Source organism: Acomys minous (assembly GCF_964271855.1).
Source record: "Acomys minous genome assembly, chromosome: 13".
In the NCBI taxonomy this organism is placed as follows: domain Eukaryota; kingdom Metazoa; phylum Chordata; class Mammalia; order Rodentia; family Muridae; genus Acomys; species Acomys minous.
This window is the reverse complement of record NC_140495.1, coordinates 96,373,954-96,445,616: the sequence shown is the minus strand read 5'-3', so window position 1 is coordinate 96,445,616 and position 71,663 is coordinate 96,373,954. Positions and strand designations below refer to the sequence as shown.

Below are 71,663 nucleotides of genomic sequence, written 5' to 3'. Positions count from 1 at the left end.
CCAGCGTTCACACCAATCATCGTGAGGGACCCAGGCAGAAATGTGTCTCTTCGCTTCCTGATTCAGTTCTGGCTGTAAAGATAAAAGTTTTCTCTCAACCAGTGGCTAGAATCCTTTTTATCCAGGGAGTCAAGCACCTGGAGTCTAAGTAGAATGGAAACATTGCTTTCATTGTTCGCGTTCATTGTTTATTGTTACCGTTGCTTGCTTTCTTTTTTCTTTTTTCTTTTTTTCTGGTAAGTGAAAGTGATAGGGATCCGAAGTGTCCCTGTTAAGCAGTTACATAGGGGTAAAACACGGATTGGTTGGTTTGTTTCTGTTGTTGTTTAGTTTAGTTTTTTTTTTTTTTTTTTTTTTTTTTTTTTTTTTAAGGAGAGTAACAATTCAGGTGAGGCTAAACTAAAACAAAATTCTCAAGTTTGTAGCATTTGATGAAGTGGGGAAAACAATACTTTTGCCAACTAGCGATAAAGCTCCGTAATTACACCCGAACCAGAGAACCCTGCAGGGGACTTTGCTGAGACTCTGATCCCCTCCAAAACAAAGACAGTATTTGTGGGACCTTCCTTAGCTGTGTGTCCACCATCTCTGCTGAGCCTCTAGACCAACGGGTCTCAACCTTCCTAATGCTGTGACCCTTTAATACAATTCCTCATGTTGTGGTGTCCCCCAACCATACAATGTTTTGCGTTGGTACTCAATAACTGCAATTTTGCTACTGTTATGACACGTTATGTAAATATCTGATGTGCACGATATCTGATGTGCATCCCCTATGGAAGGGTCTTTCACCACCCCTCCCCCAAAAGGGGTCTAGACCCATAGGGCGAGAACCACCGCTCAAGCCTATGTTATTTCATTTGTACCTAGAAGAATCCATGTGAGACAGACAGCACAGTCTGGAAACCTAGTCTCAGAAATATTGTTTTCAGATTTTAGCAAGCCATGATATGGTAGATTTAACGTTAGGTTCTGTGTGCTACATGTGGGGAAGGAAGGTGTTTTCAACTTTCCAAAAGAACCTGTTTGTCCACCCAAGGCCAATGACCACTGCTGTCATTACAGCACCATGTCATGCCTCGCACATTAAGGTCCATGAAGGCAAGGACACTGTCTTGTCTCACCAGCTGAGCTGGAATGGATGCTTTAAACCCTCAGCCACTGGATGTGGGAAGCTGAACATACAGGTGAACGTAAGCCCAGCAAGAACACAGGTATTTTACAAATCAGCACACTAGCAGTGACTCAGCCACCATCAGTGCCTGCAGCAATCAGAAAGACAATAGAGAAATTGAAGGGGACAAAGAGGGGACAGGAAGATAATCCAAGAAGCAGCCCCTGGGAGACTCCAGAAAGGGGTGTTTTCCTGCAGAGCCTTTTTCTAGTCTGTTTACCAGGTACCTGTTTCTGAGAAATGCTGTGTTTGGGGATGCGCAAGACTCTTTCCCTCCTCTAGAGGCAGGCTGTATTGCACCTGTAAAAGCAAGCAGCCAGGAGTCTGGCTATTGCTTGAAACATTATAATTGAAACATACATGGTGGCTCAAGCTGGTTGTCTCAGAGCTCTGGAGGCTGAACTGAAAAGTCCAAGGCCTGCAGAGTGAGAGACTGCATGCCTCCTCCAAAAAAAAAAGGGGGGGAGGGGGCACGAAGCTAAACCACAAACCTTTGCATCCAGCCTGTGACACTCTCTAATGTTGACCAGCTCTGTTCCTGCTATCATGGCCAAATATCATAAAAGATCAGTAGTGGACACTGACAAGGCAGTCCTGCCCCTGTTTGACCATGGACCATGCTGTTGGAGGATGGTCTGATGTATGATGCTAATTAGTAAAAAGCCATCACACCTGGGCAGGGCAGATGAGATAGGTGTGGCTAAGGTTCCATGGGTTAAATGAAAGAGAAGCACATAGCCAGCGTCGATAGAGACTTGGACCAGATGAAAAACATTAGCAAGTACTAGCAAGTACGTGGGATTATGGATGGGAGGCAGCTTGATAGAAATTATTAGACACAGATGGCATAGGATTGGGGATACCTGCCCCGCTATGGGAAGTAGTTTTAGAGGACTGATATCTGCCCTGCCCCAGGTTAACTAAGGCTATTTTGAAATATAACAGGTGTATGCGTCTTGATTGATTGCTAGCGTGTTATACTGCCTTAATAATAAGTATAGGTCAAATAATAAACAATTATTAGGCCCTACTGGTAGTTTAATCACAACACCATGCCTCTGCCCTTCCTCCGCTAATGATGCTGGGCACCCCAATCATGGTTGGCTGGTTGGCCACATGCATAAGGGATATTCCAGACTACACAGGGATGTACCCTCTCCTTACTCAACTCCTGGGATCTGGGCTTCCGTGTGTCTTCTTGCTCACACCATGCTTTGTCTGTGATCCTTTTTGTGGACTCTATCCCTAGGCCTCTTTTTGCTACTTATGTTTGAGACTGTCTCACAGGGCTGGCCTTGAACTCACTATGTACCTTAGCCTGGCTTTGAACTTAAGGCCATCCTATGGCCTCGACTTCCCAAGTACTGGGATTCAGGTGTGAGACACCATGTGTGGTGTGCTTTACATTTTATAATGCACTGAGTTCTATCTGCAGTTTCTCTCTCTCTCTCTCTCTCTTTCTGTCTCTCCTTCCCTTCTTCCCTTTGTCCTTCTGTACTGTGCCCCTATCTACACACACTGCTTGCCATGCTTTACAAGCAGTGACTTTGTGCCAGGTCATATACCAGTTGGCACGGACTCCTCACCTGTCCCCTTGGCAACTACAGTAGCTTCTGAATTTTGGGTACTGAATCTGTTCCGTGCTCGAATACTGTAAATTTTCCCCCTAAACGTCAAGTCAACTCACAAGAAGAAGTCATCGCGGTTGAGCTTTCTGGTCGACCCTTTCCATGCTGTGGGAGAAATAGCTCCCCCCAAATGCTCTTTCTCTGCTTTCTCCACAGAATCTGGATTGTTCTGTGCCTGCCTCTCTTCTCCATCTCTCCTCCCTATCTCATCTCAGACACTCCACCCCCAGCCATCCTGACTGCCTTGCTGTCTGCCAAGGTCTACCCACTGGAAAAGCCCCTCTCGCTGCCTGTCATTTTCCCCCTGCCTCAGCTTCTCTCTCCGTCTAATGCCAACTATTGCACACACACACAGAGACACACACCGGAAAACATCGGATGGCTTAGGAACAGGGGATTAAACAAAACCTAGTTATATCTAATCATTTCCGTTCCTTTTCACCCTGTCACCATCACCCAGACAGCTAGTGTCTTGGGCAGGTTTCTATAAACCTTTTAGTCACTGGCTGGGTTTCTTTTATATTAAGAAACGAAGGCCTTGGGCAAAATGAAGAAGGTGGGGAAAAAAAAAGAAATTTGGAACAATAGTTTGTCTTTAACCTGTATTCAGTTAAGTAAGAATGCTTTCCCCTTTCTGCCAGATCGCTGCCATCATGGACAGGAGCCACATGCAGCCCATAAAGCTGGCTAGGGTAACCAAAGTGCTGGGCAGGACCAGTTTGCAGGGACAGTGCACGCGGGTGCACGTGGAATTTGTGGATGACACGAGCCAGTCTATCATCCGAAATGTCAAAGGCCCCATTTGAGAGGGTGATGTGCTCACCCTATTGAAGTCAGAAAGAGAGGCTCAGAGGCTGCACTGACCCTGCTGCTAGCTCCTGGATATCCACCACTTAACCCATGGGATGACCTGCAACTGCTAAATAAAGCATTTGTATTAAAAAAAAAAAAAAAGAATGCTTTCCCATTAATATAGTAAGCCTGATAGGATGCATACTCTTGTAATCCCAATTCTTGGAAAGAGTATTGAGTTAGAGGCCAGCCTGGGCTATTTAAGAGTCTGTTTCAAGCAAGAAACACACACACACACACACACACACACACACACACACACACACACACACGAGCCAATAGCAAGTTCAAAGCTAGGCTGGGCTTTATAATGTGAGCTTATGTTTTAAAAATACATATTTATATATATTATTAAATATATTTAGTGTTATGTTATGTAGATGTGTGTGTGTGTGTGTGTGTGCGTGTATGTGTGTGTGTGTTGGCTGTTAAGAGCATTTACTACTCTTGCAGAGGACCAGAGATCAGATCCCAGCACCCACACAGGGGCCACCATAACTCCCTGTAACTCCAGCTTGAGGGATCTAACAGCCTCTTCTGACCTCTGAGGGAGCCTTCAGGCACATGTGTATGCCCCTCCCAAAAATACGTACACATGAATAAAAGTATAAATAAAATATTTTTAAAGGTGTGGGGGTGGGGTGTCAGGCAAGTAAAATAGCTCAGTGGCTAAAGGTGCTTGCTGTGAAAGACAGACAACCTAAGTTTGATCCACAGAGGCCACGGTAAGATAGAGGAAAGAACGGACTCCGCAAAGTGCTCCTCTGACCTATACACTTGTGCCATGGGATGTGTGTGCCCACATACATATGACTCACACATTAATAGTAATAAAATACAATTTATAAATATTTATTTTTCAAGACAGGATTTCTCTGTGTAGCCCTGGCTGCCCTGGAACTCACTCTGTAGATCAGGCTATCCTCAAACTCAAAGATCTGCCTGCCCCTGCCTTCAAAGTACTGGGATTAAAGGTCTGTCTCACCACTGCCTGGCGATTATAAATAATTTTAAAAGGTAGATTAAGTCAAAATATGCAGTGCTTGCTATGCAGGAATATAACAGAAACCATGAAATGACAGCTTCTAGCACAAGCCTGGAGTGCTCTAAGATTCGCTCGCTGTCTCTCACGGCATCTTTTCCCCCCTCCTTTCTCACTTTCTCTCTACTTTCCATCATTCATCAAACCCTGTTCTTAGTGTATAATTATGGTGGGGGCTGTGAACTCAGATACACAAAAGGTTAACACATCGCTATCGCCTTCCCTCTTATATCCAGCCTCGCTAGAGAGACAGATATGAAACCGATTATTGGACAGTGAGAAGTCTGGTGCGCATGCAAGATATAGTGTCACTCAGAGAGGGCACAGCTGCGAGTGAGGCAAGGCTATCGGGTTTCGACCTTGGCAATCTGTCCTGGAGAGCCAGGCCAAGTTCCTAACCATGCCTTTCATTTGCTCAGCAAGCCTCTATCAAGTGAGACGATGTACTATGTCCTGGGAATTTGGACAAGCAAAAGGCATGCTTGAAGTGTTAAGATTATTTGAAGGTGACTCAGACCAGTAAGGCAGTGGACATCAAAAATGAAAAGGCCCCAAAATTGTGCCATGTGAAAAGGACCCCAAGCATTAAATGCACTGAGGGCAGGCAACTGTGCTTACAATTCAGAAGTGCACACAGTGCAGAAATTGTATGTCATACAACCCTTGGAAGGACAAAAAGAATGTAAGGTCATATCCCATCATTAAAACATGAGTATCACACTAAGGCTACAAATAGCCTCTAACCAATTTGGAAAAAACTCTCTCTCTCTCTCTCTCTCTCTCTCTCTCTCTCTCTCTCTCTCTCTCTCTCTCTCTCTCTCCCTACCTCCCTATCTACCTATCTATAGATAGATAGATAGATAGATAGATAGATAGATAGATAGAGATAGAGATGTATCTTAGGGTTTCTACTGCTCAATGAAATACCATGAGCAAAAGCAACTTGAGGAACAAAGGGTTTAGTCAGCTTACACTGCCATATTGTTGTTCATCATTGAAGGAGATTAGGACAGGAACTCAAACAAGGCAGGAACCTGGAGGCAGGAGCTGATGCAGAGGCCATGGAGAAAGTGGTGTTTACTGACTTGCTTCCCGTGGCTTGCTCAGCCTGCTTCTTATTGCACCCAGAACCACCAGCCTAGGGATAGAGCCACCCACAAAGGGCTGGGAATCCGCTTATCCATCACTAAGTAAGAAAATGTCCTACAGGCTGATCTTATGGAGCCATCTTCTTCACTCACATTCCCTCCTCTCAGATGACCTTAGCTTGTGTCAAATCAACACAGAAATACCCGGCTCAATATATTAGATTTCTCAATCCCATAAAAATGTTTCAAGACACACTCTGTAATGACCATACTCACATTGTCTTTGAATAAATGAGGAGTGCCAAAGAGCCCCACCAACCAAACAGGGCTCTGGAAGGCTCTTCCTTGGGGTGCTCAGAGGGGGCTGAGTTAATTTTCATCTCTGTCCCTTAACCAGCTTCCTGTGTTTTCAATTTGAGGCAGTTTCCTCTATGATTAGACTCTAGTGATGCTGCAGGAATCTCCTACCTGGCCATCAGCAAGAGGGAACGCTGACTTCTCACGCAGAATTTATGACTCTCCCATAGACTAGGAGAACAAGAGTTACTGCTGAGATCTTCAGTGCTGGGATTCTTTCGTAAGTGCAGGAAGATGGCTAGTGAGCCCATGGCTGTCTGTAAAGCAAGCAAGAGCTAGGAAAGTGTTTCTTAAGTAGATGAGAGATAGTTTTCTACCTCTGAGCAATGGGACCTTGATCGTATGTGAATACGTCTCTTAAAGTGTAAATTTATGTGGGAAACCAGCTCTCAAAGCGCAAAGTTCAACCAAACATTTTCTCTCTGGTGGTTTTCAGCCTTGCCCTCAATTGTGGTCTCAACTGGGTAGAAACTCCTAGATACCCAGTGAAGACGATAGCTGTTTTGTTTTGTTTTGTTTTGTTTTTATCAAGGTCAGGCAGAAAGAGGGCACAACATTTTATTTATTGAGTTAGCTTAGCAATTCCATGTACAATATGATTACATCATGTAAATATGATTAATTTGGATGTCTGTTTTTATTTCTTCATTCCTTATGTTCCTTAGAGTGAAAGGAAATAGTGGTTAGTCTGGCATCATCTGTGGAATGACAAACACTGCCTGTCTCAACATATTTGTGATAACTAATTGTTGACCAGAAAAACAAAATAAAACAAGCCTAACCACAACATAGTTTGTAAAACAGAATTATAAGCCTTAAAAACATTTTTCATGTTTATTTATTTGTGTACGCACACACAAGTGTGTGTGTGTGTGTGTGTGTGTGTGTGTGTGTGTGTGTGTGTGTGTGTGTACACTTGCATGCAAACAGGCCAAGGAAAATATAGAGGTCAAAAGATAACTTGTAGGAGTCTGTTCTTTCTTTCCATCATGAGACTTGAACTCAGGTCATCAGGCTTGGCTGCAAGCACTTATACATGCTGAGTCATTTTGTTAGCCCAGAATAATAAGCATGATATGGTTATAGAAAAGGTAAAAAGAGCAGCAGAGTTAAGACTACTTTATCTCCAGGTTTGTTTTTTGTTTGTTTGTTTGTTTGTTTTTGTTTTTGTTTTTTGTCACTCTTCACTTCTTATGGGCTATGTTCTGAAATGTCAAAAGCATACATAAAGAGGTAGTAATAGCAACAGCACAGATAACACTAATGCTCAAAAATACACAGAAAATTGGCACAAAGTAAAACTAATTAGCGATGGGAAATGTATTGGTAACTCTCCTAGTTACTTTACAATTAGTTGCTGAGACAAAATACCTTGACAAAAGCAACTTAAGGGAGTGTTGGAGGTCTGTCTGATGCTATGTATCTAGCCACTTACTTTAAAAACACTGGCTGGAAAGATCTAGTTGCTGCCCAGAACCTTGCCTCCCTGATTGGCTGAATAAAAGGCCTACAGCTGGGCAAGGCAACCCAGAAGGTTCTGAGCACAGAGAACCTCGGGAGACAGAGGCAGACTGACAGGAGGAAGAAGGAGGAAACTCACCATGGCATAGGAAAGAGCCACGTGGGCCCAGAGGAGGAGCTCTGAAGTCCCTCAGGAAAGAAATGGCCCAGACGAGCAACCTTAGCAAGTACTTTGGGATCGTGGATGGCAGGTAGCTCAAATAGAAACGGTTACAAACATGTGACATGGATGGGGGCCTGGGATGTAAATGGAAATAGCTTAGGAGGTAATATCTGCCTTGCCCCAGGTGAAAATGGACTCTTCTAGAATACATCAGGCGTCTGTGTCTTTATTGATTGTAAAAGCGGGTTAGATGTTGTCACCATAATAATTACATGCCTAATAATAAACACTTATTAGGCTATACCTTAAACTAGCAGCAACAAGGGAGGAAGGGTTGATGATTCAAGTTCATAGTTCAAAGGGAATATAGTGCATTACAGCGTGGAGGGTAGGGCAGTGGGAGCATGGGGCCAGCTAGTCCTGCTCTGAAAGCAGAGAGAGGACAGGGGTGGAGGTAGGCTGGGATGACAGGCGTGCACCACCCGCCAGGCCCAGCGTCTGGACACATTCCAGATACACATGGGAGAGCTGACATAGATATCGATAATATAGCTACAGGTGTACATGAGATAGTTGGCATAGATATGTTTTCTGGCAAACAGCAACTAAAGTTCTAACAAAGTCAGTATTCATTGCAACGTTTCCTTGTACAGGTAGAGGTACAGCGTCACTAGGTACAGCGTCACTAGGTACAGCGTCACTAGGTACAGCATCAATAGGTACAGCATCAATAGGTAGTGTCACCGGGACGAGAACCCCTCCTTTCTTTATGATTCCAAGACACTCACACAAAACAGCATGGGTCAGACCTCCAAGGCTTTCCCTCGAGAAAAGTGTTAAATCTAATGGCCATGAATGCCAGGGCTGCACTATCATAACAAAGTTCCAGGCCTGCCATACACTAAATGCTAAAGGGACACTTGGTCCCTGTAAAGACAGCTTGTATTTCTTTATGGCTTCTATAGTCTATTGACTCTTTTGTTTTCTTTTCCACTGTTAATTTTATTACTCTGGATTTATACAGATAGAGATGATTGCTTACGAAGTTTATCATTATTGTTGTTGTTATTATTATTATTATTATTATTATTATTATTATTATTATTATTTTGTTTTTTTGAGACAGGGTTTCTCTGTGTAGCCTTGGCTGTCCTGGACTCACTTTGTAGACCAGGCTGGCCTCAAACTCACAGAGACCCACCTGCCTCTGCCTCCCCAGTGCTGGGATTTAAGGCGTTTGCCACCATGCCTGGCAAGGAATTATTGATGAACATTCTATTGTTGGTTTCCACAAGTGATATTTGAAGTTTACTTTAAAAAACACTTTCTTCTTCTTCTTCTTCTTCTTCTTCTTCTTCTTCTTCTTCTTCTTCTTCTTCTTCTTCTTCTTCCTCATCCTCCTCTTCTTCTTCCTCCCCTTCCTCCTCCTTCTCCTACTCCTAATCCTTTTCCTCTTCCTTCTTCTTTTAGACATACAACCTAGGCAACCTTGAACTTTCTTTCTTTCTTTCTTTTTTCTTTCTTTCTTTCTTTTTTTTTTTTTTGAGACAGGGTTTCTCTGTGTAGCCTTGGCTGTCCTAGACTCACTTTGTAGACCAGGCTGGCCTCGAACTCACATCAATCCACCTGCCTCTGCCTCCCGAGTGCTGGGATTAAAGGCCTGTGCCACTACGCCCAGCAGACCTTGAACTTTCTGTACATTTAGCTGGCCTAGACTAGCCTTGAACTCTTCATCCTCCTACCTTCTGAGCTCTGGATTATAGGCCTGAGCCATCACACTTGACGCCAATGCTTCTCGGCATTTGAGGTTTTGTGGGTTTTTCCTTTTCAGTTATCATGTAGCCCAGGCTGCCTGGCGTGGACCACCATGTCAGGAAGCCCTCTGTGGTTTTGCTTGTGGTTTTTCTCATTGTCCTTCCCAATGAAAGGAGAAGTGAGGTCTATTTCTCCAATGGACAATGACTGTGGGTGATGATCATAGCTAAGGACCAGCCTTCTTCTTGGGTTTGTTTAGGCAATGAATCCCGAGTGTGACAGGACAGAAGGAAGTGACCAGCAGTAAAACAACATATGACTGGGGATGGTGACACCATAAAGCGAACTCCAGAAGACTGCAGTGCCGTTAGGGTGAGAGCAGGAGCGGTGTCACCCAGTATAACAAAGAGACCAGAGGACAAAGCCCCTTGCTTCCCACAGACTCAGAACCCGGGGGAAGTGAACAAGGAAAAGATAGCAGCCATACAGAAAGGCTATTTGAGGAGGAACCTGTCAGATAGCCATAGAAACTTTTTAAGGTGATTTAAAAAAAAAAACAAAAAACAAAAAACAAAATCAAAAACAAAAAACAACAACAAAAAATGAAGAGCCTCTGGTTGGAGGCTGCCTAAAGTACGGTTTCACCATGGCGGGGTGCCCAATCCTGTGGGAGAAATCCTTTCTTCTCTGCAATCAAGGTCCACAATATGAAGAGAGAATGTGGCATTCCATAAGTTTCTCAGATTCTCATGGGACACGGATGAAGAAATACAGTTCTAGCCAGAGGCTGTGTCCCTCTGGACACATTTGGCGATGACAACAGCTCACTATGTGGCTCAGACCCATTTTACAAGCAGAGCTGGTCTTGAGTTCCTGCTTTCTCCCAAGTACAGGAACTGCTGGCACATGGCACCATGCCTGGCTCTTTTCCTTTCCTTTCCTTTCCTTTCCTTTCCTTTCCTTTCCTTTCCTTTCCTTTCCTTTCCTTTCCTTCCCTTCCCTTCCTTTCCCTTCCCTTCCCTTCCCTTCCCTTCCCTTCCCTTCCCTTCCCTTCCCTTCCCTTCCCTTCCCTTCCTTTCCTTTCCTTTCCTTTCCTTTCCTTTCCTTTCCTTTCCTAAGGCAGAGCCTTACTTTGTAGCCCAGGCTAGCCTGAAAGTCATGATCTCCTGCTTGCACCTCCCAAGTGCTGGGATGACAGGAATGCACCACCCACCAGAGCCAGCTCCTAGAGACCTTCCAGATTTTCTCACAAGCTGTAGGGTTCTTACTGGAATCTAGTGAGCTACAGTGGGCAATGCTCAGAACAGACTGTGAGGACTGTCCAGCATCACACACCTGAGAAAAAGCATATATAATCATATCGTGAGGCTCAACTAAGCCCCAGGAGGACAGATATCACATGATTTCCCTCACCTGTGGTTCCTAGACTTTATAGAGATACATAAAGTCATATATAAACAACTTATAGCACCCTAATTTCTTTTTCTTGTTGCTTTGCTAAAACACTCAGGTGGGGAAGCAACTTAAAGAAGAAAGGGTTTATTTTTACCTCACAGTTCAAGGAACAACAGTCCATCGTGGTGGGAAGCGAAGCAGCAGGCACTTGAAGCAGCTGCTCACATCCACAGCCAGGAGAGATGACCACTTGTGGTGAAGGTCACGCTCTCCATTTCTACAGGCTGGGATTCCTGCCCTCAGGATGATCTGCACACGGTTTAAGGTGGATTTTCCCACATCAGCTAATGTAACTGAAATAATCCCTCACAGGCATGCCTGTGGCCCTATTTTCTATTTGGCATTTAACAGTAATCATCACAGTGTAATGAAACTAAAGCTGGCTAGGGGGACACAGAAAAGGAGACTGGGAAGGGAAAAGTGTGCATATGAGGAATAAGGGAGAATATATTCCCATAATACAACATACACCTGCATGAAAACTTGAAATAAAATGTTAAAAATTACCCAGCTCCCAACAGCAGTAGTACTGAGGGCAGGAAGCCGAGGTGAGTGGCCTGTCCCAATAGCAACGTGTCGCTCATGTCTGACATATTCTTCCTAGTGACTTTCTTTTGCACAGGCAGCCCAGCCTGTATCTTTGATTATCCAGACAGAAAGAGATGAAGGGGGAATTTAAGGTGTGTGTGTGTGTGTGTGTGTGTGTGTGTGTGTGTGTGTGTGTGTGTGTGTGTCGGGGGTGAGAACGGTGACAGAGTAAAGCAAAGCCAAAGAAATAGATCAGATGCACATGTCCCATTAACTGTCAGGACATGGTGCCCTAACCCTGGCCATCCTACCACCTTATCCCACCCTGTTAACAGGATAGAGGTGATGTTTTGTGGACTCTTCAAGCCCACACCTCTAGTCCCTTGAGGGGCGAGGCCAGAAAACACACACAGTTTAGGGATGGGAAATGTATTATCTTTCAGCCAGGCTGAACATCAAATACAAATTATATCCATCCTGAACCGCCGGTGTGTTTCATCAGTTAACCGGGGAAAGCAAACCTACTCATTAGGAAGCAAACCTGTAATGAACTTCACCATGACCTTGAATGATGAGAGATCCCTGGGCTTAGTGTTTTTGCACTTAACCTGTGCCAAGAACGTATTGTTGTAGTAAACACAAAGCTCCATCAGCTTCCTGCCTGCAACCGCCCAAGGCTAGAGGCTGTTTAAAGAACAGGGGCCCAAAACCAATCGCTAAAGGTATAGCGAGGTGCTTCTCAACTGGCTTGGGGTTGCAGATCAGCTATTTACATTATGATCCGTAACAGTAGCAAGATTACAGTTATAAATTTGCAACAAAATAACTTTATGGTGGGGGTGGGGGGAGGGGGGGTAGGTCACCACAACATGAAATAGTAAAGGGTGGCAGAATTAAGAAGGTTGAAAACTACTGATATAGAGAAGATACAAACTCTGATACCCTTCCCCCAAGTCATTCATACTTAAAGCAGGACTGAGACAGGTAGGGACACAGTGGGGCAGTGGCTCACTTAGTTCGGTAGTGGTAACGCAAAATGTTCTTTGAATGTAAAATACAACTTTTTTGGGGGGGCGGGGATACTGCGTTTTGTCTGCTCCTCTAAGTAGGCTTGAGTAACATAACCCTTTCTTTAAATATCACCCAGCATGTAATTACTTTCCAAGTATTCCCTCTCCTCTCATGAGAAAAGTGGTCAAGGTAAAGAAATTTAGATTATGGGGCTAAAGATGTAGCCCAGTTGAATGCCTGCTTGTCTAGCATGTATGAGGCCCTGGGTGCGTGCATAAGCTGTGTATGATGGTATGTATTTGTTATCCCACAATGTGGGAGATAGAAGAGGATCAGGAGTTTGAGGATCAATATATATGTATATTGTATGTGTGTGTGTGTGTGTATATATATATATATATAATATATATATACATATTGTCTATTATTAGGCCCTGAGTTCATTTCCCCAACAAGAAATTTTAGGTACATGCCTGGAACTCCACTGATGGGGAGGCAGAGGCAGGTAGATCCAAGGGGGTCTCATGGCCAGCCAGTTTGGCCTGGCTCAAAGAGCAAGCTCCAGGTCTAGTGAGAGAGGACTCTGTCTCACATAACAAGGTGGAGCACAATAGTGGAAGACACCTGATGTCAGTCTCTGGCCTCCACACATGTATGCATGAGCACACACACACACACACACACACACACACACACACCTGTTACACACACACAGACCATATACAAAACTATCTTCGGTTATGGCTCCCAATGTGCAAGGTAAAGTTAAAGCAGGTTTTGTTCTTATTCTTAAAGGTGTTTATTTGACTAGAAGCTGCCTCTCAGGACACCGTGACACAGGCAGCACTGTCAGCATGTTCTATGATGCTACCGTGGTTCTGGCGTCTCAGGACTCTGAAAGATGAGTTCCGGCTTGCAAACTCCCCTTGTGTGTAGACAATATTTTAGAATCAGAAAAAAGAGAAACATGCCATTAGTATATAATTATATATGTGCATAAATATATATCTACTTGGTCTGGAAATAATGATGAAAGTTCTAGTGTTTTCTCCATTTAAAGAAAACATCCTCTGAAGCTTGTTGAGTTTTTTAGCCAGCCCCTGGACAGTGATTCTTGAGGGCGCAGCTCCAACTCTGCTTACAGCCAGTTCCTCAACATGTGATGGAAATTCCTCCATGAGGCCACCAGGAGAAAAGGGCCATGTCGGCAATTACTGCAATTATTGCTCAGCCTGTCAGAAAGCAAGCCTGACCTGTAGCAGATTTAATTCTCCACGACAGATAACTGCTTCCATTGTCTCTGATCTTGCACACTCACTCACATAGGCTTGCCCTTGTGCACATACACAGCTACTCACTTCTCTTTGTGTGCTTTCTACATCCTCATTTTCTGGGTTATTTTTAATTGACTCATCCACATTGAAATGGCTATGACTCTTACCAGAGAACTATTTTCTCAAAATGATGAAGTCAGTTTTTTTTTTCAAGTTCCTGATGTAGAAAGTGTGGCCTGCACACACTCTTCGCCATGTAATCGGCCAGTATCTTTAGCTTCCATATTCCTATTTCTTATTTTATGGTTGAAAAGATTTCTTTATTCTGTCTGTCTGTCTGTCTGTCTGTCTCTGTGTCTCTGTCTGTCTCTCCCCGTCTGTGTGTGTGTGTGTGTGTATGTGTGTTTGTGTGTGTGTGTGTGTGTGTGTGTGAGAGAGAGAGAGAGAGAGAGAGAGAGAGAGAGAGAGAGAGAGAGAGAGAGAGGGAGGGAGGGAGGGAGGGAGGGAGGGAGGGAGAAAGAGATGGGGGAGAGAGAAGAGAAAGTGTACACATGAAATGGTGAGTACAGAGCATAGAGGACACCAGGAAAGACAGAGCGACTTCTCCAGAGTTGGCTCTCTTCTTCCTGTTTGCTTTGAGAGAGGCTTTCTCTTGTTTCTGCCACCACACTGCTGCATACACAAGCTTCCAACTGACTCTCCTGCTTGTTGAAAGTGTCCAGCGATTACAGCTGGGGAGCCGAGCTATCTGACTTTTTACATAGGCTCTAGGGGCCAAATTCAGGTTGTTAATCTTGTGCCATCTCCCTGCCCTCATTTGTCCTTCAAATTTCAACCAGTCAGTGCCACGCCCTCTGGGAAGACTTCTAGAACTGTTGTTAGAGTTCTCTCTCTCTCTCTCTCTCTCTCTCTCTCTCTCTCTCTCTCTCTCTGTCTCTCTCTCTGTCTCTCTCTCTGTCTCTCTGTCTCTCTCTCTCTGTCTCTCTGTCTCTGTCTCTCTCTCTCTCTCTCTCTCTCTGAGATGCCTGGGGGCCTGAGCACTGCTCTATTGCTTGCATAATTGCATAATGATGGGATACATCCATCCTGCCTCCCGCTTTTAGCCTACGGACTCCAGGACTCAGATTGTATCTCTTCAGCTGGTACCTAGGACACAGCCAGCTGTACACAGGGCATTTGATGTGCCTGTTGTAAAGTCTCCTCAGCAGATAGAACGAAAGAAGAAAACTTACACCTCTATTAGGACTGATGGCTGCCAAAGAGAGGGATTTGAGAAAGACGTGCTGGAGGCTGGGGGATTCGCTCAGTGGGCAGAATGCTTGCCTGGCATGCGCGGAGCTCTGATTCTGAGTCCCCAGAACTGCATAAGCTAGCCTTCGGGTATATTCTGGTATTCCTAGCATGTGGGAGAGAGAGACAGGGCAATCAGAGAGCAAGGTTGTCTTTGGCTGTATAGTGAGTTTGGGGCTAGGCTGAGCAAAAGGAAACCTTGTCTTAAGGAAACTATAGAAGAGAAAAAGAGTGAAAAGAAAGGGGAGGAGAGGGGAGAAGAGGAGGGAAGTTAAAAGGAGGAGAGGAAAGGAGAGGAGAGAAGAGGAAGGGAAGGGAGGGGAGGGGAGGAGAAGGGAGGGGACAGGAGGAGAGAGAAGGGAGGGGAAGGGGAGGAGAAAAGAGGGGAGGACAAGAGAATATGTCTGTCTAGTTATTCCTGCTAAGCCAAATGGAAGGTGACTGGCTGGTCTGGTCAGGAACTTTTACAGTAGGCACTATACACGGGGCCGCTAAAGGTACACAACTCCAGTTTAAAATAAATTAACTCATCCAACAAACAAATAATTGTGGATTGAGACTCCAGGCACTAAGCTTGCGGGAATGCCTAGACGAAAGAGCTCCAGGGAAGCCAGGAGAGTGACAAAGTGAGAGAACAGATGACTGCAGATGCATATGAAACGCGATCGCACCCGGGATGGAACTCAGGAGCTGCAGAGGCCTGCCGTCCGGATCAAGATACACCCGATTAGATCCGTGTGGCCTGGGATATGCTCTTACCTTAAGGCAGCCTCCTGGTCCTTCCTGGCAGAGGAGAGGCCCGGTAACTCTGACCTCATTACATTGTCCTCAGGATTAAGTTATGGGATTCCCCTGGAGCCTTTGTTATCACTAAGAATGAGATGCCACAAAACTGATATGATACAGAGAGATTTCTTTTGGGGGAGGAATGGGGAGAGAAGTTAGGGCTTGGGTGGGTCATGAGAATAGAGAAAGTCAGAGATGGGGGCGAATGCCCCTCAGAGAGACAGACAATAAGGAGGAAGAGAGAGAGAGAGAGAGAGAGAGAGAGAGAGAGAGAGAGAGAGAGAAGGTCACGTTGGTCCTTTTATAGACTGGTACACACACCTAGCAGCAGGTGATGATGTCACAGGTTGCTAAGCAACTTGGAGGCAGGCTAGCGGATCTGCTAGTGAATCCACAGCCTTTATAACAGCATCTGGCACAGGCCAAATGCTCAATAAACACCAGCGCCTCTGCTATGGCACGGCAGCAGCCATCAGGACATGGGAGAGCAGTGGCCATAGCAAACATGAGAGCATCCCACTTAATGAACAGAGAGGGGTAAAGTGAGAACATCTTCTGCCTCTTATGAAAATTTAAAAGGAGATTTATTTATTTATTTATTTATTTATTATACAGTATTCCATCTGCATGTGAACCAGTATGCCAGGAAAGGGCACCAAAATCTTAGCATAGATGGTTCTTAGGCACCATGTGGCTGCCAGGACTTGAACTCAGGACTTTCGGAAGAGCAGTCAGTGCTCTTAACCTCTAAGGCATCTCTCCAGTCTGCCTTTTATGAATTTGATACATAACATATTTGCTCACAACTTAGCCACATTAGAACACAAAAGTGAGAATGAGTTCTCTTGTGTGCTCAAGTTAGTATTTTGGTGGATGGCTTCGCATGTTTCTCTATGCACATGTGGAGATCCTGGTTTGCATATTACTTGGCATTGTATTTTCCTGAAGCTGTTACTATGCACTGACAGGAGAACAGCTAATACCTCCCTGTGTGTATTAGTCTCTAGAGGAGCTATAGATAAAATAAATAAGTATCATATAAAAATATATTATAAGTACATATGACATATACGTGTTATATATTACATAATATATCTAATATATTTATTTCAAAATGATTTATTAGATTGGCTTATAAGCTGTGGTCCAGCTAGTCTACCAATGGCTGTCTGCCAATAGAAAGTCCAAGAATCCAGTAATTGTTGAGTCCATGATCCTGCATGTCTCAGCTGGCCTTTGTAGTGAGAACTTTGGTTTCTCTAAAAACACAGAAATGTTGCCAGGTGTGGTGGTGTACACCTTTAATCACAGCACTTGGGAGGCAGAGGCAGGTGGGTTTTTGTGAGTTTGAGGCCAGCCTGGTCTACATAGTGAGCCCAGGACAGCCAAGGCTACATAGAGAAACCCTGTCTCGAAAAACCAAAATTAATTAATTAATTAATTAATACACAGAAATGTTAAAGGAGTATGTTTTTGTTTTAATCCCAGTTGTGGGATATGGGTCTGCTTCAGATTGTCCATGGCAGCTGACTATGGTTTCCCTCACGCTCTAGCAGCGGCGAGACTTTTCCAACTGCAGATAGTTTCTGCAAGTGTTATTATGGTTGGAATTCTGGGGACACGTGAGATGGTATATAAATGCTAGAAACATGAGAGGGGCTGTGGCGGCAGTGGCTGCTCCTTCTCCTGCTGCTGCCTTTGCTGGTTGCTCTTGTTTGCTTGTTTGTTTGTTTGTTTGTTTTGTTTTGTTTTGTTTTTCGAGACAGGGTTTCTCTGTGTAGCCTTAGCTGTCCTGGACTCGCTTAGTAAACCAGGCTGGCCTCGAACTCACAGCAATCTGCCTGCCTCTGCCTCCCAAGTGCTGGGATTAAAGGCATGCGCCACCACGCCTGGCTTTGCTGGTTGCTCTTATTGCCATTTGTCAAGGGGCTGCACAGACAGAGATGACAAGAAATTGGATATCTTGACAGGGATGATCAAACTTGCCCAAGGGACCTGATGCTCCTAACCAGCAGGAACTGGCCTACCAACACCAATGTCCCCTTTCCCCTCTTGCCTCCTTTCTCTCCTACCTAGTGTTGGGTGTTTGGAAGGATGGAATAAGGGTGGAGAAGGGTAGTAGAAAAAGGAACCCATAAGTAGCCAAAAGATTGGCCCCACATCTTCACTATACACCAAAATCCCAAAGAAGTCAGCTCTAATGCCAGGGAAGCAAGAAACTTGCCAGCAAGGATGAGGGCACGCAGGCAAACAAACAAACAAAAAGCAATACCCCTACCCAGATCTAGACAATGGACAGAACACTCTCCACAGTAGAGTGGAGAGTGGGATATTACTTTCTCACATACTCTGGTGCCTCAACTTTGACCATGTCCCATGGAGGGGGAGACCTGGTGGCTCTCAGAGGAAGGACAGCAGGTTACCAAGAAGAGACTTGATACCCTATGAACATATACAGGGGGAGGTAATCCCCCTCAGGAACAGTCATAGGGGAAGGGAATAAGGGGAAAATGGGAGGGAGGGAAGAATGGGAGGATACAAGGGATGGGATAACCATTGAGATGTAACAAGAATAAATTAATAAAGTAAAAAAAAATATTAAAAACAAAACAAAACAAAACACAAAAGCTTCCTTCTTCCAGGTCCTTAACATGGGCTGCCAGAAGAAGGTGTGTCCCAGATTAAAGGTAGATCTTCCCTCTTCAAAGGAGCCAGATGAAATGCGGATCTTCTCATTTCAAATGATTTAATTACGAAAAATCCCTCACAGGTGTATCGTCCAGCTGCTTGGGCTTAGTTCCTTTCAGATGTCTTCAAGCCGACACCCAAGGATACCAAAAATAGCCATCTCGCTGTGTTTTGTGCAATTGTGTGTTATTAGTTAATAGCTTTCCAGGACATTTTCCACTGTTCTATTAGCAACAATGTAATGAAGTCTGTCTGTCTGTCTGTCTGTCTGTCTGTCTGTCTGTCTGTCTGTCTCTCTCTCTCTCTCTCTCTCTCTCTCTCTCTCTCTCTCTCTCTCTCCTCCTCCTCCTCCTCCCTCCTCCTCCTCTCCCTCTTTCCCTCTCCCCAATTCATTGTCTTCTATACTTTTTCCAGGCAACAATTCTAAGGGGCGAACATACAGTAGTAAATAAACTTAGTCTTATTTTATTTTTCTTTCTCCACAGTGCGTGTGCGTACACACACACATACACCCACACACACACACTTCAAATATATCAGTTTCCTTATTGCTAAGACGACACACCCACCTAGCTGTCTTAGTAAGCGTACTATTACTATGAAGAGACACCATGAGCAAGGTAATTTATGTTTTGTTTTTGTTTTTGTTTTTTTAAGCATTCAAGTGGGGGCTTACTTACACTTTCAGAGGATCATGATCATCATGGTAAAAAGCAGACAGGTATGGCCTGGAGCAATGGCTGAGAGCTTCACGTCCTAACCCCCATGCAGCAGGCAGAGAAGGCCTAGGAAGGTATAGGGAGAATTTTGGCTTTTTTGAAAAACACAGACATGACATGTGAATGTTTTTTTGTCTAATCCCAGGTGTGGGATGTAGGACAACTTCAGAGTGTCCACAGCAGCTGACTATGATTTGTCTCACACCCTGGCAGGGGTGTGATTTTGCCAGCTGAAAGTAGTTTATGTTTGGAATTCTGGGGACTCTACAGAAGGTATATAAATGCCAGGGCCCCCAAGAGAGGTGGCTGCTGGCTTCTCCTGTTGCTGCCTGCTGGCTGCTGTTGGTTGCTGTTTGTTAAGTAGAAGATATTGGACTTGCCTCAAGGAGCTCAACAGCCCTAACCAACAAGAAGTGTTCTAACAAGATCAATGCCTCCTTTCCCCTCTAACTTTCTCTCCTACTTAGTGTTGGGGGGTTGGAAGGGTGATAGGAAAAAGAAGCCAACAAAGTAGACAAAAGTATGGGCTTTTGAAACTCAAAGCCCCATCTCCAGGGGACACATCTTCTCCAACAAGACCACACCTCCTAACCCTTCCCAAACAGTTCCACTCATATGGGTCCAAGCATCCAAACACAAGAGCCTATGGGAACATTCTCATGCAAAACACCACGTGGGCCCACAACTTGAAGTATAGTCTACCGTGATGGGAGAGCCTGGGCCACAGCAGTATAAGCTGAACTTGCACGTGTCATCATAGCACAGTGTAGACAGAGGACATGAAGTAGGGCTGTATTATAGATCCCCAAGCCACGGAGGGACCATCCTGTAATCTAATTCCCTCAGGAAGGCTCAAAGGTTCCAAAAACGTTCAAAACAATACCACAACCTGGGGAACGAGTATTCAAGCACATGTTCCTGAGGGGACAGCCCACCTTCAAACCGTAGCATTCTTCTACCCTTTGTCCTTATTGGCTCATGGCCATCTTACACTACAAAATGCATTCGGTCAGACTTTTAACAGTTCCTGTCATCCACCAGTTGCAGGGCTGTTCAAAAACCCAATGTCTCTCCTGAAAACCAAGGCAATGTTCCTACGATGAGCCCCTATAAAAAGCAAAGCAAGCCAATGCTTCCAACATGGAAGTTAAGGGGGGAAATATCCCCATACCACTCCCATTCCAAAACGGAAGAACGGCAACTGAGCAAGGAAAAATGAGACTCAAACAAGACCAAAACCAGAGTTAACAAATGACACTTCCTCTAACAAGGCCACACCCCCTCCAATAAGGCCACACTCCCTAATAGTGCCACTTACTATGACAAAAAAAAATCAAACACACGAATCTATGGGGGCCAAACCTATTCAAACCACCACACGGATGTTGGCTCCATGGTCTGATCCACGGAACCTGGTTGTATCTAGTCAATTCTTAAACCCACTGCCCACCCCATCCCCTGTTGCCTTATAATTTCAAGGGCAGGGAGAGCCAACAGCCTAGATTGTTAGCCTCTTAAAGGACAGTGTTTTCCTCACGTCTACATTCTTGGTTTTCACTGGATTTTATTTCACTTTTATCTTATTTTTTTAAAATAACACCACTCAAATAACTCACAAGAGACACAACTGGGTGCTTTATTAGTCTGCATTGATCCCGACCCAACCTAGTAGGCAAACACAGGTGCATAGCACAGGGAGCTATGCCAAGCACAGGATCGAGTTAATCCTGTGTTTTATATAAACTTTCCTCGGTGACTTCAGTCTTTGTTTGCAGCACAGACCCTTCCTGACGTCGTCCGGAGTCTCTCCCAAGGAAACGCTCACCAGAGCAAATCCCTAGACTGTTTCTTCCTTGCGGCACAGTTGCCACCTGACGGTAACCATGGTGCCGCCAATAGGCAGCGGGTGACAGTTGCCACCTGACGGTAACCATGGTGCTGGCCAATAGGCAACGGGTTGACGGATGCACAGAGAAGCCCCTGTAGTTCTGCTTATTCCTTATTTTACCCATCAGCCCACCAGGCTGCTGTAGCGTGGTCTGTCTCCTGCCTCCTCTGCTGGTTCCCTTGAAATTACTGGATTTATATGTTCTTGTTTTGCCTCCTAAAATGAGGCCTTTCACAGTCGGTGGCCCTTCTCATACACCCGAGAGAGAATGAAGGTGCTGCACACTCACCACTGTGATGTTTGCCCTATGGTAAGTTGCTTGAGCTTCTTGGAGCACAGAGTAAACTAAGCAAAGTGAAGAATAAGATGGGGCCGGGGCGGGGGGTCGGGGGGGGGGGGAGGTCAGAACTATAAGGGAAGTTAGAAGTGTGTGCTAAAAGCACAGACACGCAAAGACACTGAGTATGTCTAAGCAAAGAAGTGCCATGGTGACAGGCCGGCCTGGCTGAGGAGAGACTGGAGAGAGTACCGTCAGTCTAACAGTAAATGAAGTAATAGACTCAAGAGCTGATCAGACGAGAGCCAGCGGGGTGCACAGTGGGCAAAGCCACTTGCGGGCAAACCTGAGTCCAATCCCTGGGACTCAGGGACCCGTGGTGGAATGACAGAACTGACTCCCAGATGTTAGCCTTTGACCTCAACAGGTGCATGGTGGTGTGCGTGTAAACCCCCCAACACACACACACACACACACACACACACACACACACACACACACACACACAAACACAGCTCTGTAGCTTCAAGGTCCTCATCTTTATACTTTGCTTGAGGCAGCAAGGTCTCTTTGCTGTTAGCAACTGTGTTGCATATGCCAGGTGACATGGCCCACACACTCTCCAGAGCAGAGTGTGCCACCCAAGTTGGCTTTAGACTCCTAAACTCTTGTCTTGAGGAGGCAGGATTGAGTCTTCCCCTGCTCTGTGATAGAGATCTCTAACACGACCACTAGGGGGCAGCAGGGAACGGGCTCTTTTTGTTCACTTATAAACAGATTTTTAGCCATATAGTCCAGGATACCCATGCTGCAATTCATAGACCAAAGACGGTAAGCAACAAGGAAGACCCAAGGGAGGATGCTTAAATTTTACTCAGAAGGGGAAACAGACTAGACAGCAGAAGTGGTTGAAGAGAGGGAACGGGGTAGGAGAGGGAGCGCAGAGAGAACTGAGGGTAGAGATCAGACCTGGAGAGAGATGAGGCAGGATACAGAGGGGCACAGACAGAAGAGAAACCGTGGACAGAGGCATCCCTGTGGCAAACTGTAGACCTAGGACAGGGTAGGCTTCTGGGAGGATATGGGGGTGACTCTAGCTGGAACTCCTAGCAGCAGGGGTCCTGGAGACTGAAGAAGACGCCCTCTAGACAGGGAGGGACGCCCTCTAGTGGAGGGAGGGAAACACCCGCTCACCGACAAATTTCTTGAGGGGAGAAAATGTCGTTTAGGTGAGGAGGTGGGGGCACACACCTTTAATGACAGCACTTGGGAAGCAGAAGCAGGCGGATCTCTATGAGTTTGAGGTCAGCGTGGCCTACAGAGCAAGCTCCAAGACAGCTAGAGTGGTTACACAGAGAAACCTTTCTGGAAAAACAAATAAGCAAAAGTTTAATAACCAAATAACCAAAATGCCAGTAGAGCATCTGCTTCCAAGCCTATCTGGCATCTAAACCCGCTCACTGCTGCCCTCTAGTGGTGGTGTTGGCGGTCTCTCTCACAAGGCCGGGGAAGACTGAAAAGTCGCACGTGCAGCACAATCCCACTCTCAAGACGAAGAAGAGTTTAGGAGTTTAAAGCCAACTTGGGCAGCATATTAAGACTACTTTAAAAATCGGAAGGGGTGTGGCCAGAGAGATGCTTCAGTGGTTAAGAACACACACTACTCTCCCAGAGGACCGAGTTCTGTTCCCAGCACCCACACTAGGAGGTTCATTCACTCCTATGTAGAACTCAGCTCCTGGGTATCTGACACCCTCTTGTGGCTTCTGCAGGCACCTTCACGTGTGTGGGCATCATCTCACACACACACACAGACACACAGACACACAGACACACACACACACACACACACACACACACACACACACCACTGTTTAAAAGACTATATAAATAAACTAAATCAAAATACAACCTAAGGGAAGATGATTCCAGACCTCAGCAGAGGCCTGGGGTGGGGGACAGTGGCTGGATGAGAAGCTACAGAGGAGGGCACACGTGTCAGTAGTTGTTCAGGTCATGCATTTAGAGGTGGGCTATGGCTTCACTGGGTGGTTGTTATGTTATTACCATAAATTAATAATGACCTAAGTGAAGATGCTTGTAAACACAGCAAGGGTGAGCCATGTCTGGAAGCCAGGATTGCTCGCTCTCTCTCTCACTCTCACTCTCTCTCTCTCTCACTCTCTCTCTCTCTCTCTCTGTGTGTGTGTGTGTGTGATCAAAGTGCACACTGCCTTGTTACATTAGAGCACAGAAATAAGCATAAATCTTGAGTAGAAGGTTCTAGCAATCGTACAAAAGCTGAACGTACAGGTAGGTGAGAACGAGCGCAGCATGTTTTCCCATCCGCCTCATCTGAAGCTAATCACAGCAGTGCCCAAAGACAGCGATCAGCTGCTCTAGATACCGCGCCACTAACCAACGGCTCGACTTCCTTCTGTCGCATGCAGATCTAAAGAAAACTGTTCGATTCTGCCGGCTTTCAGGGAGATACCACTTAGGACGAAGTCATTATTCAGACACGAAGTGCAAGAAGACGAAATATATACACCCTGTTTAGAAGTTGGTGTTGATAATATTTCAAATAATGTTTCATCTTAGGAGAGTGGTGTGTGTGTGTGTGTGTGTGTGTGTGTGTGTGTGTGTGTGTTTGGCAGACATAAGTGGAATGCTGAACGTTGGTGGAGTGGGCAGGCTTTGAACTCAGAAACTTCTGCATTCAAATATCTATTCTTTTTTTGGAGGGGGGTGTTCAAGACAGAGGTGTTCTGTGTAATAGTCCTGGCTGTCCTGGAACTTGCTCTGTGGACCAGGATGGCCTTGAACTCAGAGATCCACCTGCGTCTGCCTCCCAAGCACTGGGACTTAAGGCCTATGCCACCGTTACCACCCAGCCCAAATGTTTGTTCTGCCCCTGCTCAGCTGGCTGACACTTGGTAAATAATAGCATCTCTGTAGACGTTGGCTCACCTTCCGTGCGTACATGGCATTGCTACTTCAAGAAAGACAAGCCATTTAAAGGACTTCACATAACATGTGGCACACTTACGAAGTTTATAATAGGCAACGGTTATCACTTTGAGACATTTAAAGTGATTTACTGCCCCAGTCTACCTAGCCACACACTCAGGTGTATATTTGCCTATGTTCTCAATTACTGGTCAAGTCCATTGCCTGTTCTCAATAGCTTACAAGATGGGTACACAGGTTTTTGAAGACAGAGAATTACAGAGAGCAGCTTCGGCACTCTTCTCTTTTCATGAGTGAGTTCCAAGGCTCCACTGGGACTAACATCTGCCATCCTGTGATAATGCTCTCGCTGGGTGTACAGGTCACTGCATGGAAGGACAGGTTTAGGGTCTAGGATTTGCAACGTGTTTGTGATGGCTACAATACTAGCTGTCAGCTTGTGGTGGCTGAGTGTCACCTAAGAGAGATACCTCTGTCCTCTTCTAGAAGGGGATTTCCAGAGAGACTAAACTGAGGAGAGAGGACTGGCTGTAATGTAGGTGGGTGGCACCGTCCCACGGAGGTCCTGGACTAGATAAAAATGGAAGCAAGCCGAGCGCCAGCATTCCCATCCTGATTGCAGACACACACGACGTGAGCAGCTGCCTCTCAATCCCACCGCTTCAACTGCTGGTACGAATCAATACTCATTGTAAGGTTGCCGTTGCAATTAAGGAAAGGACAGACAATGATTAACTCGCTGGGACGTGTGTTAGAATTATTGTGGCAAATATATACTATAAATAACAAAGAGGCGTGGTGGAGGTTGGTTGGTCTGATGTATTTTGATGCTAATTACTGACTCCCACGGTCTGCTTGCTGCCTTGACGGGCACATTCTCACGTACCCCAAAATGATGTTTGTAACCTTGCCTTAAAAAAAAACGTATTCCTGTTTGACCAATAAAAAGCCGATACCTGGGCAGGGCAGGAAGAAGATAGGCATGGGAAAGGTTTGAGGGCTTGGGAAGTGAAGGATCTTGGGAAGGAGAAGGGGAGACAGCAGAGGATGAGGAGAAGGAAGGAGGCCACCGCTAGGGGTTAGGTGGAGAAAGAAGCACATGGCCGCCACAGATGGAGGATTGAGCCCAGATGAAGAGCATTAGCAAGTATTTGGGATTATGTATGGGAGGTAACTTGATAGAAATTATTAGAAGCAGATGGCATGGGATGGGTGCAGGGAGATATGGGAGGTAGTTAAGGGGATTAATATCTGCCCTGCCCCAGGTAGGGTTTTTTTTTGGGGGGGGGGGTGTTCAAGACAGGGTTTCTTTGTGTAGCCGTGGCTGTCTGGACTAGCTTTGTGGACCAGGCTGGCCTCGAACTCACAGCAATCTGTCTGCCTCTGCCTCCCGAGTGCTGGGATTAAAGGCATGTGCCACCACACCCGGCTCACCCTAGGTATTTTTTTTTTTTTTTTTGGTTTTTTCGAGACAGGGTTTCTCTGTGTAGCCTTGGCTGTCCTAGACTCGCTTTGTAGTCCAGGCTGGCCTCGAACTCACAGCGATCCGCCTGCCTCTGCCTCCCGAGTGCTAGGATTAAAGGCGTGCGCCACCACGCCCGGCACCCTAGGTATTTTTATTGTTTGATATCAGGTTAAAAAATACCACCATAATAATTATAGGGCTAATAATAAACATTTAGTAGAGCCTACCTTTAAATTAACAGCAACAGAGGGAGAAAGTTCTTTTGGTTTCCCTTAGATATTTCCATCCATTGTGGCAGGAAGTAGTTTACATGGTGTGTGTGTGTGTGTGTATGTGTGTGTGTGTGTGTGTGAGAGAGAGAGAGAGAGAGAGAGAGAGAGAGAGAGAGAGAGACAGAGAGAGACAGAGAGAGACAGAGAGAGAGAGAGAGAGAGAAAGCCCGCATTCACTGGCTTTCTTGTTTAGTTTCATTTTTTCATCTGGTCCCCATCCCCCTTTCAGGACTGACCTTCTCCACTTGGCTGAATCTTTCTGGAAATGTCTTCACAGTCACACATAGCAAGGTGCTTTACTGATCCTCATCGAGGGCCCTGTCAGCCTAATCCAGTTGACAGTCAAGACTAACATTATAAGCCATTTCCTTGTGCAGTGCCTGCTCTATCTTTTATTATTGTTATTGCAGTGTTGTTAGTATCTCTTCCCAGAGGAGACATTAATAAAGTCTACCCTCCCTCCCTGAAGGTCCCACAGACAAATCTAGCTACGGTTCTACCAAAGTTCACTCCTACAAAGGCTAGGGTTACTAGGCGAGGGGCTTCTTAACAAGAGTGTGGGTGCCTCCTTCTGAAAGGCCACACCGGAATGTCTTTCACTGTGGCGGAGGGCTTGTAATGGCAAAGCCAGAGGCCCCTCCCCTAGTCTGGTTTATATACTTTAGCTCCTCCCCAAGGCCACGGGCCATTAAGGCAGACTTGGATACAGCAGGCCTTGGGAAGTGGCTCGATACTCTGGTGACGGTCCCCCCCCCCCCCATGAGGGGATATAGTAAATAGTGAGCACGTCCAGGTGGGCTGATCTTTTCCCAGAGGACACAGGTGAGCTCCTGACAATGGCTAGTACTTGGGCTTGGAGGACCGTCCTGTGCAATGTAACTGAAAATGGCTCTAATGACCTTTTTCAAGTATGTGACTTACATTCCCATAGAGTTGTTTCCAGTAGAGGGGAAATTAGATTAAAAGGATAAAGCCAAATATGGACCATGATATCTAAAGTGATAGATCGTGGCATCAGAAGATGTGTATGCGAACATATATGTAAAAATATAGAGACACATGCCAGACAATAGAGCATTTCAACAGATCCAAGCTATCCCAGCTTGGAAACCCAAGGAAACACTGCATGACAGAATTAACCTTTACCAACTTTCAGATTAGTCTTCATTATAAGAGGAGTTTGATTCAAGGCCACAGTGAAATGGTGCGTGTTGTTAAACAAGCAAAACAAAAGCCTTAGTGCTTTCTCCTTTCTAGACTTGTCAATCCACAGCTTCAAACTGTCTAAAAAGTCTACAATAAGAATGTATTGATTATCTAGAAAAAAACCCTGCTACATATAGTCATCTTAACTGTTAAATAAATGAACACTAGTTTGCAACAGTTTTAAATCAGACACAATAGTTGCATGTTTTGTGGAGGAAACAAGCAGGGTTTTCAAGTTTGCCTCTATCGCCCTCTAGTGATTATATATATGTAACACCCTTACAGTGTTGTCTCCAGGTTAAACACACATACACACACATACACACACACACACACACCACCACCACATATGTGTATGTCTGCATACAAGAAATTCACCAATTTCAGTTTGTATTGAACTGGTCTTAGCCTTCCTCTTTTTGTTGCTAGTATATGAGGGTTTGTTGGTTGGTTGGTTTTTGTGTGGTTTGAGACAAGGTCTCTCTGGATAGCCCAGGCCAACACAGAACACACCTTGTAACCAGGCGGACCTTAAATTCATAACAACCCTCCAGGGTCAGCCTTACTAGAGTTACAGACACTGAGTCACCACACCTGGCTGTGGTTGATTGCCTTTTCAATGGCATTGTTGCTCCCTTTTCTTTCTGTGTGAATGCTTACTGAGTTAAGCTATGAAGAGAAAAAACTTAACCCTCCAATTCCCCTCCTTTAATAAAAATGAAGCTTCTCTCTCTCTCTCTCTCTCTCTCTCTCTCTCTCTCTCTCTCTCTCTCTGTGTGTGTGTGTGTGTGTGTGTGTGTGTTTGGGAGCATATGGGTAGCCAGTAAGTCTGTCCCAGCCTTCCCCAAGGGAGTGACTTCCTAAACTCTTCAGAAGAGAATCCAATTCCCTTTTCTGTTCTTAGACCCATCTTCCCTAGAGCCACTTGACCTTGCTGGATGTCCCTGTAGGTGCCTGTAACCTTCCTTTGACCTTGAGCACAGAATCTGGCTTTCTCCACTACACAGTTTCTTCTTCCAGCTTTACGTGCCAAAGTTATGCTCATATATTTCAAAAACTCTTTCAAATGCATTTTTAAATATTTTATTAATTTATTCATATTACATCTCAATTGTTATCCCATCCCTTGTATCCTCCCATTCCTCCCTCCATCCCATTTTCCCCTTACTCCCCTCCCCTATGACTGTGACTGAGGGGGACCACCTCCCCCCTGTATATGCTCATAGGGTATCAAGTCTCTTCTTGGTAACCTGCTGTCCTTCCTCTGAGTGCCACCAGGTCTCCCCATCCAGGGGACGTGGTCAAATATGGGACACCAGAGTTCGTGTGAGAGTCAGTGCCCACTCTCCACTCAACTGTGGAAAATGTCTTGTCCATTGGCTAGATCTGGGTAGGGGTTCGAAGTTTACTGCACATATTATCCTTGGCTGGTGCCATAGTGTGAGCAGGACCCCTGAGCCCAGATCCGCCCATCATAATGTTCTTGTAGGTCTCTAGGACCTTCTGAATCCTTCTATTTCCCCATTCTCCCATGCTTCTCTCACCTAAATGCATTTTTTTTTAAATTTCCTTTCCTGGCAAGTCCCAAACAAACCAGGCTCCTTTAGGACACTGAGTCCCTGTGAGTGCTGCTCCCCTGGACAGAGAGTTGAACCATTCCCCACCCCCCAGTACTTTCAACTGTCACAAAGACTGTTGACAAGATCACCTGTTCTTCCAAAATCATAAAAAGCAAGGCATCTCTAGGGAGGCTTTATACCCCCCACTCCCGCTCTGCCCCCCACTCCTCCTCTGACCCCCACTCCCACCCCTACTCCTACCCCCCAACCCCTGCCAAGGTTCTTTAACTTGCTCCTTTGGCCTCAGAGTAATTTTTGCAAATGTTTTTCCAGTTATTTATTTGCCTATTTTAATTTGTTCTGGGCACAGGCTCTCCTGCAGACCAGGCTGGCTTCACGTTTGCTATGTAGTTGAGGAAGGCCTTGAACTCTGACCCCTCTGCCTCCACGTCCCTAGGTGCTCTGATTCCAGCCATGCACGCACGTACCACACTCTATGGCAGCTTCATGCAAGCTCAGCAAATACCAACTCAGGACAACCACAGCCCTTTCTAAATGTTTTTTGAGATTGGTGACAATCAATGGGGTTAAGTAAGAGAAACATGTGAAACGCATGCTCTGTGCGAAGCTCAGACTTCTGTAAGTGTTACCTGGACTATTTTATTGTGTGATCACCAAGGGCAACTGGATGTCGGAGAGGCAAAGGAAGGAGCCAAGGTTTAAAAGGATTAGGGCCCACCCTGTAGAAATAAGCAAGTGTAGTTTCTGGGTTTGTCCTTTTTTTTTAATGATTTAATTTTTTATTTTTTATTTAAATAATTTATTCAGATTACATCTCAATTGTTATCCCCTCACTTGTTTCTTCCCATTCTCCCCTCCCTCTGTCTTTCACCCTATTCCCCTCCCCTAGGCCTGTGACAGAAGGGGACCTCCTCCCCCACCATATGATCACAGCCTATCAGGTCTCATTTAGGTAGCCTGCTTCCCCTTCCTCTGAGTGCCACCAGGCCTCCCCACCAAGGGGAAGTAGTCAAATAGGGGGTTTGCCCTATCTTACTAAACTCTGGCTGTCTGGTTCACTGCTTCCTGCCCTGTATCTTTTTGGCTAGAGGCTGAGTGAGGTCTGGGATGCTGCTTTGCATGGTCCCCTCAGCAGCGTAGTTAGTCATCTGTGAGCTCAGCGCCTAGGGCAGGCTTTCCAAAGTCCTCAAACAAAGCCGGAATGGCAGAAGACAACTTTCTCTTTGTCCCACCCTGGTGTGCAGTCTCTTCGCTCTGTATCCTCACAGCTCTAGGGGTGAAAAGCCAATGAACGGAGGCACAGTCTCGCAGGGCTGTGCGACTTCCCGCTGTGTCTTCGGTGCTCCAATAATGTCAGGCAAACAGAAGACACTCAGTATTTGAAGAGTGCAACTGACACGAATTCCAGATGTTGTAGAGCGCTGTGTGTGGGCGCTTTGGTAGCACGCCCCGGGTATAAACTGGAGTGCACTCCACATGGCTGACACAAAGGTCCTTCCTGCCGCCAGGGTCTGAAGTGCCTGCTTGCCCCCACCCGGCCCCATCCCTCTTCTGTTTGTGTTTTTTACCCCCTGGATAGGGTTTCTCCGTGTAGCTCTGGATGTCCTGGAACTTACTCTGTAGACCAGGCTGGCCTTGAACTCAGATTCACCTGCCTCTGCCCCCTAAGTGTGAGGATTAAAGGTGTGTGCCTGCTGTTTTGGGGCCCGGAAAGGCAGCACGTCGTGCTGGATTGTGTGGAACAGTGGAGTTGCTCTTCCCCTGGCCAGTACGGTGTGTGGGAAAGAGGGTGAGGAGGAGACTGAGTCCCTCCGTTCCATTCTTCTTACTAAGCCCAGCCTCTTAGAGAGCCCCTCTGTCTCCCTATAGCACCACTGTGGGGACCAAGCCTTTAACCCCCAAAACCTTCGGGAGATTCTACGGATCTCAACCACATCGCCTCGTCTAGCCCGAACTTCTCTTGTATTGAGAAAAGCAGCCATTAAGATATCACAGTATAAAAACCTGATAGTTTGGGGGCCAATCTGGAAGGTTCGGAACAGCGCAAATTAGAGTTTACCTTCTAGCTTAGTTATTTTTCCTATTACCTTGACAAAAGCAGTTTAAGGGAGAAAGGGCTTATCTTGGCTCACAGTTTGAGGGTACAGTCCATCATGGTGGGGGTACCGGCCACGGCAGGAGCTCGAGGCAACTGGTCGGATGGCACCGACAGTCAAGAAACAAAGACTGGACAGGGGTGTTGGTGGTGCGCCATGCTTTTAATCCTAGCGCTCAGGAAGCAGGGGGCAGGCAGGTCTGTGAGTTCAAGGCCAACCTGATCTACGTGGCGAGTTACACAACAAAAGGAAAAGAAAGAGAACGTTCTCCAACAAGGCCCCACCTCCTAATTCTTCTAATACTATTAAAGAGTTTCCTTTCGCTCCCTGGTGACCAAGCATTCAAATATATGAGCCTATGGAACTCTTCGTATGCAAGCCACCACGGTACTGATCAGGACCCAGCCTAGGGAATGGTGTCACCCATGGTGTCACCCACAGCGGGCCTGTCCCCCCATCTCAATGAACCTGTTCAAGAAGATCTCCCACAGACATGTTTAAAAGTGAGTCTCTCAGGTGACTTCAGGCCTCATCAAGTAGACAGTTGGATTTAACTCCTACAGCTTTATTCCTGAGTTTGTCAGACAGAAAGATCCATAACAGGAATATATATATATATATATATATATATATATATATATATATATATATATATGAAAGAAACGTAGTTCTTTCTTAAAGTAGAAATTCCAAAAGTTTATATAACACATGTGGGATTCAAAATAGCTTTCTCTGTAATAACCAATCACTAAAATAGATCAATTATGTAAAAATAGGTAAATTATCTTTTACCAGCCAGGCATGGTGGCACACACCTTTAATTCCAGTGCTCAGAAGGCTGAGGCAGGCAGATCTCTGTGAGTTGGAGGCCAGCCTGGTCTACAAAGTGAGTCCTGGATAGCTAGGGCTACACAGAGAAATTCTGTCTACAAACAAACAAACAAACAAACAAAATTATCTTTTATCTCTACACAGGAAACATTACAAAACTGTCACACCAAGAAACAAAGATTAAAGAGATTGTCAGATGGGTAAGAATTATTTTTTAGCTGGGCGTGGTGGCGCACGCCTTTAATCCCAGCACTAGGGAGGCAGAGACAGGCGGAGCACTGTGAGTTCGAGGCCAGCCGGGTCTACAAAGTAAGTCCAGGACAGCCAAGGCTAACACAGAGAAACCCTGTCTCGAGAAAAACAAAAAACAAAAAAAGGAATTATTTTTTTAAGATTTGTTTATGTATTTTATATATATGAGTGCTCTATCTGTGTATACCTGCATGCCAGAAGAGGGCAACAGATCCCAGTACAGATGGTTATGAGCCACCGTGTGGTTGTTTGGAATCGAACTCAGGACTTCTGGAAGAACAGACAGCGCTCTTAACTACTGAGCCACCTCTCCAGCCCTGATGGATAAGAACTTAAAATATGATAAAGATAAAATATGACAAAGATAGAAAAGACTTTACACACAGCCAAGTGCTGGGTGTGGTGCTGCGTGCCTTTAGTCCCAGCACTCGGGAGGCAGAGGCAGAGGCAGGCAGGTCTCTGAGTTCAAGGCCAGCCTGATCTATACGGTGAGTTCCACAACAGAAGGAAAATCATGAGAACTGAGACTCTTTTATTGTTTGTCTGTTTGTTTGTTTGTTTCTTGAGACAGCATTTCTCTGTGTAGCCTTGGCTGTCCTGAGCTCACTTTGTAGACCAGGTTGGCCTTGAACTCACAGAAGATCCACTTGCCTCTGCCCCTCTGAGTGGTGGGGTTACAGGCATGCGCCAAGAGCATCAATCTCATTTGTATCTTAATCACCTTTTTTAAAAAACCCAATCTCTTACTGCTGTCCCTTCAGGCCACCATTCCTTCTAGTCCTTCTAATCCTATTCAGAGGTTAAGCCCCTGATTTAGGAACTCTGGGCATTGTACATAGCTAGACACATAAGAGCAGGCTTGAAGGTCACTGGGGATGGACTGCCACTCCTCTCACTCAGTAGCTTAGGAAATCAGGAAACAGGACCTTGATTAACTAACGATCAAAAGAGGCTCTGGGTGTCCCTTTGGTCCCAAGTGGAGACAAGAGATTCTGAGCCGGGTGTGGTGGAGCACATCTTTCATCCCAGCACTTGGGAGGCAGAGGCAGGTGGATTGCTGTGAGTTCAAGGCCAGCCTGGTCTTAAAAAAAAAAAAAAAAGCCCAGGACAGCCAAGGCTACACGGAGAAACTCTGTTTTGAAAAACCAAAAAAATAAAAATAAAAATAAAAAATAAGAGAGAGACACAGAGACAGAGAAACACACACACACACACACACACACACACACAGAGAGAGAGAGAGAGAGAGAGAGAGAGAGAGAGAGAGAGAGAGAGAGAGATCAGAAGACCTTGATCTAGCCAGAGGCATTCTGATGAAGAACAAAGAAATAGCACTGCTCCCTTCCTTATCAGTCGATCCCAATTGGCCTGTCAATCAGCAAGAATGCCTCTCAGGGAGGCCATCTGTTCTAGGGAGTTTACAAAACACAAGCCCAGTTGAAAAAAGTAGACAGGTGCAGTAGACTCTGTCCTCTCTCCTCTTTCACCCTGGGGGGAGGGTGTCTTCCTCCACCACGGTCCCTTTGGCCGTTGCTGACCTTCATCCCTTGATGGTGTTCTTCTTCATCTTCAGCAAACCCTCTTTTCTTACCACTAAACATCTCATCTGAGTTCTTTGAACAGATATCACGAGGACCAGACCTGAGAGGAGTCCAGACTGATGTCCTGGGAACAGAGGGGCCACATAATCCGCGTCTCATTGTTTATAACACATAGATATATATCTCAGCTTGCAGTAGAGTTCCATTCCAATTCACCTGTCCTGCCTAGTTTTATGTCAACTTGACACAAGCTAAAGTCATCTGAAACAAGGGAACCTCAATTGAAAAACACCTCCAAGAGATCCAGCTATAGGGCATTTTCTTAATTAGTGATTGGTTAGGGAGGGCCCAACCTACTGTGGATGGTGTTGTCCCTGGGTTGTGGTCCTGGGCCCTTTAAGAAAGCAGGCTGAGCAAGCCATGAGGAGCAAGCCAGTGAGCGGCACCCTTCCATGGCTTCCGCATCAGCTCCTGCCTCCAGGTTCCTGCCCTGTTTGGGTTCCTGTCCTGACTTCCTGTGAGGATGACCGGTGCTGTGGAAGTGTAAGCCAGACTCCGAAGGGCCATTTAAGTTACAACTATTGCCCCGACCTAACCGGATTCCCCGCCCCCTAACTCTTTCTTTAGCAGATATTATGTTGTTTTGTTTGGCCCTCAGGTGCTTCAGAAGCTGGTGACAGGCAGGAGGACTCTCCTCCCTCTTAGGGGTGCCTCCTGGTACTGCACCATCAGCATTTCTTCTGCTCTTAAAGAGAAGCATCTTATCTCCCCCCTGGTGTCCTTAATAGTCATTGGTCTTACGGTCCATGTCTGACTCTGTCCTTCTTACATGAGTCCCAGTTCTGAGAGATTCGGCAGAGAGAGGACACGCATGAGCTTGTATCATGAGTTATCAATCAAAACGTCAAGAGTGATGGATCTCTTTCTTTTTGAGGGCTGAAACAAGAACAGAGACACGGAGATCACGCATGACAAATTGCCATGACTTTCATGTCAAGAGTTTTGAATTATTTGAAGTTTTTAGGGAAAACAACTTCATACTGTTGTTATAAGGAAAACAAACAAACAAACAAACAAACAAAAAAACAAAGTCTCAGTCTCAAGGCAGCCATGATAGTCCAGTGGCCTCACTTGTAATGACAATATATTGAAACTTGAATTTTCCATCATTTCATTTAGGTTTGCATAAAAACCAGATTTCTTCTCTTGCGTAAGTTTTTAAAGCAATTTTAATGATTTTTATTAAGTAGCAAAAGAGTCCCTCTTGGCGTGAATAATTTGTTTACTGATTGTTGGACTAGGCTGTACTCAGAGAACTCAACATTTCAGGGGAGCGCTTTCTCCCAGCTCCATGCCCAGCACTCTTTAACCCCAAAGAATACACTGAGATTAAGGGGTTTTGTTTTTGTTTTTAACCTGTCTTAGTTTTCTGCTGCTGTAATAAAATACCATGACTAAAAGCAACTTGAGGAGGGATGTATTCGTGTCAGCTTCCAGCTTAAAGTTCATCATGAAGGGAGGTCAGGCCAGGAACCAGGAGGCAGGAACCTTTAGCATAGACGGTAGAAGAATGCCTGCTTTCTTATAGAATCCTGGACCAGCTGCCCAAGGATGCCCTTGCCAACAGTGGGCCGGGGCCCTCTCACTCATTTAAAAAAAAAAAAAGCCCTGCAGACTTGCCTACTACGGATGGAGGCAATGTTTTTTTCAGTTGATGTTCTTCCTTCCTAGAGGATCTTAGCTTGGGTCAGTTTGACAAGCAAAGAAAACCACCAAACCAAACGTGAACTAGCCAGGACAGTGCATCAGTTCAATGTGAAGTCAGCTTCCTCATATTCTTGGGATCCATATCGAGGAATCCGTTTGATCTTGGTGGCCCTTGCCTATAATCCTAACTCTTGGGAGGTTGAGTCAGGAGGATTGTTGTGAGTTCCAAGCCATGCTGGGCCTACATGGTTATTTCTGGGACAGTTAGTGCTACATAAAAAGACATTGTCTTAAACAAATACACCACAAACATCCACAAAACCAAAACAAAATACCTTCCCCAAAGCATCGTAGACAACTAACCACATGTACAGATATCAGGAGACATTTTCCCATCATCCTTTCCTAAGCAATTGAGCACAGCTGTTTCCACGGTATTTATAGTGTGTTACATATTGCAAGCAAACTGGACATGATTTAAATAGATGAGAGGTGTGTGTAGGCTACACTTAAGTAATTATAGTTCAAGTCCATGTATAGATATGGATCCGCCTGCCTCTGCCTCCCAAATGCTGGGATTAAAGGCGTGCACCACCATGCCTGGCTCAAGTTCATATTTTATCTATTATCTATCCACCTACCTACTTACCTATCTGTATAATTATTTACTTTGTTTTTTTTTTTAAATTTCTTTATTTTTGTTTACGAGACAGAGTTTCTCTACATAGGCCTGCCTTTCTTAGAACTTGTTCTGTAGACCAGGCTGGCCTTGAAATCAGGTAAGCATGTGTCGCCCAGTCCCTACTTTATATAGGGGCTATATCTTTTACATGTACTTTAAAAACAAAGTGCACACGCACACATGCGTGTATACACACACACACACACACACACACACACACACACACACACACACACACACAGAAAGAGCACATCCCTTAGGTGAGGCTAGGCCCATCATACCATCCTCACATGGCAGAGATGCCAAACTTTCCTGCATCTCTACATTTGTCCTTTAAGCCATTGCTACCATTATGGGGCTCCCCTACTGCACTCCCAACTTCATTCTCCTCACAGCCTTCATTCTCCTTCTCGTTCTGTCTAGAACGAGGAAAACGCAGTCAGGCACGGTGGCCTGAACTGGGACGGCAGCACCAGGAAGTGTGGAGGCAAGGAAGGCTGAGAGCTCAAGGCCAAGGCTGGACTTTGTTGCAAGACCCTGTTGAAACAAATAAGATTAAACCAAGGCCGGGTGTGGTGATGCACGCCTTTAATCCCAGCACTCGGGAGGCAGAGGCAGGCGGATCTCTGGGTTCGAGGACAGCTTGGTTTACAAAGAGAGTTCCAGGACAGCCAGAGCTGTTACACAGAGAAACCCTGTCTCAAAAACAAACTAACAAACAAATAAACAGCAACAAAATAAAAAACCAAAAAAAAAAAAAAAGATTAAAACAAGACCCCTGTTTCTTCCTCCCCGCTCAGAGTCACTGAAAAGAAGTACAGAGTTCCGAGACTCGGCTGTCTGATTCCCTTTTCAGGGCCACCTCAGAAGTTATTCGGCACAAAGACAGTTCTCAGGCTATTAGAATTTCTCCAGAATGGTGTTCAGGCTTTTCAGGGCATTGACTCTACCAGGGTGTAGTGTCTGAGGCGGGAGGGTGGCTGTGAAGTCTCAGGCCAGCCAGATGAGAGCCTACAGATTCTGACTCCACACTTGGCTCCTGTCCTAATGCCGAGTCCCCTGTATCCTGCATCCTGGCCCTGTACTGATGAAGTCTCCTCTGCTTAGAAGGGTCAGCTTACAATTCTTCGTCCAGTGTCTGTTCAAGCATCACTTCCCCTGTGAGCGTCAGGCATCCACTCACTTCCACTGTGTCTTCCCTGACGCCGGACGTTACATCTTAGACACTGACCCAGAATTCCAAGCGACTGTGGCCTCCACCAACTGGGGACCAAGTGTTCAAAGACGCGAGCATATGGGAGTCAGTCTCGTTCAAACCGCCTTCTCTCTGATGAATGTAAAATGAACATAGTGAATTATCGCTGATTTTAGATAGCCTCAATTGAATCAGGACAGCCAGGGCTACACAGAGAAACCCTGTCTCAAAAATTCCAAAATAATAATGATGATGATGATATATAAGCAATTATAAATATTTATAAAATTATAAATAATTATTATAAAATCATCATCATCATCATCATTATTATTATAGTAGTAGTACAGATTGGGGTATAGTGGAGAAGTAGACTGCTTCCCGGCATGAGCATGCCCAACGCCAGGAGTCTGCCCTTCAGCAATGAACAAGTAGCAACAACAAACAAGAAACAGCACAATTAGGCTCAGAGTCTCCTGCTTTCACCATCCTGAATCCCTTATACACTGTCAGCTAAGAGCAAGACACTGTCAAGGCCGGACACCCAGACAGGGGCGGATGGTGGTGGCAACTCCTTCTGTAAAAGGTGCTGGTAAACCTTGGTCTCTTCTTGCAGTGCTGGGAATCAGCTTGTGAATACCAGGCAACTTCTCCAGCAGAGCGACAGCTTCACTTTTTGTGCTGGCTGGTTTTATCCTGTCACAGGCTAAAGTCATCTGACAGGAGGGAGCCTCAATTAAGAAAACGCCTCTATAATATCCAGTCGTAGGATATTTTCTTAATTATTGATTAGGGAGGGCCCAGCCTGTGATTGGTGGTATCCCTGGTCTGGGGGTCCTCAGTTCTATAAGAAAACTGGCTGAGCAAGCCATGGAAGACAAGCCAGTAAGCAGCACCCCTCCATGGCCTCTGCGTCAGCTCCTGCCTCCAGGTTCCTGTCCTGTTTTGAGTTCCTGTCCTGACTTCCTTCCATGATGAACTAACATGTAGAAGTGTAAGCCAAATAAAGCCTTTCCTCTCCAACTTGCTTTTGGACATGTGTTTCACCACACAAATAGAAACCCTAAGACACTTTTATAGTGTTTATTTATTGAAATAAAAAAAATATATTTTATTTAAAAAAAAAGACTTGGTTTCCCCCAACCCTCCAAGACAGACTTTCTTTTGTTTGTTTTTATTTTAGATGTATCAGTGCTCTGCCTGTAAGTACATAAGGGTGTGCCATGTGATTCCTGGTTCCCCAGAGGGTCAGGAATGGACATTGGATCTCTGGGACCTGGAGTGGTAAGTCTCTCTGTATTGGTGCTGGGAATCAAACCTGGCTCACCCGCAAGAGCAATAAATGCTCTTAACCACTGAGCCATCCCTCCCCCCACCCCCTTGCCCCACTGTCCCCAGTATCATGTGACGTTACCCAGCCACAAACCCTATGCCCTACAACGGTGGCCTGCCTGGAAGAAACTCTGGTGCAATAGTGGCGCAAATGTTACAGGTGCAACTACACTGTGATTAGATTTAAGGCCCACCCCACGAGATGGAACTAACTCATAAAGATGATGCTAAGGTGGCCACAAGCCTGAGACTAGAGAGATCATGGACCCAGGGGAAAACCAAATACTATTATTCCGATAAAGGAACATAGCAATAACATGGCTGCTAATGGCATACTGCTCTCCCCACAGATTAATGCCCAGCGCAACCCACATCAGAGAGACTTCTTGCAGTAGATGAGAAGATGGGAACTAACACAGAGACTCACAACCGCACCTTGTTCCCATAGTGAGAGACGTTGACACCCTCAGTCCTAAATGGGATGTTTTCATCAAGGCCCTAGCCTGGAAGCTCAAGGGTTTCTGTGGAAGAGCAGACGGCGAGATCATAAGAGTCAGAGATGATGGGTGACTCTAAGGAAACTGTGTCTTTGGGATACAACAGGACCGATACACACACGAACTCACAGATTGGGGTGGCACACACAAGGCCATCCATCATAGGGTCACACCAGATGGAAGTGACAGGGAAGCAGATGTGGGCTCCCACTCCAAACCAAGAAGCTACAAAGATACCACCAGCAGTGGCGAGGAGAAAATCCATTCTTTCCAATGGAGAAAGTGTTACTGGGTTTATCAATTACACTTTAGGGTTTGCCCTATGCCCAGGAGTAGCTGGCCAGCACCAAATGAACACAATGTTTCTATGGACTTTTGTTTTATTTTGCTTCGTTTTGTCATTTTTTATTAGTCTTTTGCTTGTTTGAGTTTTTGGGGGAGGGGTTGTTTGTTTCTTGTTTTGTTGTTTTGGGAGATACATACACAGACACACACACAGATAGATAGATAGATAGAGAGAGAGAGAGAGAGAACAGGGAGATGGGGAGGATGGAAGGAATTCAGGAAAAGGAAAAACACGATCAAAATATTTTGTATGAACATTTTTTTTTCAATAGAACCTACATGCGATAAACCAGTTTATTCTTCATCCTAGTAAAGGTCTTTTTATAGAAGGTGTTGTGATCTGCAGTCCTCTTCCTATGGCATGTAGAGAAAGACAACATCCATCCCAGATTGTCTCTCATTATCCTCAGCTCTGTCACACCGCTTTACTTTTTTTATTTTTTTAAAGCATTGGTACATAAGTATAAAATCACAGAGATAGGCAGGCACTTTTTTCTTTTCACTTTTGAGGATGTCTTTCAGCTATGGGAGGGGGGCAGTGACAAGGTGGGGGGGCTAGGGATAGTGGGAGGAAGGATGAGAAGAATTAACGAAGGCCAGTATTGTTCAGAAATTTCATAGTGAAACTTAATATTGTGTATACATAAACACACATACATACACAGACACATACACACATAAGCATATTCCTGCGACTGTGTGTGCTGGGATTAAAGGCATGTGCCACATTCCTCGGCTTAATATATGTTTTTGAAAAGCATAATTACAAGGGAATTTTAAATGTTAACAGTAGCCCGGTAGTGGTGGTGCACGCCTTTAGCCCCAGCTAAAGGTGCAGGCCAGCCTGATCTACAGATCGAGATACAGGACAGTGAAGGCTACACAGAGAAACCCTGCCTCAAAAATCCCAAAATAAATAAAATAAACAAAAAACAAAAACAGAACAAAACAAAACTAGCCGGGCGTGGTGGCGCATGCCTTTAATCCCAGCACTCAGGAGGCAGAGGCAGGCAGATCGCTGTGAGTTCGAGGCTAACCTGGTCTACAAAGGGAGCCCAGGACAGCCAAGGCTACACAGAGAGACCCTGTCTTGAAAAACAAAAAAACAAAAACAAAACCAAAAACAAACAAAAAAACAAATAAAATAAAATAAGTAAAGGTAAGAAACTCTTTATATAATGGTAATATCATTTTTGTGCCTAGCTTTTTTAATTCAATTCATTTGAATTGTGTGGCCCTGGAGGGAAATTACAAAAGAGGAAGGAACGGGAGAGAGAGGGAGAGACAGAAAAAAAATTAGATGAGACTGTCTAGAAACAATAGGACGACGCTGGGAGGAAAGCAGCACTCAGAGTCAGTTGGAGCCCGCCCTCCTTCATTTCCTCCAGCCGCGGTTTCCGCTCCCTTTCGCGCTCAGGGCTTCCACGCAGCCCCGCCCCATCGTAGCTCGGCTATGATTGGCTCCTTTGAACGTCTACGGGTAACCTGATTGGTGGAAGCCAGGCTCTTTACCGCGGTGAGTTTGAAACTGCTGGCACTCGGCCTCTGAGCTCCCGGAGTTGCTGCGTCCGCGCAGTCCGGAACTGCGGTGTCGCCGCCGCGGGAACAGAGAGGTATGGCGTGAGGCGGGTCGGGTGCGGGCAGGGCCTGCGGGGCCTCCACGTGAGCCCGGGGTTCCCCTGTGGGGCGGCAGGGCATCGGTGCGTGCCCAGGGTCTGTGGACCGGTAGGGCATCCACGTGAGACCATGGTCCGCTGTGGACGAGTTGGGCCTCACCTGAGTCTGGGGTTCCCTGTGGACCGGTAGGGTTTCCCTTGAGTCCGGGGTCCCCTTGTGGACGGACATGGCCACCCAGAGCCCGAGGTCCCCTGTGGACGGGTTGGGGTTCTCTGTAGAGAAGCATCGCCTCCCTCGAGCCCGGTGCTCCTTATGGAGGGGCAGCAGCGCCTCACTTGAGGTCGGGGTCCCCTATGGAGAGGCAGCACCTCCCTTTGAGCCCCGTTGTCCCCTGCGGACGTGCAGGGAGGGCCCCCACGCGAACCCCAGGTTCCTGCAGACACGCAGGGCCTCACTGGTGCCCCGGGTGTGGGCGAGGTGCCAAATTGTGTCCTGAGTCCTGTTTGTCTGCGGTGTGCGGGGCTCGGCGGCACCAGGCCAGCTGCCTTCCGAGGCCGCCCGTTGGTATTTCCGGAGAAACTGACCCGTGGGGTCGTTTAAAATCATTACTAACCAAGGTTCCGAGCCAAGAAACAATGTAGGATCGTTTGTTTGTTTATTTATTTATTTTAGTTGTCTGTGGTGTGGTTTGTAGACGGCCACAGACGGTACCCAGGCTAAGAAATACCGAGAGGGAGAGCCACTGACATTTAATATTCTTCATTGTCTTAAAGACATACTTAATACTGAAGGTTTCGGGTGTGCACACACCATCCCCCCCAAAAACTTGGTGGTCTGGATTGGAGAGGTGCACTGGGCAGCTTGTAACACAAGCCCCAGGAGACTGGAGCCCAGCTTTGAAGACGTGTTAACTCTGAGCTGACTGTGCAGAGGCGGGCTACACGTTTAATGTAATATATATAATCCTATTAGGTGTCTGTAGGTGCTATTTTAACTCTTAGATTTGGGGTTCCATAAACCTTTACCTCCCTTCCAAACTCCCAACCCTAGGAAGGAGAGAAAGAAGGTTAGACTCGAAAGAGGATGTAGGCCACTTAGCTACTTGGCTGTTTAGGAATGTAGTGTGCCTTGAGGGCAAGTCCTATCTTTGTTTCAGGATATCTCCAACTGCATCTACAGCAGGGGGGAGGGGGTGTAGCAGCAGCCTTCTCACTTGGAGCCCCTGTCTATCTCTGGCATTTATCCCCGCTCTAGAGTCCTCAGAATTAAACTCTTAGTTTGCTGCTATGGACAGTCTGAATCAGGCCCATATCCTACACCTGGGATTAAAACAAAAGTGTTTACATAACTGAGTTTTTTAAAGACACCCAAACTTTCCATTACACTATGTCTGTATTGAAGAAAAAGGATTTTCCTTTTCTTTATTCTTTTTTCTTTCTTTCTTTTTTTTCTTCAAGACAGGGTTCTCTGTGTAGTCTTGCTCTGTAGCCCAGGCTGGCCTCAAACTCACATTGATTCTCCTGCCTCTGCCTCCTGAGTGCTGGGATTAAAGGCGTGTACCACCACACCTGGCCAGGAAAAAGATTTTCCTTGATGTGTATTGTAATTTTATGAAAATGTACATAGCTGAGAGTCAAACTTATGAGCAGTCCCTGAAGCCCAGGGTCTAGTGAGATGCCTCGCAGGACTCATTTGGAAAGGTTGTTTTATTATTATTATTATTATTATTATTATTATTATTATTATTATTATTATTATTATTATTATTACTCTTCCTATTAATTTTTTATTTGTTGAGCCATTCTCCTGTGTAGTACTAAGAGCTAGGATTCCAGGCTGTGCCACCACGCCCGGCAGAGTTGATTTTATTTTGGAAAAGAATCTGTGAAGAACAGAACTCACGAAGGGTGGGCTATTTAGTGATGTTCATAAGGATCTTATCTGTGGCAGAGGGCTTTCAAGGAAAAGGCGCTTAGCTTTTCCCCCTACTGTTTGTTGATGCGAGGCATTTTTTTCTTTTTTGTTCCATGACACACTTTGCGTGTGTGATTAGAATTTTGTGCAAATGCAGTGTCTTGGGGCTATTACTGCTGTGATGCAACCATGACCAAAGCAAAGGAACTTGTGGGGAAGGGTTTATTTGGCTTATGCTTCCACATCACAGTTCATCACTACAAGAAGTCAGGACGGGAACCAGGAGGCAGGAGCTGATGCAGAGGTCGCTGAGGGATGTTCTCATGGCTTCCTCCTCCTGCTTTCTTATAGAACCCAGGACCATCTGCCCAGGGATGGGTTCACCCACAATGGGCTGGGCCCTCCCCCATCAATCACTAATTAAGAAAATGAACTACAGATTTGCCGACAGCCCCCATCTTATGGAGGCATTTTTTAAATTGAGGTTCCCCTCCTCTCTGATGACTTTAGCTTGTGACAACGTGACACAACTAGCCAGTACGGCACCTTACAGTCTTCAGTCTAAGGTGCTTAATTGGCGTTTCCCTTAGAGTGTCTTGAGCTCGATTGTCTGGGGCTGCTTTCAAAAACATTTCAATTCACTCGGCTAAATGCTCCTGCTCTTCAAGTGAATTGAGTGCTTTTTAAAACAAATGCTTTTATGATAAACAGATGCTATTCCTGGTGGACTTACTTTGCAGTTGCACTTTGTTTCCTTTTGAGATAGTGTTGCAGCAATGGGCCACAGGTTGGCCATGAACCTGCTCCTCAATTTTCCTTGTGCTAGGTTTCCTTCTCAGATTCATATTGTCAGAAGAAAGAAAATGGTACAAATTTAGTACAGTAGCACTCTGTTGAAATGGTTGGGTAGACTTAGCATGTACTGGCATTAAAATCATGCTGGTTTTTGTTGTTGTTTGTTTGCTTGTTTGTTTGTTTTTAACTTTCAGTCCTAAGAATCAAACCCAGGGCCTTTTGCCCTTTTTTTATTTTGAGACAGTGTCACCAAGTTGCTTTAGCCAACTGTGTATTGGCCTTGTCAATGGCTAGGGTGACAGGCCTTCCTCATTAGGGCGCCTGATTTGTGACTGAAGAGACTAAGGCAGATGCAGTATCTTGGGAGCTGAGAAGGCTCAGAAAGTCTCCCTGGAAGAGCAGCTCAACCCTGGTACTGCTATCTGATGTAATACCTGATATATATGGGTTACTGATGTAATATCTGATAAATATGGGCTATGCAGGAGGCCCTATGGAAGACACTTTGTATGTGATGTCTAATGGGTACTTAGAACTGCTTTGAATTAGTAGTACTTAATCACACCAATGTTTCCCCTCATTTTAGGGTCTGTCATAACCTGTTGAGTTACTATGGAAGACTATATCAAAATAGAGAAAATTGGAGAAGGTGAGTGGTTTTAGTATAAAGTTTTTGGAAAGAATTTAACAATGCTAACATAGAACCCAGGGACATTTATTAAGTGTAGTCATCGATGCATTTGTACTGATGTACATGAATTAGTTGGTGTTAGTCGTCACCTTGACAGAATCTGGGACCCTCTGAGCAATCCTAAGGGGGATTCTTTCGACTATATTAATTGAAGTGGGCAGACCCCTCCCCCCATGTGGACCCCATTCCCTGCCTGAGATCTGGACTCTGTAAATGGAGAGAAGGAGCCAGGCCACAGTAAACCCCACTCTCAGCTGCCTTATGCTCCTGCTGCTGCTGCTGGACTCTAGCCCAGATTCTGAATCCAAAGAAACCTTTCTTTGGGCTGCTTTTGTCTGGGTCACAGCAACAGCAAAAGCAAGGCGTCTTTTACTTCTAACCTAAAACACAAGATGTTTCTTGTTCAAGAGAATTTAAACTTTTCTGAGCCTTTGCCGATGACCCCTAGGGCCTCATGCACCACCCACTGAGCTGTGTTCCCCATGCTGAGCTCACTTGTGGTACTGAGCAGCCCAGATGCTTGTTTCGGAAGCAGAACAGCTTGTCTGTGTGTTGGGGAGGTAGATTACGGAGGTAGAATTAATGCTCATTTCATAGTACACTGTTAGTCTTTTTCAGTGAATTCTAAGTACTAGATTCAAATTTTTAAGGTAAACTGAGTGACAAACTAAGCTGGGTGATTCCCCCCCCCCCCATGTGGTTATCATGTGCAAGAGTGCTTTAAACCTTGCAGCTATCATGCTGTGTACTGTTCCTCTCTCTAGTATTTTGAACAGTGCTTATTAAGCCCACGTGGTCCGAGGAGTGAAAATAACCCTTATCTGTACAGTCTTCTCTTCCTGCAACAGAATTTCCATATTTCTACCTAGTAGTAAGACTTTATTCTTAGCTCTTCAGGAGCAAACAGTGGAATTTGGGTTCTAGTGAGAACTTGGTTCTGGTGAGGACTGTTACCATTTTCATCTCTGTTCAGAGACCCCGCACTTACACAGGGTATTAAAACCAAGGTAGGGAATTTTGTAAGCCAGGAATGGCCCAGGTAGTGTCCAGTTGGGTATCTTGAGTTTCCTCTTCTTTTTGTTTTGTTGTTTTTGTTATTTTGTTTGTTTTTCAAGACAGGGTTTCTCTGTGTTGCCCTCGTTGTCCTGGAACTTGATCTGGATCTGTGATCCAAGCTGTCCTTGAACTCACAGAGCTCTACCTGCATGTGCCTCCCAAGTGCTGGGATTAGAGGCTTGTGCCACCACCACCTTTTTCTTTTTTAATGCGACTGTCATCTCCACAACCGTGTCCTTGTGTGGTAGCCACTCTCCCTTGCCAGCTTCATCTGCTACCACTTCTCTAGTTGGATTTCTTTGATGCCGTTAGATAAGGTTTTTTCTTCCTTTCTTTTTCAGGTTTTTTTGAGACAGGGTTTCTCTTGTGTAGCACTGGCTGTCCTAGACTCCCTTTGTAGATCAGGCTGGCCTTGAACTCACAGAGATCCACCTGCCTCTGCCTCCTCGAGTGCTGGGATTAAAGGCGTGTGCCACCATACCTGACTACATAAGGCTTTCTGAAGCCATCCCATGCTGCCTTCTCTTTTCATCTTGTTCTAGGTCAGTGGTTCGCAACCTTCCTCATGCTGCTACCTTTTCATACAGTTCCTCATGGCGTGGTGACCCCTGCCCCCAACCAGAAAATTATTTTCATTACTACTTCATAGCTAATTTTTGTTACTGTTATGAGCCATAAAGTAAACAAATATGTGTGCCTTGCCCTCCCCACCACCAAAGGGGTTGCAACTCACAGGTTGCAAACAGCTCTTCTAATTGAGGGAGTTTGTTCATTTCCTTTGTATCAGCCTTAGTATTCCTTTTAGCTGTACAAAGTTTACACTCCATGAAGGCTGGGCCTGGCATCTCAGGAGCTGCTTAGGCCCTCAGCACCTTGACCTGCTTTTCTGAACTCTTCTCTGGCTTCGAGGCTTGTCTGCTACATTGTGCCTGGCTGCTGTGGATTCTGTGTAGATGGTATCCTGAACATTTGAAGTAATTTGAAATCTAGGTGATATTATCCACATTTTCTTGTGCAAATACCAAGTACCTGGTTAAACGTGTGGATAAGTTGTAAGATACATGCTAGTGATTTCCTACTTAGTCACCTGTGTTTTGTTGGTCACTATGCCCAGCAAGACAGTCTTGCGATCACACAGCTGTCTACACGTGGTTGGTGGAGCCTTCTTTGGCATTTAGTAAGCACTCCAGAAGCATTGATTCTAATGAGGTTTTATGGCTTTCACCACTCAGTGCTATCAAGCCTTTATCCCTGGGATAACAGGGATCTTATGCTTGCTTTTATAAGTATGTGTGTGCGCGCCTTTGTGCAGTTGTGCAGAGCCCGTGGAGGCCAGAGATGTAGCCTCCTCTGGGATTGGAGTTTCAGGTGGTTGTGAGCTGCCTGCTGTGGGTACTGCTCCGCTACAAGGGCAGTGTGAATTCTAAACCCTGAGACATCTCTCCAGCCTTGTCTTGTATGATTTCTTCCCCTCCTCAATCGTTTAATGATTTAAAATGCTCCTGAATTTAAAACATTTAATTTCAAGGCATCTACTGTTTATCTCATGAATAGTGTTTGGTGATTAATGAGTAAAGTGGATGCGCTTTGTTTAGCCCTATATATTGCAGAAGTTAATTGAGAAGAGCCAGGAGTTGAGATACTCAAAACAAGCTGTTCTGTGTTATCTAAGAATCAGTGGTTACTAAGTGCTGGCTGCTAATCATGAGTTAGTTAAGAAATGTGGTAGTTCGCTGGGAGGAAACAAAGTGCTAGTAGGAACTCTGAATTGATCGTTATTTATTTGAATGTGTTACACACCTTACTAATTGTGAGTGCTCAGACAGTGTCTTCTTGCTAATGGCTTAGCTGCTTGTGCTTCATACAAGCATAATATCCACCATTAAGGAGCATGTGAGTATAGATTTCCTGTGGTTTTGCAGACAGAATGTAGTCAGTTCTTTATCTGGGATAACTTGGTTATTCAGTCACCTTACATTCCGTCAAAATAATAATAATAATATCATTAAAATGGCCAGGTATGGGAGTGCACACCTTTAATCCCAGCACTCGGGAGGCAGAGGCAGGCGGATTGCTGTAAATTCCAGGCCAGCCTAGTCTACAAAGTGAGTCTAGGACAGCCATGACTACACAGAGAAAAACCCTGTCTTGGGGGAAAAAAAGCAATAGCAACAACAACAACAATAATTATTATTATTATTGTCATCATCATTAAAATGACTATAGGGTTTAGGAAAACACTGTCCTAGAATTTAAACAATGTTGGGACAAAGCTTATGTGGACAGCAAAGTGCTTAATATTCTAAGCAGTTCATCTCTGGGATAGAGTCTTAGAGCCAGTAAAAGCTGTGGAGTAGACATTTAGAAGAAATTCCTCTAATACTCTGGGTTTTCTGGACTGGGTCTAACTAACCTGGTCTCAGCTTCCCAAGTGATGGGATTACAGGTATGCACTACCAACTGGGATCTTTGTCTTTTGAGACAGGGTCTCACTGAGTTGCTCAGGCATGACTTCAGTGTGCAATTTTCCTGCCTTAGCCTTACAAGTAGCTGTGATTACAGGTGTTTGTCACCCAGCCTGGTGTTCTAGTCATTGCTGAAGTCATACTGGTGCCACGAAACGCTATTCAACAAAGCTTACACACAGCTCGGGAGTTCAGTACCTCTTTTAATTGGACTCAGAGTTTACGAGGCTCCTCTGATATTTGGAGAAGAGCATGCAGCATAGGTGTGAGCTAGGTAATTGGCCAGCTAGCTAGCTCTGACTGCCACACCCCTCTCTGTCTTTCCTACTGGCATTACTGTTCATGTTAGTGTTTTCAGCATTCCCAGTGGGTAGGAGGCTTCCTATTCTAGTGGGAAAAAGCAACTTTATTGGGCTTAGTAAAAATGCATGGTGTTTCTCTACTCCACTCTATTGGATGAGATCTGTGTAAAAGAATCAAGGAAAACAGTTTTCTCAAAGTTTACCAGTGTATGCTCTTGGTACTGTTTTCCAAGCTTTAGTTTATATAGTATTTTATGTGTTTTAACTGCATGCAGGATATTTGTCAGATGAATTTCAGCTTGCAGGAGATGTGCACCCTAATGTCTATGTGCTGAGTCATGAAGGAATCTTGCCTGTGGGAGACTTAGGGTAACCCCATGCATTTTATTTCTAAGCCATGTGTATGTTGGTTGTAGTTACTTTCAATTCCTTATTGGAAGTATGTGTGAGGTGACCTCCTATCGTATGAGTTCAACTAAAAAAACCTCTCTGCTTCATTTTAGGTACTTATGGCGTGGTGTATAAGGGCAGACACAGAATTACTGGCCAGATAGTGGCCATGAAGAAAATCAGACTTGAAAGTGAGGAAGAAGGAGTGCCGAGTACTGCAATTCGGGAAATCTCCCTATTAAAAGAACTTCGCCATCCAAATATAGTCAGGTGTGCTATATCTGCATTGAAACAATTCTCCCCATGCTGCCTCAGACCAATTTTAATGTAGACTTTTTATGTAGTTTCTGGTCAAGTGGCTAGAGTCCTAGGAAGAGATCAAGAGAGTAGCCTGTTTGAAGAATTCTCGTGGCACTGAGAATTAGTGTAGGCTGGGGGAGCAAGGCGTGGCTGTGGGAACCCTTCATGAGGAGTTTTATCAGCTCTTATTTCAGAACCCAGGTCCTCAGAGGCCTCTTGTCCTAAGACAAGTAGCTAGGTTGGGGGTGAGATGCTTCATGTTTATTGACTAGTTTGGTAGGGTTTTTAGAAATTGTCTCATTCATTAGACTCGCTGTTAGCACTGGAACTGACCCTGGGCTCTAACACTGAGCTGTATCCCCTGCCTCTTGATTTGGGGGCTTTGAAATTTTGAGACAAGATTTTACTCCAGCTCACCCAGGCTAGCCTAGAATTTACTTCTATCCTCTAACTTAGCCTCCCGAGTGCTGGGCTTAAGCCACTGTGCTCAGCGTCCAGCACTCTCTAAGTTTATTTAGAGACAGGAGCTCACAGATTTAACCAGCTTGTCCTTGTGCTCACTCTAGCCCAGGCAGCATTTGAATTCCGAGATCCTCTGCCTTAACCTCCCAGCTTCTGCCTCTGTTAAGTTGGGGTGACAGGCTTCTGCCCCTCTCCTGGGTTCTGACTGTTGTGCTGGGGCTGGGACTAGGGAACTGCTGCTGAAGTCAGGCTCGACTGTTATGTCCTTAGTTAACTTACTTCAGTGACAGACAAGCTGAGGGACAAGCAGCCAACTTTGCTAGGATAGCTCATTTTGCACAGGAAGACGTAAATACTGTCCTGGAATTCCTCAAGTTCTACTAAGAGTGCGGGCGGGTGTTAGAAGCCTCTCTGATAACCCTGAAGCTCTCAGGAGCAGCTGTGCCTTATGAGGAAGGGGGAGGGCAGGGGGACTTGCTGGACTAACGCGCTGTTGTTCTCCTTAGTCTTCAAGATGTGCTCATGCAGGACTCCAGGTTGTATCTCATTTTTGAGTTCCTATCCATGGATCTCAAGAAGTACTTGGATTCTATCCCTCCTGGTCAGTTCATGGATTCTTCACTCGTTAAGGTAAAGATTTACATACTTATGCCCCTGAATGTAGGTTCTGTCCCTGTGTTTTGTGCCTGAATCTTGGAAAACCTGTAAGAAAACAGAAATACAAAGAGGGTTTTACGTTTCCTTTCTACACAGATGAGATCATCATTTATCTGTCTTATTTCCAGACAGTTGTAGGAAGTCTTAGTAAGATTGAAATAAAGTAATTACTGGTTTTCTTAGAGGCCACATGATCCTATCTACCAAGATCTTATATATAAACATATTTTATCCTAGTCCCAAGAATCCATCTCTAAAATGACATAAGGAGGTGGGCTTGGTGGCACATACCCATAATCCCCACACTTGGGAGATAGGCTGGAGGGTGAGTTCAAGGGCAGCCTAGGCCACAGAGTCTGGGTGGTGTGGCTGTTTGTGTCCCAGGGACTTACTTACGGCCAGCCGGTTAGGTCAAAATGATGAACTTCAGGTTTTGTGAGAAATACTATCTCAAAGACAAAGGTGAAAGTAGTAGAGAGGACACTGACTTCCACCTCTGGCCCTGGTACCTACGTCGGTACATGCACATATAGAGTGTACACACACACTACACACAGAGAGAGTTAGGTTATGATTGGACTTTTACAAAACCCCAGTTTAAATTGGTTTACATGTTTTCCAATTTCAAACTTTTAAATCTATTAGATTGATGTCTCCAAAGAGGAAATGCATATATATGTAAAGTGACAGAAATGAAAAAGTTTTATTCAAGTTAGAAGCAGTTGATTTGAATGTGTTGAGGAAACATATGTAGAAAGCTAACTTGTTACTTAAAGATAGAGAACAAAAATTTAAACACCTGCATGGCTATAGATGCATCCTTTGCTACACATGTACTATGTGTAAACAGGTTTTCTACCCACCCGTTTAAGCTAGTTTAAAGAGCCCAAAAGGCCTTGTGGTAGCTAAGTTATTCCTCTGCATTGTAATTTCTTATTTCTTCAGAAACAGTGATCACTTAGGAGTCTTGTGCGATGATTAAGTTTCTGACTTACTTGTTTTTTCTAGAGTTACCTGTACCAAATCCTCCAGGGGATTGTGTTTTGTCACTCCCGAAGAGTTCTTCACAGAGACTTGAAACCTCAGAATCTATTGATTGATGATAAAGGAACAATCAAACTGGCTGATTTTGGCCTTGCAAGAGCATTTGGAATACCAATAAGAGTGTACACACATGAGGTAAGCTGTATCCTGAGTGTGTGATCACCAGATTGCTGCCTGGCGTCTTTTAGCCATGAAAGAAATACTTGGTTGCAAAAAGTTCCTGCAGCCAGGCCTTTAATCCTGGCTTGAGAGGCACTTGGGAGGCAGAGCAGGTGGATCTTGAGGCCAGCCTGGTCTACAGAGAGAATTTCTAGAACAGCCAAGGCTACATAGGGAAACTTTGTCTAAGTGCGCGTGTGCGCGCGCGCACACACACACACACACACACACACACACACACACACACACACACACCCCACAATTCTGTTCTGGTAGCATCAATTTATTGCTTCTTACCTAAATTCACTCTTGTTTACATGGTCTATGCAAATGGAGCTGGGCCTTTTGGCATGCTTTGTCGGGGGATTCCTGGAGGGGTCTTGAGGAAGGAAAGGGTTTATTGTACTTTTCTCTATGTTGACCTTTCCCGGAACTGTGGTTCCTCCTGACTGGACTGTGCTGTGGTCATTCAAATCACTTAAGAGGCAGGTTTGGCTGTCTGAGGTATACATTATTCTGATGGATTTGGGAGCCAATAACTACAGCTGAGGGAGGGAGTGCTAGGGATTGAGCCCCGGTCCTTGTCCATGTTGGTCAGTGACCCATCACTTGACCCTGTCATTGCACTTTGTCAGTGCTATGCTGATGGTTGGCATTTTTTTTGGTTGCTTTCATTTTCCTCTTCAGAGGGGATTGAACCTAGGGCCTCACACATACTCTGCCCTAAACTGTTCTTACCTCATATTTTGAGGAAGTCTCACTAAGTTGCCCTGGCTGGCCTTGAGGTCACTGCAGCAGATAGGCTTTAGACTTGTGAGTCCTACCCTTGCCTCCCAGTAGCTGGGATTGTAGGTCTGCATTAGCAGACTGTGATCCTCTGCTGTTTCTGAAAGGCACTGACTTGTGTAGAGCACAACATTGACATCTGGGGTATCCATAGTGTCAGGTGACTAGACCCTAGTCCCTTTCCCTCCTCGTTTCCTTTAGTTTTTGAGGCAAGGCCAGTTTCCTGTAGCCCTGGCTGGCCTCATTCTCTGGGTAGCTGCTTGCTTCCTCAGTGCGGACAGTACAAGTGTGCGCTGCTATGCCCGGGGAAGGCAGTGCAGGTGCTGTCACCCTGCACAGTGCTTGAAAGGCACGCTCTCCACCCACCAAGCTGCCTTCTCAGCCCTTCTTGTTTATTCCTCTTTAGTTTTTCACAATTTATGATAGGAATTTTCTTTGGCTATAAGTGCTCTTGACTCATTTTGTTCATAGAGGTCATAGATTCACTATTTCGATAAATATGTTACTATGGTTGATTAGTTCTAAATCACTAATTCAAGTGGGCTTTGGGGGAGCCTTAGGTGTCACATTCATTCTAATTTTAGCTTTCATCTTATATAAGCAAAACATGCACTTTGTACAGTACAATTCCTAAGCCATCTATTGCTTTTTAGTGCTTTTTCTTATTTAAAAAGATTTGTTTATTTATTATTATGTACACAGTGCTCTGCCTGCATGTACACCTGCAGGCCAGGAGAGGGCATCAGATCAAATTATAGATGGTTGTGAGCCACCATGTGGTTGCTGGGACTTGAACTCATGACCTCTGGAAGAGCAGTCAATGCTCTTAACCTCTGAGCCATCTCTCCAGCCCTGCTTTTTCTTATTTAAGATTTTTTTAAAAAGTTGTTTGTTTTGTTTGAGGCAGGGTCTCACTGTATCTCTGGCTGTTCTGGAACTTACTTTGTAGACCAGGCCGACCTTGAACAGAGCCAGGCTGTGGCTACTTTGATTCTTCTATTTTAATGATTTGAAGAGCAAGGTTATTAAGCAGAGCATAGAAATTGAATACTCAGCTTCCAGTTAGTATTGCCTTGTAGTTAATTGGCTTAAATTCTTTGGTGACACCTGCACAGCTTCTAGAAGACAAGCCAGTGAGGCAGCCTGTAGCACGTTACTCTGTTTGTTGTCTTGTCCCAGGTAGTGACACTGTGGTACCGATCCCCAGAAGTGTTGCTGGGCTCGGCTCGTTACTCCACACCGGTTGACATCTGGAGCATAGGGACCATATTTGCAGAGCTTGCGACTAAGAAGCCGCTTTTCCATGGTGATTCAGAGATTGACCAACTTTTCAGGATTTTCAGGTAATGGCGTTTTATGCCTAAGCTGCTAAGCCTTTGAGGTTAAATAATAAAGGCACCATGTGTGATAGGAATTTTGCTTTTCTTTTAGAGCTCTGGGCACCCCTAACAACGAAGTGTGGCCAGAAGTAGAGTCCCTGCAGGACTACAAGAACACATTTCCTAAGTGGAAGCCAGGGAGCCTCGCATCCCACGTCAAGAACCTGGATGAGAATGGCTTGGATTTGCTCTCAGTAAGTGAGCTGTGCTTCAGGGCTTAAGTGCGGTGCACTTGCATGCTTATTGTGGCACAGGAGTGACTGGGCACTCCCCTCAGTCCTGAACTGTAGCAGGAGGAGTCAGCAGTTGAGTTAGATGCCTGGTTGCGGCAGCTGCTGTTGTGATGGAAGTGCTGTGCTCTTGAACTTCAGTGTCAGACTTTCTCTTTACTTTTTTTCATATTGGTAGGTTGTGCTGTAGGAGAGCCAGGTCTCACAGACCTTTTCACTTGAGTGTGTGAGGCTGGGTTATAATGGCTCCTTTTTGTCTTGTGTGCTACTTAAATTCCTTTTAGTTTATCAGTCTGCACTGTGTTGACTGCTTGAATATTTGAGTCATTAAGGCTTTTTACAGTGTAAACTCCATGTCTCAGGTCTAGCTTGTTTTCTATTAGAACATTTCTAATTTCCCTATTTCTCTATTAGAAAGGCTAGCAAAGACTAATATAATCCTGATTTTCTTCAGCTAGACTGGTGCATCCTATTTGCAGTTATTTTCTTTAAAAACAAGGCAAAAGAACAAACTTACTGTTAAGGCTAATAAATAAAGGCCTTTTACTTTATGAAGTAAAGTTGTAGTAGAACAGTGTTTAAAATTTCAATTTGTAGAAGTAATCAAATACATGTTCCAGTTGGTCTTTCAGCTCCTTTACAACCTGCAAGTAGTGCCACCAAATGGAGCTCAGATTTGTTCTTCAATATTTTTCATACTGGTATTGTTGGCTAACCTTTCTCTATCCTGGTAGTGTCTAAAGTTAGTAGTTTTTGTTTGTTTTTGTGATGCTATGGGTGGGAGGTAGGGCTTTCACGGCAGAGGTTGGCCATGGACAACTGGGCTGCCTCCTTAGCTCTCAAGCCTTTGAACATAAATAATTTCACTTTACTTAACAAAAATCAATTTTCTCAGGTGAGCTGACACCCTGAGCCGGCTAATCTTGCTGTGTCTCTGTCCCCTGGCCAGCACTGTGGTAGTGTCACTGTCCTCCACAGTCCAGCAGAAGACTGCTGTGCTGCAGTCAGCAATGTCTGTATCCTCCTGCAGAACACCCCAGAAGCAAACTTTCCCATGGGTGGGGACCACTGTGGATTATTGATTAGACTTGGCTTCAGGTTTCAGTTTATTTTTCCCTCCACTTTTTTGGATTTGGGCAAGCTTCTCAATGTCCATGAGAGACTCGGTGACTTGATTTGAAGAGTGCAGCACATCTCCCTTTTTCTGTGAGGATCAACTGACACATCCTCAAGGCCTTCCTACAGTCCTGAATGAATGTGTGAGTGTAGATGGTAGCTAGTCAGCAAAAGGCTCTGCAGGGCCCAGCTTATAGCTCCAGCAGATGCGTGCTCAGCATGTTTGGGAGGCAGAGGCAGGAGGGTCAGGGTTTCGGAATCATTGTAAAACAAGGCCCTGTCAGTCGGGTTGGGTCTATTTATTGCCTCAGCTTTCTCTGAAGATAATGTGTATGATCAGATTTAAAAATCAAATACTTCTTTCTCTGGAGCATATAAGTTAGTTTACTGTAATTAATCCATCACTTGTAGCTGTGCTTATAAAAACACATTGTGTTTTTCCTTTGTTAGCTTGGGGAAGGGTTGTCTGGAGACTGTCATGAGACATCATAGTTGATTGCTACCTTTGCAGGAATGTTGTGAATAACAGATGGACATTTACTTTTCAAGGCAGATATGATTAGCTAGGTAATCTGTTGATTTACGTTTTGGTTTTAAAGCTGTCTGAGTGCTTACCTTTTAATTTATAGCAGGTTACTAAGATGTCTGTAATTTAAGTAGTGAGCTGTGACGTTCCCTTCACACACTCACTGAAATTAGTAACGTGGCTCACAGCTGGGGAAAGCTAAGGCTTATGGGATTTTTAAACAACTCATTTTCTAAGTTTATTTCTTCTTTTTCTCTCTAGAAAATGCTAGTCTATGATCCTGCCAAACGAATTTCTGGTAAAATGGCCCTGAAGCACCCATACTTTGATGACTTGGACAATCAGATTAAGAAGATGTAGCTCTCTGTGGAAGTCCCTGCCTGCTGTGGCAGGGCAAGATAGTGGCATTTATTGTTGACTGACTCTCTTCCTGTCTTGTATATTTTTCTTTTCTTTGTTTGTGACCCATCATCTGGACTTTTCCTAATTTCATACATATAACTTAATTAACATGTAAATATTATTCCATATGAATTTAAATATAATTCTGTATAATTGTAGATGTCACTGTGGTGGCTGTTTGTTACATTAATGCAAGTAGAAGTGTTGCTGCGGGGACTGGGGAGCTTGAATCACCCCAGAGTTCACGGCAGCTATTCCTGCATCTGGGACCATGCGATCTCTCGAGGGAGCTGAGTCTGGGCTTCGTGATGCTGTGAAGTACCTTCATCCTGGATATTTATATTTGCTGGTCAGTTTCTTGCCGTGTGAAAACTACAACCTGACTACGGAGAGTGGTTAAGCATTCTCTATAAGAATGCTGAGGAGATCTCGGGTTTTTAGTAACTTATACACCCAACCTGTAAGTGCACCAAAGTCGGCTAGGCTTTACAGTTAGAGACAAGGCCTGTCTAGCGCGGAAGGACAGTTTTGAAGATTAATTAAGACTACCTATTTTTAGGTTTGTTGTGGAAGCTTGTTTGTCTAGTTGGAGTCCTGTGCCTTGCATTGTCAGAGGTAGGTTAGAGGGTTTGCCTTGGCTTCCAGGTCTAATTTGAAAACTGTCGTCTATTAGTAGTGTCTAAAAATGTCCTTGTCCAAATATTTAGCTGAAATCACTTTGGGAATTCAATTGTGTAGCTGTGCAGCTTAGTGTAATTCTTAGGCGCAGCCTGATTTATCTGCTAGTAGTCAAAAGAATGCCTGAAACAACTGTTCTTTTTAGAATAAAAGGCTCAAATGTTTTAGTTTAATAGTTGGAGGATCATGAAAAGACTGAGCTCCAATAGATGGAATAAACTTGTTTTGTTCCTTTAGCCGGCTCAGTTTAATAATAGCTCAGCCTCAGCTTCCTGTGCTTGATTGGTGTCAGGAAGTTCCTCCAGAATTTGAGTCCTGGTGCTCCAGTTGTAGAAGCTTCTGTCTCAGTTCGAGGGAACAAGTTCACTGAAACAGTTTTCAACAACATCCTTATGTGTTTAGGGAGCTCCAGTTCTGGAGACCACCCATCATGGGGTGTTAAGTCTGCTGCCTTCAGTCTCTACTCACAGGACTAACCTAGGCAGGTCCGCAGAGTGGCTAGTGGATACTGATGGCTGCAGAGACCTGTGCTGATGTAAACTGGGCCCACGGCTGGAGAGCCTTGGGGATTTGGTGATAGGCCCTGGTTCTTGCAGAAGAAACCTTAAACCTTGAAATCTGCACCTCCTAATAGCTTCCTTAGGGGCATGAGTTGGGAAATTGGTCCCCTCCCCCACTGGGTTTTTAATACTTAATTTGACTTGAGTTGCTGGCATTTAATTTATAGTCCTGACTAATACAGTGATCAGTGCAACATGACTTAAATGATGTAAAAGCTCCCAATTTGAAGCACACTTGAGGTTATATATTCCTCCCCCCCCCCCCCTCATTTTTGTGAGACAGGGTTTCTCTGTATAGCCTAGGCTGCCCTAGACTCGCTTTGTAGACCAAGCTGGCCTCTATACGTTTTCTGTTGATTACCCTTTGACTTCTTTAAATTTAGTTTATAGAGTGTTGCTTCTATTATAGACTTAGTATTTTGAAGTTTGTAGCACTTAGTGTAGAGAAGTATGTGGAATAGTCTTTTGGAGGTAGTCCCCTTTAAATGATCTCAGCCTTGTCCCTTTTTTGTTAGGAAGTAACCTGGGTAACAAAAGCAGTTGTACTGGTTTGTTAACCAACAACTATCACTGCTTTGTATTTGGAAGGACTGTAGTAGTGATTGAATGGCATGCTATTTCCACAGACAGTTTATACACCATAAGGATGCTGTGGATGGCCGGGCGGTGGTGGTACGTGCCTTTAATCCTGACACTCTGAGTTCAGGGTCAGCCTGGTCTATCTACAGATTGAGTCCGGGACAGCCAGGACTACATGATGAAACCTTGTCTCAAATAAAAAACAGAAAATGCTGTGGATGTAAACCATGAGAATTCCTGCTGCATCATGATCTCTATAATAGAGATTTCCTGCCCAGTGGCACAGCTGTTGCTCTCAGCCTGTTGTGAGGTGGCAAATGTTTCCATGAGCAGGAAAGACAAATTTTTTCTGTCTGAAGAGTTGGGTGCTTTGAGTATTGAAATCTTGCTCAGGTCTTAGTAGTTTCAAAAGTGTTTTGGACAAACTTCTCAAGCAAGCACTAATGTGAGACTTTCAACAGGTGGGTTGTGACCCTCTTGGGTGTTGAATGACCCTTTCACAGGGGTCGCAGATCAGTTATCATGCATATTAGATATAATATGATTCATAACAGCAAAAGTAGTTATAAATTAGCAACAAAAATAATTTTATGGTTAGTAGTGAGGAACCATGTCAAAGGGTTGTAGCATTAGGAAGGTTGAGACCCAGTATACTAATGGAAAATTACTCAACATAAAAAATCAAATTTCCCAGAACATAGAATGAGACATTTAAAACCAACATCAGTCTGCAACCCAGGAGTGGATTGAGACAAGCAGTGTCTGGAGCTCTTACCCATGCCGCCAACAAGCTCAGACCAGGCACTCCACCCTCTCCCCTATCTTTGGTGTACCTTTGCCTGCTTGAGCAGTAATTTATCCCTTATCAAAGTCATAACATTTTAGGATTGAAAGATTGTTGGATGTAATTTAGTTTTGTTTTCTTCCATGAGAGGGCCAAAGACTTTACATAGCAGTGGAGAATGGAACTTGGGCTTTCTGGCTCCTGGTTTAGAACATTGCAAAATTGATATGATTTGGTTGTAGAGGAATTGTATGTAGTCAGCAATGGAAGTAGAGGGTGTGGGACTAAACCCCTGAGAGTCTGAGGCAGGAAGATCAATTTAATTTCTCAACCAGCCAAGATTACAGTTTGGGGCCCACCTGATTCTAAGGACCCCAGTCTCTGAAGTGAGGATGTGTAAAATGGGCTTTTGGTTTCCAGACATTAGACTGGAAAGGCCACAGAGTAAGCGGGAGACCAAGAATAGTGGCTGTTGTACCTAACCTACCCCTTGGAAGCTCATCTTTTGCCCCCTTTTCACTGGGCGGCATCTCATGCTGTAGGGTTTTTCTGGAATGGCTCTCAATACCAGCCAGGCTGACCTCAATGTAATCTTGCCTCAGCCTCCTGAATGCTGTGATTATGAGTTACCACGTGGTGCTCTAGGTATTTTTCTATCTTCATAATAACCAAAGACAAACCAACTTTCTTCCAACTATGAGCCAGACACTAGCTGTACTAAGGCAGTATTGCACATGGTGGGTGCCCTGCTGCTGGAACAAAGGAACTCAAGAGATTTCTCCTATTATATTTGGAGTCCAGCATGATCCAAAACAAGGAAGACTCAATTTAGTGTGTCTAATGGCATGAAATAAAAGGATTAGTCACAAACAGAAAACTGGACTTAAGCAGATGTTTATTTGAACACAAACATCAAGTCCTACTTTTCATGTTGTTCCCAATTAAACGATGCAACATTTTTACCAGAAGAAGCTCTTTAAACAGCCTTCTAGGGAGTGAATAAACAGGACTATATTTGGCTAACAGCTGCTTCTAAAAAATGAGATGTCAGCAAAGCAAGCTGTTGTTTAAAGAAAACTAATTACCCAGCTACCTTGGACTTGGATGGGGGTAAATAAGGCCCTCCCATTTCTTGGCAGTGTTTTGTCTGGGCTTTTAATACTGTTAAGATATTTCACTTTCCATTCGGATCAAATGGATTGAAAAGATACTGTGTATTTCTAGTGCCAATAACCAGTCCTTTGTGTTTGCTGTCTGTGCTTAGTCACCAACTGCTATTTTGTTTAGTGCCAAGCAATGTGTTTAAGAACACTAAACTTTAGATGACCTAGTGACACAAAGTGGTTATATTTGCATGCATCTAATTATGCAAATGTGTTTATCAGCAATGTCTTTTCTATGCACAGGCTTCGAAACAGGTTTTAGAAATTCATTTTGAGGGTAGGTAGCAAGTCTGTGAACTAGAAATCTCTCTTGCCCTGTGGCTCTTTGGCAGGTGAGAAGATGCCTGCAGTGTGTGCATCCTGAGTGTGTGCACCGCATGGAATGCTGGAATCCCTCTTTCAGCCCCTGCAAATCCCTGTGGTGATGACTCCACTTGTTTGAAAAGTTTCTTGTCATGAGAAAGCAGGATGTTTTATAATGTCTGAAGCAATCCTGAAAATTAGGAACATTTAAATGTCCCCAAGAAACCCTTAGTGTCACAAAGGCCAGGCAGCTCGCATAGTGCTCCTAAACTTCTGGTGATAATCTTGAGACAATGAAAGACACTGAAGCAACGCCAAGAGATGTTTCCCATGTTAGCCTGTTTCTGTGGAGAAGCCTACCTAGTTAGACGTTTGCTCTGCTTCCCTGGAGCCCACTCTGGGCCTTGTGGATTCTAGAAAACTATGCCGAGCTGCACCCCCAGCCTTGGTTGTACTTCTTGTTTTAAGGCAGGATCCTCATAAGTCACCCAGGCTCGTCTTGCTTAAGCTCATCTGCCAGCCTCCTGAAGGTGAGAGCCACCAGGACTAGCAAATTATGTGTACTTTCAAGAGGGGTTTGGTCTGATTGCCATGTCCATTGTTCCTAGCAGCATCTGGAACTATCACAGGTATTAGTGTTTTGTTTTGTTTTGGTTTTTTTAATATGTTCATGTACTAGGTACCCGTTAGGAGCCAGATACAGTGCTTGGCCAGGAGGACGGTTTTGAGCTAAACAAATAGCTCTTTAGTGAACTTTTCATTAGCTCACAGGGAATACAGATTAAAAAGTGAGAGAAATCTAGCAGGGTTTTAGAATTGGACTCTTGTCTGTTATGACTAAAGCAGAATTCAAGGTCTGAGGCTTATTTTCCCCCAAGGAATGTTCGAAAATATTTCAAGAATGCAGTGTCTCACATGCTTGTTCATAAGGAAGTAGCTCCGAGAATCTGCCCCTTGACTCAGATCCCTGGAGAAACTACGTGACTTGTGGAGCTCCCTGTAAAATCAAGACATTCCAAATGGGAGCTACAGACCGAGCCAAGCCCAGGGCTTGTAAATGTGGAGTACTCAGGTGAGCGCTCTGGTACCCAGGAAGCCATTGGCACCCATGTCCTTTAGCCAACTAAATGAGAAAGGGTGGAGCTCACTGATAAAAGGCCCTTGCCGACATGCCTTATAACCCCAACTGGATCCTGCGGACCCATGTGATGGGAGAAGATCACTGATTCCCTCTGGCCTGCGCACATATGTGCTTTTGTGTGTGCTCGCCCTCCCCCTGATAAATAAAGGTTTAAGGATGAAAAAGATTAGAGTTAGGGAGGGGCCCAGGTGCTTGTGGAGGGGTGTTGCCATGTTCTGAGCATGCATCTTTCGATAGTGTGAAATACATGAGGCCAGTGCCTGCTTGAAGCCAGAGGAAAAATAGACGAGGTATGGGATTCAACTTCGATTTAGGAAACCCACAGGTTGGTCGTAATCACACACGTGTCTAGAGATGCCGGAGACAAGGGCTGATCGTGTAGGGTGCCCCCAACTTTAGAGTTGCCGGGCCCTTGTTGCCCATTCTTTAAATTCCTCTGTAAAGCAAAAATATGGTGTATTAGACAGTCTAGACATGAGCACTATGTTCTATGTGTTGGAGGTCATAGGATTAACTTGTGGGTCCTGGGGTCAAAGATAGGTTCCTTAGGTCGGTGCCTTTTCTCACTCCGCCATCTCACTACGCTCTCTCATTGTGGTCTGTTTATCAATCTGTCATATCTAAGTAGGATGCTATTGCGCTTGAAACCTTTATTTTGTTCTGCTCTGTGTGTTGCGTCCCTCCTGAGTGTTCCTCAGCACTCCTCAGTGACACACTCCTTGCAGACCTCTAGGAATGCATGCTCATTTCCCCTGCTTTGTCTCTGCTCTCTGGTCTAGGCTTTTTCTTCCTTTGCAGAACAATTCTTGTACCAGCCCCTTCCTTCCCTGTTGTTTTGCATTTTAGAGCCCTCACTCTGCCAGATGCATGTCCCGGGTTCTTGAGTCCTCTGGCTGGCTTCTGCGCTGACCCTATGGTGATGGGCAGAGGGACAGTGGGAGAGATGACCTGCCTCACTTTTCAGTCACAGGTGATGCCTCTAGCGCCCGTGGGGCAAGCCTCCCTGGCTCCCTCCCAGAGACTCTGGCTAACGTGGCTGTCTCTAGCTCCTAGCTTTCTGTCTTTTCTCCTCAAGTCATTCACCCCTGTCTACCCTGCCTGGTTGTCTGCCATCTGTCTTAGCTATTTATTTCAACCTTCGCATAACCAATATCTTGGACTAAAGTTCTTCTGTTTCAACACCAGAAATGATTTTGCTTTTTCTGATTGAATCCTAATCTGTAAGATTCAAGTTTTAAGTTGCATTCTGAGTCAGATATGGCAGCACAGGCCTGTATTTATATTGTTCTGGATCCTGACAGTACCTAAAATTGGTCAAGACTGTAATACTGTAAATATGTGACTTCAAAGAGAACAAAATTTTTTTCCTTCCCGTTTTTGAGTTTTGCTGTGACAGGCTTCAGTATGTAGAGTTCTGGCTGACCTCAAACTCCTGGCAGTCCTACCTACCAAGTGCTGGACTCTCAGATGTGAGCCACCACCTTGGTCTAAGAGGTGTTCTTCTTCTTTTTTAACCAGACTTCCCAGAATATTGCTAGAGACAGGGCTGCCAGTCATGAGCTAAGTAAGTAGCGAGGCTAGACTCCTTGAATTGACAATTTCCTGCAATATAAATAGTCAGTGTGTTGCATTAGCAAAGAAGTGGCTGGCAGCAGAGTAGATAAGGAGCCACACATCAGCATCCTCTGCACTCACAGGAAGTATGAGACTGTCTATTGCGAGTGTGGGTGCTAGTCTTCCATGGGGGTGACTACGAGGTTCTCCTTTCCATACTGTACTTGAAACGTAGATGAAGCGAGCCCTGCTGTGGACCATGTTTCAGTTCACATGGGAGAGGAAAGTTGCTGAAACACAACCAGCCATGGGAGTGTGGCCAACTGGCAGTCGTGAGCGGTGCCGAACTGGATGAGAGAACCTGCAGGTACTCAGGGTATAGCAGCCACAGGATGAAGACAGCAGGCTGCAGAAGACCAGCTGGGGCCAGCCTGGCACTTTCCTGGAGACAAAAGCCTGGTCATTTCTCCACCCGAGTAGCAGCCTCCATAGTGACCCATAGTGGGCATCTGCAGAGCAAGTGCTGGAGGGGCACTTGGCTTGGGAATGGTTATCACGGCCACAGGCCACTCAGAGTTTGAGTTAGTATGGTGGAATGCTCAGTCTTGATTCTTGCTCTTCATGCCCCGAGTTCTCACGTCTCATGGAAGGCTGAGGCCTTCCACTCTTTCTGTTAACTCAAGCTTATTTGCATATGTGTTGCTATAAATCCCTATTTTATATGAAAGTTGCCTAGTATGTAAATAAAGTATAGGTGTGTGCACGCCACACACTAGCCAGAACAGGCCCTGAATGTCACTGTGGAGCCTTCAACTCTGTTCCAGAAGTCCAGTGACTGGGGGAGGCCAAAAGAGGGCATCACATCCATGATGTGACCTGCAGTTGTGAGCCACTGGTGAAGGTGCAGTGAGTAGAATTATGGAGCCATCTCTCCAGCCTCCAGACAATTTTTTAAAACTGTAGTTTAAGAGATGTTTGATCAAGAATTTTAAGAGGAGGTATTAGCTTTAGATTTAGATTAGATTTCTTATGACTTGAGTATGAAACACAAACCTCATAATTGTGTTTACTCTTGCTTCTTCAGCAATTTTAAAGATTTACAAGTCTTTTCAGCCCAAAATTAGGTTATACTTGGATATAAACACAATTTTGCCTGTTTCTAACTATTTGAAAATGAGAAAGAATCTTCTATGTGCTTATTAATAGAAACATGGAGAAAAGTATAAAGAAAATTGAGAGTTATCCTACCACAGAGCACAGTCATTGATATTTTATGGCAGATTCATTGACTAGTATATAACAAATGTAACTGTCGTAGTAAAATACAAAATGACACACTTTAAACTGTACATTAGAAAAGCAATAGTTTTCTAGGTGGCCATAGGTGCCTGTAGTTCTGAGTTCATTGGAGGCGGCAATGGTGCATGTTGATGGAAGTTAACCCCACCAATTAAGTTTTTTAAATAATTTATTTGTAATTTATATATAGGTGTTTAGCCTGTATGAATGTCTGTGTGGGAATGTCAGATCCTCTGAAATAGGAGATGAATAGTTGTGAGCCACAATGTGGGTGCTGGGCTTTGAACCCTGGGTCCTCTCAAAGAGCAGCCCATGCTCTTAACTATTGAGCCATCTCTCCAGCCCTTCAATTTTTATTTTTCTATGTAAATATAAATATTTTAAATTGTATTTAGATTTCGTAAAGATTGTATTTGTTTATTTATTTTTGAGACAGTTTCTCTGTGTAGCCTTGGCTGTCCTGGACACACTTTGAAGGCCAGGTTGGCCTTGAACTCACAGCGATCCACTTGCCTCTGCGTCCCGAGTGCTGGGATTAAAGGCATGCACCACCACCGCCTGGCTAAAATGATTTATTTTTAATTATGTGTAGGTATCTCTGTATGGGCATGTGAACATAATGTTCTGAAAGTCAGAAGGGGGTGTGGGTTTCCTGGAGCTCAGTTTAGAATGCTGGGACTTGAACTCAGAACCTCTGCAAAAGCAATCTGTGCTCTTAACTTCTGAGCCAGCTCTCCAGCCTTTGTATTTGGAGTTTCTGAGACAGAATCTCATGCTGAAGTCAGAACTTAAAAGTGTAACCCAGACATGGAGGTTATAGGCTGAAGTCTCCAGCCTGGCACTCTTAGTTTTAGGAGTGGAGGCAGCTGCTGTGTAAGGAGTGATGGCACTTCTCTTCAGTGTACTTGAGTGATAATGCACTGCTGAGCAATAGCAGTTTCTTGTACTTGCACATAGTACCACAGCCTGCAAAAGTCCCATTTACTCTCCTAAGGGGTGGGGGTGGGGGATACCTTTGAGGGAAGCTGTAATACTGTGATAGAGACTTTGGGGAAGGGAATCACAGTGTGGATTTTTTTCCCCTTGAGATTTTCATTCTATAACCCAGGCTAGGCTTGAATTTGTGATCTTTTTTGCTTCAGCGCTATGAATGCTGGGACTGCTGATGGGAGTCACCGCACCTGGCTAAGAATTACATCTTAATTGTGGTTTTCCTGTGGGTTAAAAATGTTTTTATATATGCAGTCATTCATTCATCCTTAAATATCATTGTTGATGACCCAGCACATCCCTCGGGGACACTCTGCTAGCTTTAGCAGGAAACAAGATAAATAAAACATCTTATTCCACCCCACTGCTTTCTTCTGGTTACTCTGGCAACAGACATTAAGAGTGGCATTGTTAGATAACACGCAGTCCACACTTGGAACCCAGACAGGACCTGGAGACAGCTCAGCAAAGGTGTTGCCTGCATGTAAGCTACCCAAGAGGTTTTCATAGTTCCTTGAAGCCAGCCACTTCACCACTAAGAAGGTTCCACCCCAGAAAACTGGGCAAGTGGGGCTTAAACTAGTACCACGCAGCAAGGGCTGTGAGAGACAGTCCAAATGACAGAAGCTGCACGGTCCCATCCACTGTTTCCTTTTACAAACAGACTTAATCTTTCTTTTGCTGGGATATGTTTATGTTATGCAAAGAATATTGGCGCTACAGCGTACACATATCTTTCTGACGATTGCCCACAGTGTCACAGAGAGTTCAGAGGACAGTCCCTCCTGCATCCTTACTGAGCACTACTGACTAGAACTCTGTGGCAGCTTTCCAAAGCCACTGAGGTCAGTTTGAGCTTGATGGCTGGGAAGAGTTGTACATGCTTTACAATAGCAACATTTGAGGCAGGTCAGCAGACACTGCCAAGTGTGCCCGGCATAGCCTGTTGAGGGTTGGCTAACTCCTGGAAGAAGTGATGGGTAATGCCTTATACAAGGAGAGTGGGTTTCCACTTGTTCTTGTTTTTTGTTTGTTTGTTTTTTCTGTAGTCCTACCACTGGGCACAAAAAGATGGGTTAGTGACTGCGTGCATGATGGTCATTCAGAGACCAAGACTGGCGATGCCTGTGCCTTCCACACTTGGTCCAGGCTCCGATCCAGAAGGCAGCTGAATGCTGGGTGAGGTAGTACAGGCCTATATCACTAGCAAGCCAAAAGGATCATGAATTTTCAGCCAGCCCCGAGCAACACAGTGAGCTCTGTTTTTAAACAAACAATCCAAACACCACAACATGAGGGAGTCAGAAAGTAGAAAACAGCCACAGCATCATGGCCAGGCCTATCTCGGTGTCTCATCTTTGGTCCTGTGTTGCCAGAACACAACGGGTAGCCACGCTGGTCAGCAGGAAGACTGGGAGATGAGGGCTGGCTGCACGCTGGAGGTGGAGAGGAGTTCGGGTGCCTTTTGGTTCCACGAGAAATGACTTTGCAAGTGCCAGTTTACCCAAATCAAGAACTGGCTTGCTGTCTTCCTCAGGACAGCTGCCTATGCTGTCATTTTCCCTAACAGTTACCTGGCACAGGAATTCAGTGTTTCCCCAGAGCAGCAGTTTCTCAACTTGTGGGTTGCAGCCCCCTTGGGGGGATGAGTATTGCATATCAGATATTTATCTTCCATAACAGTAGCAACATTACAGTTATGAAATAGCAACAAAAATAATGTTATGGTTGGGGATGGCCACAACATGAGGAACTGTATTAAAGGGTCTCAGCATTAAGGTTGAGAACCACAGCCTTAGAGGTTCCCAGGTAACCTGCAAGGTTCCTCTGTAGGGGCCACAGAAGGTGGCTTTTTTGGAAAAAGATCCATGAGTGCTCCTGCCTGTGACCGAGTGTCTCCCAGTGTCCTCGGAGCCCAGTGTGTACAGGCCTTCCCACTTGATCAGGGGAAACTCTGGGTTTTACAAATGAATAATTCTGCTGAACGGGCTCACCCAAATATCTGGAATGGCTGCAGAAATTCCTTGGCAGAAAGGATCCTGGCAACCCACCTCAAACTGAGGCCAACAGATGCTCTGTGCCCATGCAGGGAGCCTGGCATCTTTTGGATAAAGTAATACATAGGGCATGACTGAGTTTCCATTTCCGAGCAGCTTAAGCCTGAGTGATGAAGACAGCTGTGTCCTGTGAAGCTTCAACTGCAGAACCCTCATGTGATTCTGGCTGCTGTTTATAGCCTTCCATTGTGTGGAGCCCTGGTCTGTGACGGATGCAGTGTCCTTTAGGCGCAGATCGAACTATGCATTCATACTAAGTGGCCCCCTCAAGTCTTCCAAAACAGTTTTTGTTTTATTATTTAAACTATAATAAATTGGGGCATCTACCTTATTTATTGGTTATTTACCCACTTGCCACCCATCCATTCATCTATCTATCCACCAATATGCCACACCATCCACCCACCCGCTCACCCATCCACCAGTCTTCCTGTGCAGGTTAGTTTTTGTCAACAATGAACTAGAATGACCTCCAAAGGAGACCAATTGAGGAATTGCCTCCCCATTGGCTGCTAGGACGTGTCTGTATGGAATTGTCTTAGTTGATGGTTGATGTGGGAGGGCTCAGCTCACTGGTGGTGCCACCTGGACAGTGGTCCTGGATTATATAAGGAGGTGGGCTGAGAACCCATGGGAGCAAGCTGGTAAGCATTGCTCTTCCATGATCTCTGCCTTAATTCCTGCTTCCAGGTTCCTGCTTTTGTTGCTGCCCTGACTTCCCTCAGTGATGGATTAGGAATGATGGATTAGGAATATAAACCAAAGAAATCTTTCCTCCTCACATTGACTCTTCTTGATGTTTTTATCACAGCAACGTAAAGTGAAAGTAAAACATTTAATCTCCACTCATCCCTTTCCCTGTCCATCTACCCACTTATCTGTCCCCATCCATGCAACTAATAATTGGTGTGTAATGTCTAGTAGACACTAGAGATACAAAGCTAAATAAAACAGAATTAGAGTAGAGGTTGGAATGAAAAAAAAGTTTATTCTTAGATCCTTGTCTTATATCTGTTTGAAGTATGGTGTGAGTTTTCCTGATACCCCAAGAAGCTGGAAAGCCAAAATTGAAGGCACTGAAATTTTTAGACCCTGAGGAATACATAAGATGAAACATTCCAGAGAGTGGGTGTAATTAGGGTTTCTATTGCTGTGAAGATACATTTTAACCACTGCAATTCATTATTTATATATATATATATATATATATATATATATATATATATATATATATGTAAAATATGTGTATATATGAATTATATATGTGTATATATACACACTATATATTATACATTTATATATTATATATAGTATACATCACACATATTATATATTTCATTGGGACTGGCTTACAGTATCAGGTTTAGACTGTTACTGTCATGGTAGGAAACATGGCAGCATACAGGCCAGCATGGTGCTGGAGAAGGAGCTGAGAGTGCTACTTCTTGATCTGCAGGCAGCAAGGAAAGACTGCCTACCACACTAGGCATAGCTTGAGCATATGAGATGTCTAAGCCTGACCCCCACAGTGACACACTTCCTCCGACAAAGCCACACCTCCTAACAGTGTCACTCCCTACGGGCCTGTGGGGGCCATTTTCATTCACACCACCACAGCAGGACTAGGGCAAAACCTCACAAAGGGAGTAGCCAGCTCCCCCTGCTGTGGACTCTCACCCTGCTGCTTGCAGAGCCACTCGGCCCTTCAGGCTTTCCTTGTTTTAGATAACAAGAATTGTCACAACCTGCAACAGATGGTTCTGGATGCTCTTGGGCCCTGGGGAGGTGAAAGCAAGCACCCACGGGTGGGCCACTTAACACTGAGTGTGGGACCCAAAGGATTCATTTTCAGCACTGGGACCAAGATCTTAATCATTGGTTTTTTTTATCTTAAATCTAATGCAAATATGTCATTAACCAGAATGTAATTTTTATCTATTAAGATTCGGAAACAAAACCTCACGTGTTTAAGAAGGCGTGTGCTTAGAAGGACAGTGCTGGAATGTGGTCTAGGAATGAAGGTGTGTGAGGGGAATTCTTAGTGCTTGTGAGAACACTCCAAGAAAATAAGATAAGAGTCTTGTGACCTCAGGTTTTTTCTTTTTCCCCAAAACAGAGTTGTTCTTGGAGTGTGCTGTGCTCCTCCCAGGTGTATCGGATATGAGTGAATTTGCTTCAGATTACCTATTATTATGTTCTGTTATTAATTATCCTTTATGTGACTCTATGGGGGAAAAGATGCTTTTGCCATGTGCAGCTTGTTCTTGTGATTATACACAGCCTGAACTCATGAGAACTTTATTCATCTGAACGTCTTAACCCTGAGAATATAAGTCGTCTGAAGCTCCGAATAAAGTTGGCTATTGCATGAGGCTTTGGTCAGCTTCATTAGTTAGCTCCATTCTCCCAGGTCTCACCGACTCCAGAGTGGGGACAGACATAATAAGTAGAGAGCTCAGGTCTCCTCCCCTCCCGCCCCCTACTCCTGCCCAGGGTAGTCTCTTGGAGCATTAGGCTCGGTCTAGCCTTCTGAGGGAGTTACAGCTGAGGACGCTGTACTTGGCGTGTTCAGATATATACCTTTGTCTCCATACATTTACGGATGCACCGTTAAGCACCTTTCTAATGGTTGACTGTGCGCACGGGCAGATGTATGTATTCAGCGTATTGCCATCTTTTAACTATAATGCAACATTTGAAACCCTGCTTCTTGACAATATATCTTGGCAATTATTCAAATAAACCTACACATCTTTTTATTTATCTATTTTTTTGGCCTTCCGGTGTTCTTTAACACTCTCTAGTTTATTTAGCCATCATTCTGTTGGCTCCTTGGGGTGCCCTCTGCCTTTTGCTGTTGCAAACTCTGTTGTATTCAGTGACAGTGTACATATGACTGTCTGCACCTGGGTGAATCTCCTGCACTCTAAACCCCCACCCCACAACCTCCAAGTGGGATAGCCAGGTTGAAGGCGTCTGGAAGCTGGAGAGATGGGTTAGTGGATAAAATGCTTGCCACGTAAGAACGAGGATCTGAGTTTGGACCCCCAGCTTGGACGCCCAGCGCCTACATACAAAAGACAGGCGCGGTGCCACACACCTCTAATCCCAGCCCTGGGAAGTGGGGATGGGAGGAGCCCTGGGCCTCACTGGTCACCAGCAGGGCCGCTTGGTGAGTTCCAGGTTCAGTGAGAGTCTGCCTTCAAATCAAAAAACCCAAGCCAACCAACCAAAAAAAAAAAAAAAAAAAAAAAAAAAAAAAAGAAACAACCCAGCCACCACGACCACCAGTGAAAAACACAGGTGGGGAATGATAGAAGAAAACCGCTTTTGATTTCTGACCTCCACACCCCTCACAGCCCCTGCCCCCCAATATACAACACATACATAAATGAATATTGTTTTTAATCTAGAAGAGGGATTTTTTTTTTTAGGGACAGTTGTGTAGGCCTTTCCTGAAGCTGCCTGTGTTCATACACTCTTCCACATCTAGCTGTCAGTTATCTTTTCCATGTGAAATAGAGATTTATTATTATTTCTTTAATTAAAAACAAGCAGCCAGCCAGGTGTGGTGGTGCATGCCTTTAATCCCAGTGCTTGGGAGGTAAGACAGGTGGATCCCTATGTTTGAGGCCCACTGGGGTTACAGAGTGAGTTCCAAGGTAGCCAGGGCGACACAGGAAAATTACGTCTTGAAAAGCCAAAACAAACAAGCAGACATGCGATCCTGTAAAAGCTACAGGGAAGTTTCCTAATATTTGAAGTTAAAGTGGATTTATTTCCGTATGTGTACGAGAGTTTTGCCTGCACTCATATGTGAATGCTTGGTTCCCGAGGAGGTCAAAGGGCATCAGACCCCCTGGAACTGGAGTTGTGAGCTGCCACGTGGGCACTCGGTATGACACCCCAGTCCTCTTCAGGAGCAGTAAGTGCTCTGAACCACTGAGCCATCTCTCCAGCCCCCTTCCCCAGCTAAGGTTTTAATTTATGCTCAGTAAAGGAAAAAAAAAAGTGAGAAAGTAACGATCAATTATAATGATATGTCAGAAGAATAGATTATATGCATATTGTTTTCTGGGCTCATGTCTGACAGATGAGCCCACTGCTGGTGTGATTGCACTTGTGTAGCCAGCTACACCTTGATGTACACGTGCAGTTACACACTCAGAACCAGAGTGTATCATCTGCCGTCCTGTCCTACTAATGGTGTTCAATTCTCTTCTCTGTTGTACAGCACACATTGCTGCCTCCTAGTCCGTTGAATTTTCCTTTTAAAGTCAAGAACGATGCAAGCAGGTTTGATCCCTCCGGAGAGGAGATACTCGGTTATTAGATACACATTTCCCCTTAAATACTAAGCAAATCAAGTTAGCGAGCCAGTGGTTCACTCCGTCAAGCGTACGCTTGGCATTCCTGTTTTTCTTCTCCTCTTTAAGGGGAAAGGTTCGAAAAATGTCCTAGACTAATTACTGAGTTATGTACACAACACTGTTTTTTAGAGGAATTCAATAAAAACCCAAAATCATGAGTTGTGGCCCTCTGTCCTTGGCAGAATGCAGGGGGTTATCTTCACCTACTGGGGCAAGGTTCAGTATGTTCCATAGAGCCGAACAACCTGAGATCTAGAGTGAATTGAGGCAAATGGTAACTAACAGGCAAATAAGTAAATCAAGAAATCCTGTGGGAAGAAGCAACTGGGTCACTCCAGTCCTGCCGAGACTGGTCCTCGCTGCATCTGTTCTTAACCACAAGGTGGCGCTATGTCCCCTTTAGTTCTGACAGTCTTGTAGCTGGCTTGGGGGCGGGGAACGAACAGGGACAGGAAGCTTTACAGTTCTGAGTGAAATGCAACACTAT

General features: G+C 44.9%; 1 protein-coding gene and 1 long non-coding RNA gene across 3 annotated transcripts; one reads left to right on the top strand and one right to left on the bottom strand.

Annotated features, from left to right (window-relative positions):
- Nucleotides 1–40,885: 40,885 nt before the first annotated feature.
- Nucleotides 40,886–55,856, top strand: CDK1 (cyclin dependent kinase 1). 2 transcript variants are annotated; one of them, XM_084753988.1, is made up of 8 exons: nt 40,886–41,020; nt 44,320–44,382; nt 48,751–48,907; nt 49,906–50,029; nt 51,065–51,235; nt 53,225–53,388; nt 53,477–53,618; nt 55,558–55,856. In XM_084753988.1, the coding sequence occupies exons 2-8, from the start codon at nt 44,346–44,348 to the stop codon at nt 55,654–55,656; spliced, it is 894 nt and encodes a 297-aa protein (XP_084610114.1). In that variant the 5' UTR covers nt 40,886–41,020; nt 44,320–44,345; the 3' UTR covers nt 55,657–55,856. The 2 variants fall into 2 exon arrangements, with proteins under 2 accessions (XP_084610114.1, XP_084610115.1); XM_084753989.1 differs by lacking the exon at nt 40,886–41,020 and adding an exon at nt 41,124–41,209.
- LOC311581584 lies at nt 55,691–65,568 on the bottom strand. The gene is made up of 2 exons (XR_014773814.1): nt 64,309–65,568; nt 55,691–57,000 (listed from the first exon to the last, which is right to left on the bottom strand). It is a non-coding gene; the product is annotated as an uncharacterized lncRNA (long non-coding RNA).
- Between the last annotated feature and the right edge of the window lie 6,095 nt (nt 65,569–71,663).

What these genes read in the sequence shown, in the direction of transcription:
- CDK1 (XM_084753988.1), top strand. Translation starts at nt 44,346, where the DNA reads ATGGAAGACTATATCAAAATAGAGAAAATTGGAGAAG. An exon ending in AATAGAGAAAATTGGAGAAG is followed by an intron (nt 44,383 to 48,750) that starts GTGAGTGGTTTT and finishes GCTTCATTTTAG; the next exon opens with GTACTTATGGCGTGGTGTAT. An exon ending in CAACTTTTCAGGATTTTCAG is followed by an intron (nt 53,389 to 53,476) that starts GTAATGGCGTTT and finishes CTTTTCTTTTAG; the next exon opens with AGCTCTGGGCACCCCTAACA.